The sequence below is a fragment of the Chrysemys picta genome, chromosome 8 (genome assembly GCF_011386835.1).
Source record: "Chrysemys picta bellii isolate R12L10 chromosome 8, ASM1138683v2, whole genome shotgun sequence".
In the NCBI taxonomy this organism is placed as follows: Eukaryota; Metazoa; Chordata; order Testudines; family Emydidae; genus Chrysemys; species Chrysemys picta.
In genome coordinates, this window is record NC_088798.1 from 19,677,837 (window position 1) to 19,739,066 (window position 61,230).

At 43.6% G+C, this 61,230-nt stretch overlaps 1 protein-coding gene across 1 annotated transcript; it reads left to right on the forward strand.

The window, feature by feature from the left end:
- The first annotated feature begins 13,761 nt into the window (after nucleotides 1-13,761).
- On the forward strand, nucleotides 13,762-59,184 carry IL23R (interleukin 23 receptor). Its single transcript, XM_042851347.2, has 15 exons — nucleotides 13,762-13,885; nucleotides 20,058-20,159; nucleotides 22,888-23,184; nucleotides 25,904-26,027; nucleotides 31,767-31,927; nucleotides 32,597-32,742; nucleotides 34,490-34,649; nucleotides 41,189-41,271; nucleotides 43,437-43,653; nucleotides 44,605-44,802; nucleotides 47,183-47,284; nucleotides 53,165-53,239; nucleotides 54,509-54,605; nucleotides 57,692-57,782; nucleotides 58,512-59,184. The coding sequence occupies exons 2-15, from the start codon at nucleotides 20,102-20,104 to the stop codon at nucleotides 59,151-59,153; spliced, it is 2,451 nt and encodes an 816-aa protein (XP_042707281.2). The 5' UTR covers nucleotides 13,762-13,885; nucleotides 20,058-20,101; the 3' UTR covers nucleotides 59,154-59,184.
- The last annotated feature ends 2,046 nt before the right edge of the window (nucleotides 59,185-61,230 follow it).

The window sequence follows — 61,230 nt, forward strand, 5'->3', positions numbered from 1 at the left end:
AACAAAAATATGATAGATCTTTATTGTATAGATGTCATTTGACTCCAGTTATTTATTAAAAAAATTCTTTATGAGCTTGTAGAGGTGCGGACTCACCCCTGCGGCACCTCCTGCTGGTGACTTCTGGGAATTAGCTCTTCCAGCATCCAGAGCGCCTCCTGCAGGCTGGTGATCTGTCTGTTCTCTGGCCCCCCGTGTCCCTCCCTGGCCCCCAGTGCCCTTTTACCTGGGGTGCTGCCCCCTGGCAGTACCCCCACAGTTCTGGGTCTCCCCCTCCCAGGGGAACCCCCACCCACTATCCCCACTTTACCTCAGTTTTGGCTACTGCCCAGTCTCCGTCTAGCCCCCGTTCACTGGGGCAGACTGCAGTATCAGCCACTCATCACAGGCAAAGGGGTTCGGACCTGCTGCCTCTGCCTACCCATGGGCTGCCCCCTACAATCCAGTACCTAATAGGCCTTACCAGGCCTGCAGCCTGGGACTTTACTAGGATGGAGCTCCCCAGCTCCCTTGGCCTTTCCCCAGCCCTGCTCCACTCTAGGCACTTAGTTAAGCTCCCTGCAGCCAGGCCCTTCTTTCTTTCTTTCTTTCTTTCTTTCTTTCTTTCTTTCTCTCTCTCTCTCTCTCTCTCTCTCTGAACACAGAGAGAGACTGTCTACTTGAGCTCCTGGCTCAAGCCTTTATAGGGCCAGCTGGGCCCTGATTGGGGCGTGGCCCCAGCTGAGCCTGCTTCCTCCCAATCAGCCCAGGTATCTTGCCCTTCCACAGCCCACCTCCAGGGCTGTTTTAAACCCCTCAGGGCAGGAGCAGGGGAACCACCCCGCTACAGAACTACATAAATTGAAGATGTATATCCCCTTTCCCACATAAAGACCCAACTCAACTAGTTCAATGTCTTTGTCTAAACCCCTCTCCCATCTTTTCATCTGGGTTGTTTTCTTATCAAGATCTTTTTCAACCAAGATTGTGGTGCCCAGAATTGGACACAGTACTCCAGCTGAGGTCTTATCAGTGCTGAGTAGAGTAGAAGAATTACTTCTCATGTCTTGCTTATAACACTCCTGCTAATACTGCCCATAATGATGTTCCCTTTTTTGAAACAGTATTACATTCATGACTCACTTAGTCTGCGATCCACTATAACCGCCAGATTCTTTTCTTCCGTACTCCTTCCTACACAGTCATTTCCTATTTTATATTTGTGCAACTGATTATTGCTTCCTAAGTGTAGTTCTTTGCTCATCTTTATTGAATTTCATCCTATTTATTTCAGACCATTGCTCCAGTTTGTCAACATCATTTTGAGTTCTAATTCTGTACTCCAAAGCACTTGTCACCCCTCCCAGATTGGTATCATCTCCAAACTTTATAAGTACTCTCTATGCCATTATCCAATCATTTATGAGGATATTGAATAGAACCAGACCCAGGACAGATCCCTGCAGGACCCAACTCGATATGCCCTTCCAGTTACCTGGAATCTTGTTCTCCGGCAGTATACTATTAAGCAATTCAGTTAAAATAGGGAACACCTCTTATTTTAGAGCTCTATAATATTCTCTCCCAAAAAAACATTAGAACCTGGGTTTTTTGGGATTTTAAACTCTTCATGATAAATTCAACTTCCTCTGAAGCAATTACCCTATCAAGAGCTGCCACATCATCCTCTGAAAGCTGACATAGTTTCACACGTCTCAAATATCTATTTATAAATTCAAGATTTGGATGTTCAGAAGTGTACAAAGTATGGAAAAAGTTAGCACATATTTCAAAGATCTGTTTGATGCTGGTTACTAAATCCCCCTTTTTATTTTTAATCAGAGGGATGGCTGACTTTTCTTGCATCTGAAGAAGTGAGGTTCTTACCCACGAAAGCTTATGCTCCCAGTACTTCTGTTAGTCTCAAAGGTGCCACAGGACCCTCTGTTGCTTTTTACAGATTCAGACTAACACGGCTACCCCTCTGATACTTGACTTTTCTTGTTTCTTTAACTTTCTGGCTAAAAGCCTATCAGCTGTATTGCCCTTAATATATTTAAGTATTTGCTCACCCTTTTGTTTGGAATAGGTTAATCTTCCCTCATCTCAATTATTTTCTTATACACTTTTAGATCCTGTTGATTTATGTCTACTTTCTAAAACAGTAAGTTCCTTAATCAAACTCTCTTCTTCGAGTGCTCTCATCTTATTGAGGTACGATTCTTTATTTACAAGGATCCTCCTTATTACTGCCTTTCTGGCATCCTAGAGAACACCGGATCCCTTCCTTACCATTTTCTTCTATTTCTGAAAATTTTCTTCCAACTCTTTAATTCTAAAGCCAGCGTTGCAAGGTCTTTACGTGCCAGATATGCTAAACATTCGTATGCCCCTTCATTCTTCAGCCACCATTCCAGAGGACATGCTTCCATGCTGATGATGCTCGTTAAAAAAATAATGTGCTAATTACGTTTGTGACTGAACTCCTTGGGGGAGAATTGTACGTCTTCTGTTCTGTTTTACCCGCATTCTGCTATATATTTCATGTCATAGCAGTTTTGGATGATGACCCAGCACATGTTTATTTTAAGAACACTTTCACAGCAGATTTGATAAAATGCAAAGAAGGCACCAATGAGATTTCTAAAACTAGCTATAGCACTTGACCCAAGGTTTGAGAATCTGAAGGGCCGTCCAAAATCTGAGAGGGACGAGATGCGGAGCATGCTTTCAGAAGACTTAAAAGAGCAACACTCAGATGTGGAAACTACAGAACCCAAACCACCAAAAAAAGAAAATCAACCTTCTGCTGGTGGCATCTGACTCAGATGATGAAAATGAACATGCGTTGGTCTGCACTGTTTTGGATCGTTATCGAACAGAACCCGTCATCAACATGGACACATGTCCTCTGAAATGGTGGTTGAAGCATGAAGGGACATATGAATTTAGCGCATCTGGCATGTAAATATCTTGCGGCAACGGCTACAACAGTGCCATGTGAACGTCTGTTCTCACTTTCAAGTGACACTGTAAACAAGAAGTGGGCAGCATTATCTCCTGCAAATTGTAACCATACTTGTTTGTCTCAGCAATTGGCTGAAGTAGAATTGAGTGGACATGCAGGCTCTAAAATTTTATATTGTTCTATTTTTGAATGCAGGGGAGTTTTTTGTACATAATTCTACATTTGTAAGTTCAACTTTCTTGATAAAGAGATTGCACTATAGTACTTGTATTAAATGAATTGAAAAATACAATTTCTTTAGTTTTTCTTACAGTGCAAATACTTGTAATAAAAAATAAATATAAAATGAGCACTGTACACTTTATATTCTGTGTTGTAATTGAAATCAGTATATTTGAAAAATGTAGAAAACATCCAAAAATATTTAAATAAATGGTATTCTATTATCGTTTAGCAGTGCGATTAATCACGATTAATATTTTTAATATGGCGATTAATTTTTTTAATCTCTTGACAGCTCTACTTTTAATCCAATATATTAGGGGCATGATCAGACTAATGTACAACTCCCAGATTAGCTTTCTTTGACTAAATTAGCCAAGGGACAAGAAACAAAAATCATATCAATCCTGGAATAGATCCATGAGTAGCAGAATAAAATGTATAATGCCTGACATCCTGATTCATCTCCTGCCAGACATTCACAGGTCTTCATTTTCTAAGTGATGGAACAAATTTGCACTTGATCCTCAATGGCTTGTCTGGTGTCTATAAGCTCTCTTTTGTTGGGGAGGAGATAATGCTTTTTGTGGTGATTAGTATTTGGTAACTTGGTAATGCTTCTCCCCTGACTGTGGGGGTTTACAGTCTTAGCAAACGATTTTATAATTACAGAGCAAATGTTATAACTTTACCTTATAACAACCTGGGATACAGATATTATAAGTAGGATTAACACATGCAGCCTCCTACAAGTATTCCAGTCAGTCTAAACACATTCTTATAACCCTAATATCTATTCAACAATACTAACACACAGGTGAGTCAGAGAGGTTTCCAGCTATGCATTTGTCAGTCTGAGGCCCAGTGGCCTTGGCATGAGCTGGCAACTGATCTGCCAGCATCAAACCCTCTCACATATACCTCCTCTGCTAGTCTTCTTAAAACAGCAAGCACTCATCAACTTATCCTGTCCATCTGTACAAGCAAGCTGCCACGGACAGACAAGAAAACAGAGAGAACTCAAGAAGAAACCAACCCAAGGAAAACCTCCCCAAAACTTCAACAAAGATTGGTGAGAGGAAGTTTCTCCTGTCAGTCACCAAGCAGTTGGACCATGTACCTCCTGGAGAGGAGACAGGGGCTAAACATTGATAAACAGAGAAAAAATGGGATTTAAGATTCTGAATATTCATAATTGGCCTGTTTTAAGACAGCTCCTCAAATGGTTTCTTCTAAGTAACTGATTTAAACTTTTTCTTTAGTTTCATAGTGCATAGTTAAGATTGCTTACTTTGCCAACTATAAACTGGCTGGTTAGTTATTAATAACCAGCAGGTCCACCTGCCCTGAAACAAAATTATTTTTGCCATCTATAAATATTCTTAATTACCGAAGGATATAATAAGGAATGGAGTCACAATAATTTTAGGAAGCAATATACTTTGATCTTAACTTTCCCACAGAAAAGAATCTCTTCCTCGCCCCGGAGGTGGTTCCCTCAAGGGTGTAGTGTCTGTTTAAGCTCTCCACTGAGAGACATACAGCAGAGATTGTAACGGAAGCCACCACGTTATCAGTTGTGTGGTTTGTTTAAGGTTTTCTTTCTTTAATAATAAAATAGGTTTGGATAATGATTGTGATTATTTTGCTTAGTCTTGATCATGGTATCCCCTAAATATGTCGAAGAACCCCTGTGACTAAATAGTGGGAACCACACCCCTGAGTTGGCAGTAAGAAAAACAATTAGGCCCTACCGTTCCTTGTTTCTCTAAACTAAATATTTGTAGTCATTTTTAAAAATACAATTATTTGGCTTGTCTAGGGACCTGATATAGCTCCCAGTGAAGCTGACCTCAGTGGGGCAGGATCAAAGCCTGGATTCTTAATGAGATGCAGTAAAATACTACGTATGGGTCCAGCAAGTGAGACATGCAGAACAGTTGCTGCCACTGAGCCAGGAAATGGAATAAGGAAGAAAGGAAAGAAAAGTGAAATGTGCTTCCTAAGACCAAGGTGGCAGTTGCTTGTTTGAAGTAGGAGCTATCAACATGAAAAATATACTGACTACTGAAGAAGGATCAGAACCAAAATACTGGATCCAAGCATCCAGATTTCGGGGGCTTATACACCTGTGAATTTTGCAGCTTGGGCTGTTCCTGTATTACATTAAAAGAAAAGAGGGAAAAGTTGGTAGACAGGTCACACTCTCCAAGTCCCCAAGGAGTAACCTATACAAAAATGACCTTTTCTCAAATGCATAATTAAGCGCTCTCAAAAACAATGTGTTCTCTGTTTAAGCAGAGATGCAAACCACATGCTTGCTATTACATTTACGTCAGAAGCCTGCACTTCTGTATAAAGTTTAAATAGTAGAGATGGGATCGAATCGCCAGCAAATCAAATGGGAGTTGTATGCAAGTGCAGGATTCTTCTCAGTGTGATTAAATCACTTTTTTACAACTGATTCATGAAGAATACTGTTTCAATTATAGTATTAGTGTTTATTGTAGGACCTATTTTGCCTCCCTTACTCATGCTGGTAGTACCTTACTCTGCCAGTAGTCTAACTGATTTCAGTGAGACTACTTGTGTAGTAAGGCACTAGGCTGTTAGAGACCAGGACATGGGCTGGCTGGTCTAGTGGTTAACGTGAGAATTCATACTACCAATTACAGCTGGGTCTAAGATGGGCAGAGTTCAGGAGCAAGCCCTGGACCAGTGCTGGAGGGACAGAAGGCAAATGCCAAAGCCAGAGGGTAACCAGAGTCATAGGTCAGATGCAGAGTTGAGGATCAGCACTGGAGAGACAGAAGCCAATAGGGAACTGGAGCGAGCAGGAGCAGGGACAGGCATGACACACATTGCGCAACTAGCCAGCTACTGCTGGGCTTAAAGCCAGCCAGCTGCCCTTTCTGACCGTCAGATGGTGCAGTCAATCAGGTAGCCTGCTGCAGGCCAGCTGTGCTTGTAGGGTTACCAGGTGACTGACTCCGCTGCAGGCCCTGACCCCTGACATAGGCAACAGGGATAAGAATGAATGGATTATGCCACATGTGTTAAAATGTAGTTCTGCTGCTTTAATTATCTTTAAAGGGAGAGTCATTGGTGAGAAAATGGCTCTACCCCTTCATGATGAGTAGGAGACCATGTGGGCAGGTAGTGAGTATGGCCAGCAACAAAGGAAGATAAGGAACTGGTCAGTCTGGGGTCCCCTAAACATAATTCATGAACATTAAACTAAAATATTTCTTTTTGAAAGACTAGTGACTAGATCCCCAGCTGGTGTAAAGTGGCCTGGCTCCACTGAAGTCAATGGTAAGTTACATTAGATGAGGATCAGACCCTAAGACTGGCCACTTCCGCTTCCTGACCCTCACTTTCATGAAAACAATTGGTTGGTGTAAAGGCAATAAGAGGTGCTGGTGTGCGTGGCGCTCCATAAGACAGAGAAGGAAATCCGGTACCCTGCCTGAGAGCAAAACTCTTTTCTGTAAGCTTTATTTCTCTTGCAAACATAAAATGATACCACCCTAGCAGAATGTGGTAAATGTTTCCTGTGGTTACAGTGCTCTAATGAGGTTAACACTGCTACTGAGGTTAACTCTTAAACTTGTCATGAAAAAAGAAGCCACCTCTTTAGAAGTGTTTTATAATGGAGAAAAAATCTGTCACTGATTGAGAAAATATTATGCTAATGTAATCCTCAAACATCTCACCCCAATCGTCAGGCTCGTGTCAAGTCTAGGTTCTCTCTCCCCGCAATCCTAGGGGGTTCAGCTCAGGTCTTGTTCTCAGATGTTGGCAGCAACCAACTGCTGTCTGAAGACCCAGTTGATGTGGAATCCAAATCTCCAGTAAAAACCTGCCTCACAGACCTAGATTCCTCCCTGTAGCTTTTGTTGCCAACCCCACCACCTCAACTCTACCCCGCTGGGGACAGTGCTCACTTGTGATTTAGTGGGGTCCTAGCCAGCAGCCTTTCTCCTAAAAGGAACACCTCTACAACAGGGTTTTTAGAAAACAGCCTTGTATAGGTCAATGTCTCCTAGAATCCATAAAGGTTCTTCTGGAGCAGGATTGTATTCATCCAGACTAGCTAAAGTTTTGAAGAAAATCTGCAGAGTAGGGTGACCAGATGTCCCGATTTTATAGGGACAGTCCTGATTTTTGAGTCTTTTTCTTATATAAGCTCCTATTACCAGGGCCAGCTCCAGGGTTTTGGCCGCCCCAAGCAGCCAAAACAACAACAACAAAAAAAGCCACGATTGCGATCTGCGGCGGCAATTCAGCGGGAGGTCCTTCGCTCCGAGCAGGAGTGAGGGACCGTCTGCCGAATTGCCGCCGAATACCTGGACGTGCCGCCCCTCTCCGGAGCGGCCGCCCCAAGCACCTGCTTGACAAGCTGGTGCCTGGAGCCGGCCCTGCCTATTACCGCCCACCTCCTGTCCCGATTTTTCACACTTGCTGTCTGGTCACAATAATCTACATTAATGGGACCCTCTAAACACACATCACCCTTCAAGTGCTCTTTTTGCCTTAATGCCACATACAACAAGCAATGTATCAGATTACAATGTCTACCATTGTTTTAGAACAGGGGTAGGCAACCTATGGCACGTGTGCCGAAGGTGGCACGCGAGCAGATTTTCAGTGGCACTCACACTGCCCGGGTCCTGGCCACCGGTCCGGGGGGCTCTGCATTTTAATTTAATTTTAAATGAAGCTTCTTAAACATTTTAAAAACCTTATTTACTTTACATACAACAATAGTTAAGTTATATATTATAGTCTTACAGAAAGAGACCTTCTAAAAACGTTAACATGTATTACTGGCACGTGAAACCTTAAATTAGAGTGAATAAATGAAGACTCGTCATACCACTTCTGAAAGGTTGCCGACCCCTGCTTTAGAGACTTCATGTTTTCTCCTGATTTCTCCTTCCCCTACTTTAAAAGATAGGGCATCTACTGGAAAGCACATACTAGGGCTACAAGGGGCAAGAGATCTCTCCTAAGGGACTTCTTCATTTCTTCTAGAGAACACCACCTGTAAAACAGGCCTCGGCAGAAACACTTTTTCCTCCATATGGGTAACTTTCTGGAGAAAGTCTCACCTTTCAGGGAAATCCCTTACTGCCTCTTCATTCAAAAGGGATCTTCTCGTCATACAATTCTTCTTTGCCTGGAGCATTCCTTGTAGAACTCTGCACCTTATAATGAATCCATTGGCGGCTGCCTCTGTGGTGTGAATGGACTGTAATCCATAGACTGGAGTAGGAGTTGTGCAGTTTGCTGCACCCTTCCACCTGGCACCACTTCTCTCACCCACTGCACTTCACCAGATTAGAGCCCAATTAAAATTGGGCTGTCTGGGGTGAAGTGTACTTCTCCCTGTAGTAGAGGAATGAAGGTGCTTGTCACAATAGTGAGTTTACTGTTCTATACTGACCTAAATGACAGGGCCAGAAGTTACAGGCAACACTATGAACTTACTTGTCAAATGGGATGGTCAGAATCTCATGTTTTAATGGTAAAAATGGCATTTGTGTATCCAACTGTCCATATGAACACCTGAAAGCAGGTTTGGTGCCAGGGCCGGCTCTAGGTTTTTTGCTGCCCCAAGCAAAAAAAATTTTGGCTGCCCCCCCCCCTTCTTTTTTTTTGGCTTTTACACATGTTTGTACTTTGCAGTTTTGTTTTGACTTTTTAAAATTAAAAAAAAATGAAAACAGAGAATTTGTAGTTAGTGAAATAAAACAATTTCCTACTAGTGTAATTTTAACATTTAATTTTAACAAAAACACAATTACAAACAATTTGAGTTCAACTATACACTGTAATGAAAAACTTTAGTGTCTTCCAGTTTCTCATAAATTAAAAGAATTTATATGAACTGAATTTTTCTGGTTTTTATACTTGCATAGTCTTTTAATAAGTCAGTGAAATCTAATTTTTTTGCAATAGTACTTTCAATTGAAATTAATGCCAGTCCTGACATACGATTTTGAGACATGGTGGACCTCAAATAATTTTTTAGTAATTTCAGTTTTGAGAAACTGCACTCATCAGAAGCCACTGATACTGGTAATGTTAAAAGAATGCGTAATGCTATAGCAGTGTTTGGAGTGAAAAAATTATTTCTTGCTATAAATTCTAATACTTTTAGAGGAGAAGTTTTAGGACTTATTAGCTGAGATAAAGCTATTAATTCATCATACAATTCTACTGCATCCATGTCAGCAGCGTTATCAGTACTGAGCGCTAAATGTAGGTCTTGGCACTGCTTCATGAGGTCTTCTTTGGAAAACTGATTTTTAATATTTCCAATATCGTATAAAAATTTGAAAGTTTCACAATGACCATGCAACTGACAAAATCTTTCTTCGATGGAAGTAATAGCTACATCCAAAATACAATAGAAACATTCAACTTTAAACCTTTCGTTTGGATCGAGAATAGGATCATCATGAGCCTCATAACAAAACTGTCTTGTTTTTTTCCGAGGACGAATGAATTTTTGAGGTGCAAACATTGGTTCAAAATCAAGATCCTCTGCTATTGTTGTTGCTTCTTTGACAGTTTCTTCAAATCCTTCATCTGAACGGTAGTTTTTTAAATATTCCAGCGTTTTATTCAAAATCATCTTTGCCTCGGATATGTCTATGGTTATGTTCTGCATAACTTTGCTGGTCAAATTAATTTGATTTTGAATATTGTGCCAAATAACCGGGCAACATGAAAATTGAAACTGCATCATTTTCTGAGCCAATGTTTCAGCTTCATGTTGAAATGAAGGATCATACGACAAGTCCTGGCTTATTTCAAATAGTGCATCATAAATCTCTCCTGATGAATATTGGAATGGTCTAATAGCTTCTATCCTGCTTTCCCATCTAGTTTGACTCAGGTTTAAGTATGAGTTTTTGTTCAAGATGCTTCTTCAAGACTGCCCAACGGTGTGTGGAAGCACTAAAAAAGTTGTAAATTGCTTGCACTGTGGTAAAATATGAAACGGCATCTTTAGATGATTTGGCGGCATCACTGACAACCAGATTGAGCGAATGCGCATGGCAAGGAATGAAAAAAGCTCGATTGTTTAAATTCAGTATTCTTTGCTGTACACCTGCATGTCGTCCTCGCATGTTTGAGCCGTTATCGTACCCTTGGCCGCACATATTTTCTAAAGGTATTCCATAGTGTTCCAATCTCTGTAGAATTACATCTGCGAGGGCTTTCCCAGTGGTTTCGTTCACTGGTATAAATTCTAGAAAGTGTTCAAATTTTCACTTCCGCATTTTCATCAGTTTTCAGAAATCGTAAAACTATTGACATTTGCTCAGTTTTGCTCAGATCTTGAGTACAATCAACTATAATTGAGTAATATTTGGCATGCTTCAAATTCGATAAAATTTCATTACGCACTCCATTAGAAATTAATTCTATTATCTCATTTTGTGTATTTTTACCCAAATAATGGGTGTGAATCTCTCCATCTTTCACTCTTCGTACATGCTCAGCCATAACATTATCAAATTTTGCCAATCACTCAACCAATTTTAAGAAATTTCCATTGTTATTTTCATATAAAATATCTGAGGATCCACGGAATGCGAGGCACTGTTCGGCTAGGAAATTAATGATTGCCAGTAAACATTCCAACACTGCTTGCCAACGTAGAATTTCTGAATTTAGTTGATGTTGCTGTACCGCATCGATTGTTGTACCAGTACGTAATCTGTTTGACAGCTCAATCCAATTTGTCAATGAGCATAAATGATTTTTTGATGTTTCATGTTCTTTCAAATGCTGATGCAAATTTCGCCAGTCATTAAAACCTGCAGTTGCCAGAAAAATTTCTGAGTTACAGAACAGTTTGCAGCAAAAACAAAAAACTACATCTTTGGTCTGTGAATACACTAACCACGATCTATTAATTTGTTCCCCATTTTTCATTTTTTTCTTCAGACTGGATGGCATAAATCAACGATTTGACTCATTAAATGGATATTCAAATGTAGGATCTAGTTTTGAAGGGCCTTTTTTCACAATAATAATTCACATTGTATCAGTAATTATTGTCAGCCATGTACTTGGATCCGATCCTATGTCAGTCTCTCCACCTTCCAATAACTGTGCTTCAGTTTTAGATTTGGATAACAGTTCTTCATTTCTGGACTCTTCAGCTGAAGTAGTAAATCTTTGGATGGATTGTGATTGTTCGTCTTTATCAGTTAGTGAAGATAATCTTTGGTCAGATTGTTGTTCATCTTTATCAGTTGATAAAGGTAATCTTTGGTTCGATCGGTCTTCATCAGTTGATTAATAATCACCTTCAATGCATTGCTTAGAGCTTTCTCCTTGATTGTCGACTTTTTTAAAATACTTTTTTGAAGTACGAGATAGTTTTTCTAATTCTTTTTGCTGTTTCTCTCTTTGTTGCCAGTAAGCAGCACCAGAAAGTCGTTTTTGTTTTTGTCCCGGCATTTTAGCCCTATAACCACTGGCACCAACACGAAATGGAAATTAGTGCGAATGGCGCCGATAGGGCAGCACAGTGCACACACGTAATCGTGATTTGAGTGACCGTGTCACAACAGGACATGATATTTTTCACGTCACACTCCTATTGCACTACTGTACTTGCCGTAGATAAGGCGTTAGTCATTGGGGCGAGAGAGCTCCCCACGAGCTCGGATACACACTGGACCCAGCCCTGCTGGCGTTTTCCCAGCACTGAGGCCGCCCAGCTGGGAGCCCGAGGGGCATGCAATGGAGAGAGCTCTGTGGCTGGAGGAGCCAAGGAAGAGGTGCTGGGCTTGCTGGACAGATGCTGCCCCTCTCTGCCAGGTCACTCGCCCCCTGCAGGGGGGAGGCAGAAGGAGACTCCAGGCACCGGCACCCTGAGGCCACCCTGCTGGGAGCCCGAGGGGCATGCAATGGAGAGAGCTCTGGGGCTGGAGGAACCAAGGAAGAGGTGCTGGGATTGCTGGGCAGATGCTGCTCCTCTCTGCCCGTTCGCTCACCCCCTGCAGGAGGGGAGGCAGAAAGAGACTCCAGGCACTGGAGTGCTGTGAGGGGCTGGGGAGGGAGGCAGCAGCTTCTGGGGCTCCAGCAGGCAGAAGCTCCCCAGGGGTCCTGGGGACCCTCCCGCCTGGCCCGACTCTTACCTTGCTGCGGATCTGGCCTGAGGTGGAGTCATCTCTGGTCACCGCCGCTCCCAGGGCCAGGGGTTGGGGCTGCTGCTGGATCCCAGCCCTGCTCATCCTTGGGCTTCGCCTTGGCCCTGGCACGAGCTGGGCTCAGCCCGGGCTGCCGCTCCACTCCCCTCTCCCCTCCCCTGGCAGGAGGCGGCGCAGAAAGGAGGAGGAGGAGGAGGCGGCAGAGGCAGGGACAAGCCGAGGAGGAGCGGACCGCCCGGGCGCCATGTTTCCCCATCCTCTGCAGCCGGAGCAGGGCCACGCTACCGGCTCCCACCTGAGGGGGAGGTGGCCGCTTCCCGCTGCCCGCGGGAGAGCGGCGTGAACAAGCGGAGGAGTGGCCCGTCCTCTGAAGCCGGGGCAGGGCTGCGCTACCGGCTCCCGCCACTCTCCCACTGTCAGCGCCCACCCCCCAGGCAGAGCCGGTAGCGCGGCCCTGCCCCGGCTGCAGAGGACGGGCTGCTCCTCGGCTTGTTCACACTGCTCTCCCACGGGCAGCGGGAAGCGGCCACCCCCCGCTCAGGCAGGCGCCGGTAGCACGGTCCTGCCCCGGCTTCACAGGACGGGCCGCTCTTCGGCATGTTCGTGCCGCTCTCCTGCGGGCAGTGGCCACTTACCCCCCAGGCAGGAGCCGGTAGCTCGGCATTTTGCCGCCCCATACATTTTGCCACCCCTAGGCACCAGCTTGTTTAGCTGGTGCCTAGAGCTGCTCCTGTTTGGTGCCCACATTAGGTGCCCATATTTTAAACTTGTGGTAAGAAGCAACTCTTAACCACAGCATTGGGATATAATATTAGACATCCCTGGAATCTGCTTCTTAAAACATTCAACCAGAGGGGGAAATTCTGTAATAAATGCAATTTAGGAGATAAGTGAGAAAGGCAGCAGTTTGGGATGGAGGGATGTGACTGGTGGAATGCTGTAAGGTAAATATTAGGAACATTTCTGTTCATTTCACACATAAATTGCCTGGAAAGGGGGGCAGAGATAGAATGTAACTAAATTTGATGCAGCTGAAAGCTGGAGCATTTCAGAGGGGGAAAGATTTTTGTAATAGGTTGATGTGTGCATTATCAGAAAGATATTTTTCTTAACAGCTGAATTAAGCCTAACTCACTGCTATCTAACAGTAAGTATGAAATATATCCGATTTCTTTTATATATAACTGACAAACATTAGGAAATTGAGAAAGGTGGTTTGTTTTTTAAAAACATTGAATAATTATAATTTAAAAATAAACTTTCCCAAAAAGCCATGAGAGAAAAAATGAGGCTGTTTCTTTAAGGGCTGCTGGGTTTTCCCACAGAATGACTCAAAGTCAAAGATACTTATCAAACTGGAAAAAATAAGCTATTCTTGAGTGATCAGTAATGTAGGTCAGGGTTTTGCTGATAGTTTCTGTTATAGCAGTGAACTCTGAATTAGTCCCAGCCTCTTAAACATGCTGTGAAGTAGCAGTGAGTAGAGAAAACAAGGAGCTGACTACAGAAATGGAACAATGGCCTGATAGATGGCAAGGTAAAAAATAATCAAACTCCTCAAAACTTTGATAAGATTTTTTTTTTTAAATATCTGAAGCTGTTAGCAGCAGGCTTAGGTATTTTACTGTTTTCTTCTTCATACTTTCTGTAAACATACGGCACAGCATGTGTTGCAGAGATGGTACAACTACTTTGTCCAGATTATGTGTTGTAAATCAGTGGTTCTCAACCAGAGGTCCGGGGTCCCCTAGGGGGCCGCGAGCAGGTTTCAGGGGGTCCGCCAAGCAGGACAGAAAGCCTAAGCCCTGCCATGCAGGGCTGAAGCCCAGAGCCTTGAGCCCCACCACCCGGGGCTGAAGCAGAAGCCTGAGCTACTTAATTTCACGGGGGGCCCTGTGGAATGGGGCCCCAGGCAACTGCCCTGCTTGCTACCCCCTAATGCCAGCCCTGGCTTTTCTATGCAGAAAACAGTTATTGTGGCACAGGTGGGCCATGGAATTTTTATAGTATGTTGGGGGGGGCCTCAGAAAGAAAAAGGTTGAGAACCCCTGCTGTAAGTTAAAATGCAGTGTTAGTGTACTAAGGTATTGGAGCACTCAGCAATGCAGCAACTAACTGATTTAGGAGCCCAAGTCTCATTTTCAAAAGGGATTCAGACACTTAGGAGCCAAAATCCAATTGATTTGTACCTAAATCACTTTTGAAAATGAGACTTAGGTGCCTAAGTCAGTTAGGTGTTGCGATGCTGAGCGCCACAACACCTAATACCTTTACAAATCTGGACCTAAGAGGTTTTTAGTAGTCAGAGTTCTTAGTAGAGATGGGATCGAATCGCCAGCACCAGATACTTCTAAATTATCGGGATGTTCAAATTCCAAGCCTGCATCTGATTCCAAAGTTTGCAGGTGGCCCCTATGAATTGGAATAAAAACGTAAATTTGAATAACTCCCAAATCAGGTGGTGTTTGAAATCCTGATCTAAATGTTATAGCTGGAGGCTAGAAAGTTCTTCTTAAAGAAGAACTTTTTCAAAGCATGTGTGTTTTTTATTTGTTTCGTTTAACTTGCAAGAGTGTAGCAGGATGTTGGTAGGGTGTTAAAATTCTTGTACCAGATCAGATAAGGAGAGAGAGTATGAAAGTTGATGAAGGGGATTACCAAGTATTTTTGCCATCTCCAATACAGAGGAAAGTCTTAGGACACTGGGGCAAAGGCAATACAAGGAGAAAAACCAGGATACTTGTTATGCATTAGACATTCTAGATATGTAATATTAGTCTAAAGCCTTTTGAAATGTATTCTAGATCACTAAGTACAGCAGTTGAAGAATTACCATTTCCAATGGAAATATTTTTTTTTCAGATCATTGGGATTATTTAAAAAAAATTATTTGGCAATATCTACTTTTGATCATTTTTCTATAGCCTTAAGTACCAGTTTAAACAGAAGGGTAGAGCTATCATTGACCTTCAGTTAGTGCCAATCCTGTATCTCCTAGAGCTCAGTTTCGAACTGAGATCCACAAATGCATAGACTAACAAAATAGAAACACCGCTGGCTCCCCTCAGAGAGCCAGCTGCAGCAGCATACTTTCATGCGCCTCAAAGTTGTGCTTGGGTAGCTAATGAGTATGTGCAAAATGGATGTGGTACAGGTCTGTCGCATCTTACGCGCATTTAACATGCGCGATTTCAACTTTACGCGGTCGGCAAAAACAAAAAACAAAAACAAAAAAAGAGAAAAACAACAGTTTTAGTACTATACCTGTAGTGCGGGCGATTTCGCCCACCATTAAACTCAATGGGGTTTTGGCTATCCACAGTTTTCGCTTTACGCGCTAACCGCGGAACGGAACCCCTGCGTAAGATGAGACAGACCTGTATCCCAAGAAGAGGTTTCAGCCCTGCACATCAGTCATTCTTGTATACCTATCAAAAATAAGCATGGCTGTGCCAAGTTTCACCAGCTCCAGATATTTCATAGTCTAGCCCCTTCAGAGGCATTATCAATCGAGAATTCTCTGATTTTACCCATGTTACATCTAACTTGGGTCTCATCTCAATGTAAAAGTCCAGCACTGAGAAACATCATGTAGATTTCTGGCATTCTCTGGAGGGCTGCGGGTTCATAAAAGATAAAATGGCCAGGGACAGGCTGGTATGGAGGGATTAAAACTAGGTGTAAAGGGATCGAGTTCAGCAAGGGAAAATTGAGAGTGGGTATTAGAGAAGACTTCCTGAGAGTGATAAACTAGTCTCCCAAGGGGAAAAGTGGAAAACCTATTGCTTGGGACTTTTAAAACTAGACTGGATGACACCCTAGAGAAAAATACCAGAGTGATTAATCCTGCACAAGTTAGGGGAAAGTAAAACCAACCTAATAGCATTAGAGATGGAAGAGACCTAGGAAAACAGTTACAGCTCCCATTGGATGAAGTAGTCAATAGGTGGACCGTTGGCCAAATCTGGATTGCCAGATGCTATTGAACAGACTGTGAAATCTTTTTATTTACTTATTATTGTGGTGTGAAAAATGTTTCTTTGGAGTCTGGACCTTGACTGTACCTTGACCAAAAAATAATTTGGACCTTGACAAAAAATAATTGACTACTCCTTGCATAATCTTATGCATGTGAGTAGTCCCATTGAAGTCTGTAGCACTGCTTCTAATTCATCTGTAACTGGCGCTTTCCAAGTATATTTCCTCTGCAGATCTGATCTTGTGGGAAGATGCACCTTGATTCCATGAGCTTGCTACTAGCTGGAATGTTGTGATATTTGTGGCCATTTTTATTCCATTGCATGCTTCCAGATGTTTGATGCAAGACTAAATCTCCTTAGGTCCTTTTCCGACTGCCATTAAGTGGTGCGGTCTCAGAACCATTCTCCATCCATTGGTCTTTTTGACCCTTTAATCCTCTCCCTTTACCCATTAGTTAATTTTAGAATTATTGTAATTTAGCTAACATTTTATGTTTTTTTAAAATAGTTAGTTTTTAAATGGTAGTCCATAGTGGTACACAATTATGGACTGGTTCCTATCAGTGCAGTTGAATGGATCCACACCAGAACTATAGAAGAGATATTAGTGGTCTAGACAAGAAATGACTTGCAAGCCTGTGTTGATTTAGACAGACACAACAGTGCACACGGCAGTCAAATAAATGCATGAATGTGAACCCAGATTCATCTGTGGGTTTAAGATTGAACGTGCTTCATGAAAATGTAACACCAACAGATGCCGGTTGTCACGGGATCAAACCGGGGACTTCCGGAGCTTAGTGCATGAGCCTTTACCGCATGAGCTAAAAGCCAACTGACTGTTCGCTAAGGCTGTAGAGCAGATTCATTTCAGTTCTCTCTCTAAGTGGTCTCACTATCACTGGATGGGACAGAACACCCCACCCAGGAGGTGTGGGGGTTATATAAGCACACATATTAAAACTAGGGCTGTGTAAAAATGATTACAACAACCCCCAAAATTCAACCCAAGATTGCAAAAAGCTTTGGGGGTATGTCAACCCTCACACTTCAATCCATTCCCGGGACACAGCTGCCACCGCCTAACAGGCTGCTGTATTCCCCATATGTCTGAAATCATCCATGGAAGAGCTCCATTCCCCCTTCCTTCTTGTCTTGACTTTGGGGGACTGTCCCCTTCCCTCCCTGCTGGGAACCTTCACAGTAACAGCAGTTAGCCCCGTCAGTGCTTGGCATGAGGGGACGGGAGGGAGGAGGTAGCTCTGTTTCTTGCCATCCTACAAAAAGTCTTCCAGGGAGCTGGAAGCCACCCATTTCCATCATCCAAATGGGGTAGGAAGCAATGTACTACTGCTGCTGACGACTCCCAGCGTCACTCTACAGCCAGGAGCCATGAATGCAGAAGTTTCCTGCCACACTGCTGCCTGATAAAGGGAAGAGAGTCTTCCAAACACCCCCCGTCCTTAAAAGACCTTCCCAGGATTGGGAGACAGCTGTCTTATCAGACAACCCCCTGAAAAGGGGGGATAAGGAGGCCTCTACTCAGCATGCCTTTTAGATGCACAGTAAAGGGGCAGTAACCTTGTCCTTGAAGACCTGGAATGACTGTGACGGGAGGGCTTGCAGGCCATTGATCAGCCTTCCGATTAGACTCCAAAAAGAGGAGATAGGAAATAGCACTGGGAGAGGAGTAGCTGTGGATAGAGAGAGAAGGGCTTAATGAGGATGGAGCCTGGCCTCCTGCCATTCTGAAATTTCACATCACCTGGATGGTGCTGAGTTCACCGAATACAGTAACCCTGGAATAACACACCCAGCTCAGAGCCAGATCCGCTCCCATGCCAGATAGCAGTACCTGGTGTAAGCTCTGATGCCCTTAGGGCACAGAGGGATGTAGCACATTTTTGCATCTATTCCTTTTGTTTCTAAGCAAGTTCAGATTCAAGCTCTTAAAGTGGTGAATACCAGTGGCCTACAAGGAAGTGATGTCTCTGGATGACTTTACCAAGAAAATAAGTTTATCCAAAATCCAAAATCCATGCATGTCATGAATTCATGAGAAGAACGTGGGTATATAGTGAATTGCCTCTCTCTTCAGAACACTGATATATTTCCAGGCCCAGTCTATTTCTTCCTCTATGGGACTGGACATCAAACCTCTAGATCTTTACAAGCCTCAAAATTCCAAGTCCCTGCAAATGCTGGCAGAGAAGTATCTAGAGCAGTGGTCCCCAAACTTTTTATGTCATGCTCCCCTTATCCGTAATGAAATCTGTCCGCGCACGCGCGCGCACACACACACACCGGGAGCCAGATCCAGGATTGGGAGCTGAGGCCAGGGCTGGTCCTGCGGCTGTGAGCGGAGCCAGGAGCAGAGCCGCAGCCAGGAGCGGGGCCAGAGCCAGAAGTGGGAGCTGCAGCCAGGGTCCAAGGCCGGGGCCAGGACCCGACACCGGGACCTTGATTGGGGGTGGGGCTGGAGCGCTGGAGAAGAGACTGGGGGCAGGTTGGAGCTGAGGGGGCACTCCCTTCCCACTCCCCATAGGGGCTGGTCCAGTTCCCATCGCAACCCCCCTGAACGTTCCTCTGTGCCCCGCTAGGGAGGCATGCCCACAGTCTGGGGAAAACTGATCTAGAGCAATCAGGTTGCAGTGGGGCTTAAGGTCAAGATTTTCAAAAGTGACTAGTGAATTTGGGTGCTCAGCTTTGAGACTACTTTAAAGGGGCCTGATTTGGAGAAAGTGCCGAGTACCCACCCTTTGGCCACTTTAAAGGTGTTTCAAGTTGGGTTCCAAGAGACACCCAAAATTACTAGGCACTTCAGAGGCTTAATCTAAATCTTCTAGAGTCTGATGGCACCTGCACAATAGGTCAGGAGTAGGAGGGGTAAAAATCACTGTCTCCCTACCAAAGGGAATGTGGGTGTCTGAAGATTACTGGGAGTAAAAATCCCCTTCACCATCAGAACGTGCCAGAAAGTGTCATAGGAAAGTACTAAGTAGAAAGTACTCAAGTGAATTTGCGGTAGATGTGACATCTTTCTTAAGAAGTCAAAGTCTATCTTCAAAACAAAGCAGAATAAAGAAAAGAAATAGAAAAATGAGAAAGAAAGTCATAACCAGTAGGCAAATTAACCAAGGGCTCCACCTTACAGCAAGTCATTTTCCTTTTCTCTAACTGACAGAAAGGAGCCAGATCAAAACAGGAGCTGTGGGTGGTCCTCACTTCTGAAAATCAGGCCATATCTACTTTAGGTACTCACCGTTAAAGATCTAAGATTCCACATTATAGCTTCTGTATACTTTCCTCTCTAGCAAACCCTAGTCCTGGAACTCAGATCTCTGAATATTGCCTCCTCTGCCCAGCTCTAAACAACGCCTCGCCAAATTCACACCTCTATTAACTTCAATGGAATTGCACCAGTCATGAGTTTGGTTCACTGTATTTAGCAGCATCTAAAGATTCATCCTACTGTGGCCCACGTTCAATTTTTGCTGCTGTGGATGTGGAAACTAGCCTGAGGCCCTTCTGTACGTCTGGTACAGTGAGGTAGGACCAGAGCTATAGCAGTGTGTACAGATCCAGGAACTAGCAGGACTAATGACATTTGTGTATTTGAGGTTCTGATACTGGCCTATCATGTTATTAGTTTTGTTTTGTCTTAGAACCTGGTCTCAACATTGCATTGTTTATTGTGAGAAAGGTCTAATATTAATTTCATTTTTTCAGAGGCCATGCTTTCCCACTGACATCGGCCACGAATCAATCAGGCCATGGTTAGATTTAAAGTGGCAGTGGCACTCCATATACTCTTCAGCTGGATTTACAGAGGTATAGTCTGTCTTCCATCTCACCACTTCTTAGTGCTGAATTCAGGAACTATTGTTAGTATAGTTTTGTATCTTAGAGAAATCAATCCATTTCAGCTAACATAATGGAACACAGAGCTGATAAACAGCCACGCATAAAGTGAATGTAGTGGAAATAAGATGAACAGAAACTATTTTGGGGGCTTCTATTAGCTGTTTGACACCTACAGACATACAGATTTGCCTCGTTTTATTGCATATCTTAGAAATCAGAGATTTCAATGCAGCCACACCTTTCCAGGAAGAACAGATAACGTCTGATATCGCTCAGAAGCTAAATTTGTCATCTCTGGTGCAGAGCTGTAATCTGATCATATGGGGCCCTTGTGCTTCTAATGTGGAGCTGCCTTAATCCACTTACATTTGCTTTAGCTCAGATCCGTTTATAAAAGGTTATCTCCCTCTAGTCATTACTAAAGCACAATCTGAAATTTGTGAAGTCAGGTGATTCCTATCAGAGTTATTACTGCATACCGCTGACATTTCATAGGGCCAGGTTCAATGTGCCCTCACAGGAGAATGTGGGGCATTGGGGATGAGGCACCCCTTAATCTCTGCACATGACCTGTACCAGCGAGAGCTGTGCAGAAGGGAGAACAGTGTGTATTGAGTCACTATGTTCCCCCCCTCCCACACAGATGGAACCTTGGCTTCATGCCCACAATGAACCAGTCAGTGTAGTACAGGATGTATGATAGACCACATACTCAGTACCAGTACTGCCCTTACTCCATTCAGTATCTTTGTTTTAGAAGGTATGGAAGGCAGGGCTTCTGTACTCCAGGATTCCACGGCCACCGAAATCTTCCCCTTAGCATGACACTGTGATCTTAACTCTAAGCTCTCATTAGCTATCAATAGCTTTGCGTGTGTACATGCACCCACATGTAAAATCCTGGCTGCACTGACTTCAGTGGCAAAACTCCCATGGACTTCAATGGACTTCAATGGTGACATGATTTCAGACCTTCCCCCCTATTCCATTTCTGCTCCGATAGTGTGATGGCAATCTAGTACACATCCCACTAAACATGAATGCCGAGTAATACCCAGCCTGAAATACCACCCATTAATCCCAATCAGGTGCTAATGACAAATTGTCATAAGATTGTAAATTTTCATCATAAACTATTTCACTGCTGATCCTTTTGATAGAAACAAACAAAAGGAAGTATTTCTTCACAGAACGCACAGTCAACCTATGGAACTCTTTGCCAGAGGATGTTGTGAAGGCCAAGACTATAACAGGGGTCAAAAAAAGAACTAGATAAATTAATGGAGGATAGGTCCATCAATGGCTATTAGCCAGGATGGGCAGGGACGGTATCCCTAACCTCTGTTTGCCAGAAGCTGGGAATGGGCAACAGGGGATGGTTCACTTGATGATTACCTGTTCTGTTCGTTCCCTCTGAGGCACCTGGCATTGGCCACTGTCGGAAAACAGGATACTGGACTAGATGGACCTTTGGTCTGCCCCAGTATGGCCATTCTTATGGTCTTATGTTCTTAAATATGTATTTCTCACACAGTCTCAGTGCAAAAATCCGTGGCAAACTGAAACTGCAAGTGCAGGGTAAAACAGATTACATTTAGTATCAAAATAAATAATACAAGGGATATTATACTGATTGCCTTATTCATTTTAACAAAAGCAACACCTAACTCCTATATAATGCTTTTCATCAGTAGATCTCAAAGTGCTTTACAATGGAGGTTCATAACTAAAATCAGTAGATGTCTCCATTGTTTAAACTATACCTGAAGTGGGTATAGAACAGGGGTCTCAAACTCAAATGACCACAAGGGCCACATGAGGACTAGTGCATTTGCCCGAGGGCCGCATCACTGACACCCCCCCTTGCTGCCCCTGGCCCCGCCCCCACTCCACCCCTTCCATGAGGCCCCGCCCCTGCCTCCACCTTCTTCCCTGAGCGTGTGGCTCCCTGCTCCTTCCCCCTCCCTCCTGGAAAGTGCTAAGCGCCACCAACAGTAATGCACCTCACTCAAAGGACAAAACACGCACTTAGTTAGATTTACTTCTGTTAAAGCCCCCCCACTGCACTGGGCTGCACCACCACTCCACCCCTGCTCTGCAGAGGTGAGGGCTGTGGATGAGGGGTTTGGGGCATTGGAGAGGCTCAGGACTAGGGCAGAGGAAGGGCAGCCTGCCCTGGCCATAGTGGAGGGGGCACTAGGACCCTGCGGCAGCAGGTGATGCCGGAAGCCGGCAGAGCGGAGTGGAGTCAGCATGAGCTGCAGGCTCCGGGGCAGTGAAGGGGCAGCAAGTGAGCCCGGGGGACACTCGGGGGAGATTCGTGGGGGTGGCAGGCAGGGCCGGGGGAGAGACCCGGCCCCAAACATTGGGTAGCAGCGAGCAGGGAGTTTAGCTGCCACATAAAATAACTCGGGGGGGGGGGGCTTGGCGGGCCGCAGGGAAGAGCTCCGCGGGCCGCATGTTTGAGATCTCTGGTATAGAAGTTCCCGGATGCAGAGCACTGCAGAAACCAGGGACAATTGTTGGATTTAGGTCTGACGTCGTTCATTAAGGTCTGGTTTTAAGCAGCATCCACTAGAATCATTTGACTAGTCAAAAAGAAGTGCAGCCAAATATGCTGCATAACTGAAACATTAGCTTCTTCTATTTAAATAAGCAATCAGAGCCTTATTTTAATCAATTTATGCTTTCACAGGAGTCTCAAACGTTCACTGCTCTGGATACGTGTGGATAGAGCCAGCTCCAGTCATTCAGATGGGTTTGAACATTTCTATAAATTGCCACTCTACGGTAAACTGTCAAATGGCAAAGTTATACATGATGCTAAATAATACTCATATAGAAGACAAATTATTAACAACAATAAACAAAACTACAGTGCAACTTCAGCTTCATGATTTCAGAAAACCATATTCCATTGTCCTATGTTATGCCAAGTGTCCCAGCAAAGCTGCAGATATGATAGTATGTGGAACACAATTTTTTGCAGGACGTAAGTAATTTGCTGTATGAATGATGGTTTTTCCACTAATTCTACTTCATCCCATTTAAGATGGTATAAACTGTTATTCCTTCCTAGACAGTGTTAGCCTGCAGCCCCAAAAATACTATTTTCGGATTTACAGTATTAAATCTTTTAATATTTTTAGATGCCGCACCCAAAAAAAAAAATCACACAAAAGCAGTGCTGGTATTTTTTCCAGTTGAAAAGTGAAACTTCCATTTTTATTTTATTTATTTAACAATAAAAGGTTTGGGGTCTTATTAGTAATTAAACCTAGATTGTAGTTAACCAGCAAGTTATGTTGTAACTGGAGTCAGCTGATATGCATCATTAATAGCAACTTCAGTGCATGTTCTGTCATGTGGCTGTGTACAGGTACAGTAACTCCTCACTTAAGGTTGTCCCTGTTCATGTTGTTTTGTTGCTGAGCAATTAGGGAACATGCTCGTTTAAAGTTGTGCGATGCTCCCTTCTAAGTCGTTTGGCAGCTGCCTGCTTTGTCGGCTGCTTGCAGGAAGAGCAGCCCGTTGCAGCTAGCTGGTGGGGACTTGGAACCAGGGTGGACAGGCAGCCCCCCATCAGCTCCCCACTCCCCTAAGTTCCCTGTGCTACAGCCGCCCAGCAAGCTACCAATTGCCGGCAGTTCAGCTGTCCCTCCCCCAACTGCCATGTGCTGCTCCTGCCCTGCGCCTTGGAGCTGCTCCCAGAGACTCCTGCTTGTTGTGCAGGGAGAAAGGGGGGCTGTCAGGGTGTCCCCCTCCCCGCTGCTCCTGCACCCCGCTTATCCCTTCTCCATATAGAGTAGGGAGGGGGACACAGACGGAGAGAGACAGAGTGCTTGGGGCAGCAGCTGCTGTCTCAACTTCCTGATCCACTTAAAAAGACAATGTATTTAAGAGTGGGTCAGTTTACTTAAAGGGGCAGTGTGCATCTCTCTCGCACACACAAGGTGTGTGTCTGTCTCTGTCTGCTATGCTTCTCCCCTCCCTTGTGTTCATGCTGCCTTGTGTGAGAGGCTACATTGTGTTAACCCTTGAGGGCTCAGCCGAGTACTAGTTCATCATTTAGCAGCAAGGCATTCCCTGGGAAATATCCCTCCCTCTTCCACCCTCTAACTTCACCACCTCAACCAAGCTTCACAATCATCATAGCTGTGAACAGTATTAAATTGTTTGTTTAAAACGTATGCTGTGTGTATATCTATATAATATATAGTTTTTGTCTGGTGAAAAAAAACTTCCTTGGAATCTAACCCCCCCCCCCATTTACATTAATTCTTATGGGGAAATTGGATTCGCTTAAAGTCCCATTTTTCAGGAACGTAACTACAACGTTAAGCCAGGAGTTACTGTATCTGGATGTGACACTGAAACTATCCTTCTCCTATCACTGTCATGTGTTTGCCAAAATGGCAAGGAGCTATTGAACTCCCTGAGTCAAGTAACAGAAGTGACTTTGTGCATCATTACAGGCTATAACACCACCTAATGCTTATACAGCAATCTTCAGGGGTAGATTTCAAAGCGCTTTACTTTACTAGGTGGTCACTACCATTATCCCCATTTTATGTATAGGAAAACTGAGGCACAGAGAGGCAAACTGATGTGCCATGGTTTACTTCCTTCTACGTAATCATTATCATGGATACCCTGACATGTGGAGTTGAGAGGAGAAAGATGGGGCAGCCAGAGTGTGGAAGGAGTTGGGAATCAGATGGTTTCCTTTCCAAATCTGTGCATTTTATGCAGACATGGCTGCAAAAGTTAACACTGTTCTGTGTAACATTAAATCCCTCCCCCCACTCCGGAGCCCCTCACTACAGCAGCCACATGAACACTTCTGCTGGCAGGAGAGCTGCCGTAAGATAGCAGTACAGCCAGATTTACCACCAGTGTGCTTGAGTGTGCTGGAAGTCACACATCTGGCCTGGGATTAATAGAGTTTGGGCAGTCTTTGCTTTTAGATCCTTGGCCACCGCCTATGAGCATTTGACAGGCTGTCCCCCGCCCCTTCATGCCTACCTTTCTCACTGTACCCATCTGTAAAATAATACTGATCTACCCCACAGAGGTGATAAATCTTTGTAACAAATAAATGCCAAGATGCCCATCCACGTGGTATCTGGCCACACACTGACATGGCTTAAATTGGCTCATTAACATTCTAAATTAGAGGAGCAAACACACTACATTTCCCTGGTGCCTGTAGCTTTAAGACTGAGTGAAGGATCTCTGGACTGTCAGCTAAGGCCCTGGATTTCATAGTTCAGTTGGACAGTTCGTCATTAGCTTGGGAGGTGTCTAGTAAGATTTTCTAATGTGGTCAGGTTCACGTTTTAAGTGTGTTTCTGGCAGAGTGAATTGCGGAGGTGCCAGGAATCTGCAGCCTGCAAGCTCCATCCTTGGGACAATGAGTTCCAGCATCCCAGCCCAGTGGAAGATTAATTTAATGAATACTAGTGGAGTACTTTAAAATCTCAGCTAAAACCCACTATGGAAAGCCACAGAATAACACAATCATCTGATTCTGGTATAAAAAAATTATGGGTAAAATGCAGCACGTCTTCGTAACTTCTGTTCAAAGATATAGACCCCTATGTTTAGGTTCTACAGGACATTAGTTTCAAATGTCTAAATGTTCAGTCATTGGATGAACTGCCCATTAACTACTGAACTGACATACATTTGCATATAATCTCTCTTTGTAGATCCACCAGACAGTCCAACCAATTTAACTTGTGTCATTTATGAACATTCAGACCACCTGACTTGTGCTTGGGATGCAGGGAAGTACACCTACATAAGTACTAATTACATTCTCTACCTGAAGAGGTAAGTCCTGCCAGGACAGCTTCTTGCTGTGTTTAGTTGAAAACCAAGAACAATTGAAGTAGAGGCTCTCTGCATGGCTTAGAATGTGGCTCTGAGCATTTGAAAGGAATAAGACCAAGAGGATCGGGGCGGGGAGGGAGGGGATAGCTCAGTGGTTTGTGAACCCCAGTTTGGGAACCACTGCCTTACACACTAATGAGGGGAGGGATAGCTCCGTGGTTTGAGCATTGGCCTGCTAAACTCAGGGTTGTAAATTCAATCCTTGAGGGGGCTATTTAGGAATCTGGGGCAAAAATCGGTCTGGGGATTGGTCCTGCTTTGAGCAGGGGGTTGGACTAGATGAAACTCCTGAGGTACCTTACAACCCTGATATTCTATGCTCTCACTGATTCTCACTTGCTAGTGTGCTTTGTGGTAAAGGTGCTAATGGTATGGAAAGAAAACACCAGAACAAACTAGGTTAATTGGTGGCAATGGTTAAGACTGGGGAGCTCTTGTAACCTGAAGTACCAGTATGACTATGCGGTCTAAACATATGTGGTCGGAGTAACAGCAGCCACAAGACAAGCACGATTATACAAATGCTCTAGTTTTGATGACTGGAAAGACAGAGTGTCCTACTTACACTTTCTAGAACACCGCCTTACAGATCTCTTCAGGTGAACTCCCAAGTGTACATGCCTAGCTCTCACTTAACGCAAATGAGGTGGTATTTAGGATTTAAATCTTTTAAGACCTAGGTTTCCACACAGTGTTGTAATTATTTGTCTAATCAGTGCTATTTACAGGGCTGGCCCACAACATTCTGGCACCTAAGGCAGGGAGATCAAATGACGCCCCCACAGGGCCGGCTCCAGCATTTTTGCCACTCCAAGCGGCCGGGGGGGGGGGGGGGAAATGCCACGATCAACACTTCTACCACCGCTGCTTCATTCTTCGGCGGCACTTCGGCGGCAGGTCCTTCCCTCCAAGAGGGACTGAAGGACCCGCCGCCGAATTGCCGCCAAAGAGCTGGACGTGCCACTCCTTTCCATTGGCCACCCCAAGCACCTGCGCCCCCATGCCCCCTCGATTGGGCCCAAACTTTGAAAGGTCTCAATCCTGCCTTCTTCCTGTTCTACTCCTCTCATGGTACTGCTCTGTTACCTACCCCAATAAAGGAGAACTAACAACTTAAAATGCCTTGTTCAAAAATTTTAAGTAACACTTAACTTTCAAATGCCTGAACAGCAAATGTAACTTTTTTTGTCTGCATAGTAAACACTGGCATTTTTATCTGTTTGAATAATCAAAGTGGTGCTTTCCGTGCCTTCTTGGTTGCAAAGATTTGAACTGCTTCCTGAAGGACCACAGTCTGGGCCAGCTCATGCTCTATTGAGATGGTTTCAAGGCCGACCAGACTCTCCTGTGTCATTGTGGAGCGTAGATGTGTTTATTAACTTCAGCTTGGAGAAGCTGCGTTCTCCACTGGCAACTGTTACAGGAAATGTTAGAAGTATGCGCAGAGCAACAAAAGCATTTGGAAAGAGGGTGCTCATCTTATTTGTGCACATATATTTCAGAACAGCCTTTGGAGTTGATCCTAGGGTGACCAGATGAGAGGAACAAAATGTCGGGACACCAGAGCAGGGGGATCTGCCGGCGGAGCAAAAAAACGAGTGCTGCCCTAGTTGATACTGCTGAAATGTATCTTGAAAGGGCTTTCAGTTTATCACCTAAATCACTTGCATCAATATCGCGCATGTCATTACTGTTGTAGGTCTTCTTCAGGTATAGTGAGGAGTTTTGGAATATCATACAACATCCCTAATATACTGCTGTGTTCCTTGAACTGCATGAAACATTCTTCAACTGGCTGTATTGCACAATCTAGCACCTGGTTAAAGAATTCAACTTTGAATTGTTGTTTGGGGTCTCTTATGGGATTATCCTGTGCCTCATAATCAAAATATCTTCTTCTTCAGTGACTCTTGTATTCTTGAATGTGTGGGAAAATAGCTACAGCGTGAAGTTCCTCTGCCAACTTCTGTGCTCTCTTCAGAACGTTTTGAAATCCCTCATCTGACCAGTAAGACTGTAGGTATGACTTTGCTTTGTCCTGTTGTTCCATTGCTCCAGATATAGCAAGGTCAACACCTTGGAGTTTCTTGCTTACAACATTTATTTCAAACAGTATGTCATGCCACAACACTCAGCCACACAGAAATTTGAAGTTATGTATGTTTCTGGTGATTCCATTTCCCTCTGCCACTGTTCTCCCACGAACAGTTCCTGTCATAGCATTATCCTCCATAATGGCAACTCTGGCATCATCTATCTTCCCAATTTGGTGTTTGATAGGCTTTATCACCTCCACTCGACTTTCCCATCATGTGGCACTCAGCGGTTTCAATGTCAGAGAGGATGTTCCCAGATGTTGCTTCAAAATTTGCCATCGATGAGTTGATGCAGAGAAAAATACATAGATGCTTTGAATTACATTAAAAAATTCAGCAGCCTCACTAGAAGCTGATGCTGCATCACTGACCACCAAGTTCAATGGGACAAAAAAAGCTCGAGGGTTTAACTCTTGGATCTGTGTCTGCACTCCTCTGTTCTTTCCTCTCATGTTGGCACCATTATTGTAGCCCTGACCTCTCATGTCAGCTATCGCAATTCCTGTATCTTCCAGCTTTTTAAGAAGCACGTTTGTCAAACCAGCTCTCGTAGTATCATCAATGTCAATGAATTCTAGAAAATGCTCTGACAGTCACCATTGCAGGGACATTTTCACTAGGTTCTGTTGTTGTTACAAAATGCTCCATTAAAGTCATTTGTTCCGTATGGCTGATGTCAGGTGTGCAGTCCAGAATAACAGAATAATATCTTGCTGACTTCAGATCTGCCACAATCTTCTGTTTGACTTTTGTTGCCAGTAACTGTATGATCTCATTTTGAATTGTTTTTCCGAGGTAGTGGTGTGTGTACATTTCTTGCTCCTGGAGTACAGCATCAAACTCAGCCATCAGCTCCACAATTTTAAGGAAGTTTCCATTGTTTGGCACATACAGCTGATCTGAAGTGCCACACAGTGCTAGGTTTTGGGTAGCAAGCATTCTCACAATGGCAATGAGCCTTTTCAGAACATTTTGCCAGTAAAGAGACGCTGATGCAATCTTCTCTTGATGCTGATCATCTGTGGTGGCCTTTAACCTTAGTCTCATCTCAAGTTCTTTCCACCTATGGAATGCTCTCTGGTGATTTGCTGCCTTTTCATGGCATGCCAGATTTCTAGCCAGATTTTTCCAGTCCTTTGTTCCTGTAGAACCCAATGTGGCTGGAACATTAGACTGGAAGAGTTTGCAACAAAAACACTATGCAGCATTCTGGGTTTTTGAGTACGTAAGCCACGGCCTCTCCACTTTGTCAACATTGAGGATTTCACACCAGTAATGTGTTGGATGGAAACTTCTATTTTCATTGTCTTTGGGGAACATGAAGTTTTTCACTTGCTGTGGTCCACGCAGTACAAGGAAGTCCCTCAGGCTACTGCTGAAGTGGGTCCACAGTCCTGGATCATCTAGACTTAAGGAACTAAACTCAGCAGCAGCTGTTTCTTGTGCCTCCACCACACTCTTTTCTGATCTACACTTTTCTTCAGGACTGTGCATGGTTACATCCATTTGAGATGGAGATATGGATACTGCAGTAGCTGCCAGGTCACCTGCACTCTGACTAACTGGAAGATCAGGCATCTCCTCACCACTCACATTCTTAATGGGGCTGGAAGGCTCACCGTGAACATTTGTGTCTATGTATCTCAGGAGAGCTCCTTCCTACTTAAATAGAAAAGCTTCCTTTGCTTTCTTTCTTTTTCTGAATGCTGCCCAGGAGGGGCGTTTTCTTCTTTCACTCATGACTGCTGTTCTGTGCCAGCTGTAGTGGTTCTCAACACTCAATTGAAGGGGACAAATAAGCAGGCTGGTAGCAGGGCCTGAGTGAGGGAAGATATCAGCATCTTAAGGGCCTAACTGGCTCCTACTTCTTCAGCTGACTGCCTATTCTCCTCAAGTGGGTTCAGGGAGGCAGCAGGAAACAGGAAGCTCCCTGAGAAGCTGGTGTTAATTAGTCCAGGCTCCTGTGGGTGCTAGAGAGGTACATAAGAGGCTCCTCCTCCTCTCTCTCCCTGCAGCTCCTGCTGCTTTCTGTTATTCCCTCTCACCTTTTCTCCTGCCTGACTGTTATGTCTCTTGTGCCCTCCTTCCTCCAGCACAGCACTCCACCATCTCTGTGCATCTAAAGCAGAGAGAATACATGTGCACCAGCAGCAGACACAATTTTCTACACTCTGTGTCCTAGCTTGTATCAGTGCCCGCACTATGTCATCCATTGTGGTAAAAAAATAAAAAAAACCTCTCCCCTTTTTTTTGTTTGTTTGTTGTTTTTTTTTAAAATCACCCTCCTTCTTCCACCGCGCTGTGCACCCCATGATCCCACTGTTAGCACCAGTGTGACAAAGTTCCTCCTCTATCTTGGTGGGTCCTGCGCTTATTGGCGGATTTTCTTGCCTCAGAGATTCACCACGTGGGTTGGGGAACAGCCCAGAGACCTTCCCCTCTGGAAGAACCCACAGTCCAGGTCAATTGGGAGGTTTGGGTGGAACCCAGGCCCGCCCTCTACTCCGGGTTCCAGCCGAGGACCCTGTGGACTGCAGCTGTCTAGAGTGCCTCCCGTAACAGCTGCATGACAGCTACAACTCCCTGGGCTACTTCCCCATGGCTTCCTCCAAACACCTTCCTTATTCTCACCACTGGACCTTCCTCCTGGTGTCTGATAACGCTTGTGCTCCTCAGTCCTCCAGCAGCACACCCTCTCACTCTCAGCTCCTTGCACCTCTTGCTCCCAGCTCCTCACACTCGCACCACAAACTGAAGCTAGCTCCTTTTAAAACCCAGGTGCCCTGATTAGTCTGCCTTAATTGATTCTAGCAGCTTCTTCTTAATTGGCCCTAGGTGTCCTAATTAGCCTGCCTGCCTTAACTGGTTCTAGCAGGTTCCTGATTACTCTAGTGCAGCCCCTTCTCTGGTCACTCAGGGAACAGAAAACTACTCATCCAGTGACCAGTATATTTGCCCTCTACCAGACTCCTGTACCCCACTGGTCTGGGTCTGTCACAATCCACAAAAAGTGAATACACCAGATTCTAATTTATTCAGAAAAAACAACACGGTCCGTACAACGATTCACAAAAAATATCTTGTGAATGAGAAATCACCATCTTTCTTTTTGTTTAGAATTCTGGACATGGATGGCAAAATGAGAAATAATGGGATTATGATGCAATGAAGTAGTAGGAAAAGCCGTTACTACATCAGCATCAATTTGGCAATGGTATATATTGCTAAGGAAAGAGGTGGCATCACTAGGCCGACAGTCATCCTATTAGGTCTGGATGACCAATTGTGGGTTGTTTGGGGATGCAGGAGACTGCCACAGTGCAGGAGGATTAACTTATTATCATACCACTAATCTTAAATGAGTTGCTGGGCTGCATTTGCTGCAGGAGATAAGACTGACAAAACTGTTGTAACAATGTGGTGGCCCTACCATCCCCATTCTCAGGGATTTTTGTTTTTAAATTATATTGGTTTAAACTGGCTTTTGTGCTGTTTCTTTCCTCGCTTCATTGAAGTCAATGACAAAATTCCCATTGACTTGAATGGGGCCCAGAATTTACCCCGGTGCTTTTTGCTTTTTTAGTTTACAGACAGGTGAGGAGAAAGCATTTCCTTCGAATGCAGCAATCAACATTTCATTGAGCAAATTACAAGGAGGCAAACTGTATTCTATTTGGGTCCAAGCCAAAAATGACCTAGGCACAGCACATTCGGATCATCTGCAAGTTAACCTTGAGGATTTAGGTAATATATGGTAACTCAGTAATAGCTTTGAAGGCAGGTTGTAATATGTATGAACTAAAAAAAACCCTAACCAAAGTGATAAAATCTACATCTAGATGGATGTGCAGTACTGAAGTTTTCTGAGAACATTGGTGACAAATTACACATTGAGTACTGTTTAACATTAGGGAAATAGCTGCTGATGTACATTTCGATACACTGTCTTATGGTTCTCTCTTATTTGTTCTTTTCAAATTGGTTTGTAGTATTTTCCATAAATATTCTTTCACTGGTCACTATGCTCTCTCCTTAGTTTTTTGTGATGTGCTGGATTTGACATTGAGGCTCACAGAGCCTGTGATTTGGTAGTACGTTTCAATTAGCAAGTCTCATGCTGCCCGTCTATTAGTTCCAACATTAAATTCCCAGCATACATTAATGAAAGTATAAAACTGATTAATGGGAAGTTATCTTTAACTGACAGTAAAATTGTCCAGCGATTGTTCTCTGATGGGGCTTTTTAACAGGTTAAACTGAAAAATCAAGATACATTTTTCTCAGGAGAGAACAGATGTCTTCTGTAGTAAAGTATATTAAAAAATCATTGTAGCAGAGCTTAACCGTGATAGACTGGCACCATTTTCTTCATGGGCTCAGAATAGATTCACCATTCTTTTGTCTCTCTTCTAGTGATACCAGCCACACCGGTTATCACCAATGTTGAAACTACAGACAGTTCAGCACCGAGAACCATACTCCACTGGAAAAAGCAAACATCCATGGAGAACGTTTATTGTGAAGAGAGATACAAAGCACTGGCAGACCAAACTTGGCATGTGAGGCAACCCTTTCTCAACTACATAACATGGGCCTGCTGCTGTTCCCATTGACTTCAATGGGAAAACTCCTACTACCTTCAGTGGGAGCAGGATTGGGCCCTGCGTGAAAGATTGCTGGGCTAGGTTATTGATACCAGTTCTCTGGTATCTGGTTTTTCATGCAGTCATTTGCTGTATTCAAGTAAGGAGAGGAGAACGTCTACAAAACAAGGATTTGCAAGCGATTGCATATACTCCCTACGGACATAATAGCACCATAACGACAAGGGTATTTGGGGGGTTGTTTTTAAAACATTTTAAAATGAACTAAATTCTTGTGAAAGGTGAAAGGCTACTAATCCTGGAGACTGAAGTCTTCTGTTTATTCAGACAGGTACAGCAGTAGCAGGACAGTGCAAGCTTCTTTGCACTCTCCTATCTGTGTGCATCAAACCCAACCTAGAGACATCTCCTCTGAGGGTTACTCTAAGCTTTTCCACTGAAACGCCTACCAGGAGTCAATTAGTGACGTTGGTTTTGTGCGGTGGACTTGTCCACTCATACCTGGACTGAGACTACCTAGTCACTTCACATAGTAATCTCATGGCTGTTTGAGAGTCTAACAACATTAGGGCATTTGTGACGTAGGCTGGATTCAAACCGGTGATTTGGAAGGGAGAGGCTCCAACTGAGCTATTCAGTAACACCCACTCACTGCCGCATGCAGACTTGCATTGCTTTGTAACTCAAAATAATTTACCGCTGTACTTGCAGAATTCTTTAGATAAACCCTATATTACGCAAAAGAAAATTAACGCAATATTCAAGATATTTCCCAGTGCTACAATTTAATTTAAGTCACTTCCAAAGTGACAAACTGAGCTAGAAAAGCCACTTATACCAGAATAAGAGTGTCCACCAGGGGAGTTATACCACTATAACTATTGCGGATGAAATTCACACCATCAGACTGGTATAATGTCCCATGCAGAAAATCCCTAAGAGATGAGGCTGCTTTTGTAGGTTGATTTAACATCAGCTGCTTAGGACTCAATTGTGCCCCGCTCCTGATTGACTGTGCAAAAGAGCCTATGTGCAGAATTTCCTCCACCCCTCACACCCTGCCAGAGGGACAGGGCACAATCCCAATCCCTCCATTTGGGGGAGCACTGCTTCCTCCTGACACCCCCAGAGGTGCAAACCCGGCCAGTACAGATAAGGCGGGGGCAGGGCCGTGGCCACACACCCCTCCACATTGGCATGAGGAGCTGGCCACGAACACAGCCCTAGGCTAAGGCATGGTCAGGAGCGGCGCCAGGGTTTTTGCTGCCCTAGGCAGCAGCGCTCCTCCTCAGAGCATTCGGCGGTGGGGGTCCTTCCGCTCCGCGTCTTCGGGACGCTTCGGCGGCGGGTCCCAGAGCGAGTGAAGGACCCGCCGCTGAAGCGCCCTGAAGACGCGGAGTGGAAAAACCTCTGCCGCCGAATTGCCACCAAGGACGGCAAAATGCCGCCCCCCAAAATCTGCCGCCCTAGGCGACCGCCTAAGGTTGCCTAGTGGAAGCGCCGGCCCTGGGCACAGGGCAGTGCCTACACTGATCCTGCACTCCTAGGAGCTCTGGGGAGGCAGGTGCCTACTCCCTCAGGGCTAGGGCACTTGGGCAGGGATTGTTATAGCATCATTAATAGTTCCAGTACATGAAAGGATGTCTAATTTCATGAGACTAGTTAGTACAGCTTGGAAAGTTATATTGTTTCTCAATTTTAGATGAAAGAATGGGACATAAATGTGACAAGAGGGCCAAACACAGAGTACAGCCTGGAGTCGAATACAGAATATGAGTTTCAAGTGAGATGCCGATTAATTCTTGCCAAAAGCTATTGGAGTGGATGGAGTGCGCCCTTTATTTACACAACCCCAGAAGCAGGTGAGTTCACACCCAGGCTTACAAGGGGATTGCTCCATCTCCTGCTGTCATGCATCACTTTTTCTTATTTTTTAAAAACTTTGAATGAGATCACCCCCTTTTCTGGGGCAATTGTCAAAGGGAGTGGAATGGTGTGGGCTTCTAGTTACCCTGCTATTGGAACAGGTGGGATCAGTACACTGTCAGGTGTACCTTATGGGAGCAGCAGATTATATATATACACACACACACAAAAAAGAACTAGATAAATTCATGGAGGACAGGTCCATATATACAAAAAAGAACTAGATAAATTCATGGAGGACAGGTCCATCAATGGCTATTAGCCAGGATGGGCAGGGGTGGTGTCCCTAGCCTCTGTTTGCCAGAAGCTAGGAATGGGCGATATGGCGACTTGGTGATTACCTGTTCTGTTCATTCCCTCTGGGGCACCTGGCAGTGGCCACTGTCAGAAGACAGGATACTGGGTTAGATGGACCTTTGGTCTTACCCAGTATGGCTGTTCTTATGTTCAGAGTCCCTGATCAGTGCATGCCAGCTGGAAGTCTAGCCATGCCTAACCCCTGCCGGCTCATCAAAGTCCCTTTGGGCCAGGGTGCAAGGAATGGGAATGTTAGCTGGGCCTACCTCTTAGTGCTCTTAATCACTGATGAGAAATCCTGCGTCTGCGCTATGGTGGTGATCAAGAAAGCTCCTTACATCTTCTTCCACCTTAATCCAACAAAGAGACCAGGATTTGTCCCTTACCATGTAAAACAGGAATGTAGCATTTGATTTTCTAATCAGACTAAATGTAAAAAATAGTCACTTAAGCCAGGCCCTGTGTGACAATCTTTTGCTATAAACACTCCCCATTCCTCCTGGTTGGCAGGCTATAGGGGAATAAAGGTCCACTGTAAAGATATTTGTGATCGCATGTGATACATCATTTCCCACTTGACAGCGTAAAGGGTACATTTTTTAAGAAGGGCTGAGGTGCGACCTCTCTTTTGACAGCTGCAGTTAGGTAGCTAGAGATGCAGGTACCCAGGTTTGCACCTGGGATTCAAACACACACGCAAAAATACAAATACAAGTGTATCTGCAAAGAGGAGATTGTAATGTTTGGGCTTTCACCTTTTGGTGATGTTTAACCAATCAGGATAGATGTCATCAGAATAGTTAGTGCCATTTTTTAAATGACTCAGTCAATGGAGACACAAGGTGAGTGAGGTAATATCTTGTATTGGGCCAACTTCTGTTGGTGAAAGAGACAAGCTTTTGGACTACACAGAGCTCTTCTTCAGGTCATTTGTAACTCAAAAACTTGCCTCTTTCTCCAACAGAAGTTGATCCAATACAAGATATTACCTCATCCACTGTGTCTCTAATATCCTGGAGCCAACATGGCTACCACAGCACTACAAACAACATCAGTCAAAGGAGACAGCATATCTAATGGTTAAAGTAGGAGATTTGGAGTGAGGACATCACAATTGTGTTCCTGGCTTTGACAATGACTTAGGCAAGCATTTAAATCTCTCTGTGCCTCAGTGTACATACCTGCTAGATGGGTACAATACTCATCTACCTCATAGGGGCATTATGAGCCTTAACGTATATAAAGATCTTGACATGAAAGGCATTGATCTGAGCACAGAGTATCAGCGCTAGTTACTGCCTTGTGTTTTAAACTGAGCTAATAAAATAATAATTGTACCCATTCTGCCTCTGCTCTAATGCAGCTGGCACCAGCCCTGGCCAACGCACTGTGACACCTTTCCTTAGCTCACTGCCTTCCAGCAGTGGCACATGCAGGAACGATACAGCCGCACCATTCAAAGCTTGAGCCAAAGCCACTGCAGTCAAAGGGAACCTTTCCATTTACTTCATTAGGCTTTGGATCAGGCCCTGGATTAGCATCTCATTAGTGGATATAGGTTTTCAAAGATACCAGGAGTACTTCCATCCAGGGACGATATATGACCCATGGTAGAACTCACACACTTGTCATAAAGGCACTATGTTTCTTATCCGTGTGTCTCATCTTTGAAAGTAGAGCAGAGGGCTATTTCTTGGTATATCAACAGCATAATTAATTTGATCCGATTCTTATGTACAGTTGGATTATTCAGTCATTCTATGCGCTCTGCTGTCATGCAGAGTGCCACTTGATTCTGAACCGAATTACAAGTTAACCCCCCAATCCTGCAAACACTTACACTCCAGTCACTTCCCACATGTGAGCAGCTGTAAAGACTGTTTGCAAAGTGTTTTCTAGAGGAAAAGCTCTAGGTATTATTGTGCCAGGTACTGTATGCCTGTTGGGCAGTTGTACCGCCACGTTGGCAATTATAAGGCCAGTCAAATTAATTTTTTCCCCAGCCTGACTGAATCATGGAAACTACATACTCAGGGCTCTAGTCTCCTATAGATACAGAAAAAGATTAACGTTAAATACCTCCATAAGCAAACGCCCCACAAATTGATGGGCAAATAGAGTTAACGGCTAGGTAGCAGTTCTGCTGAAAAGGACCTAGGGGTCACAGTGGACGAGAAGCTGGATATGAGTCAACAGTGTGCTCTTGTTGCCAAGAAGGCTAACGGCATTTTGGGCTGTATAAGTAGGGGCATTGCCAGCAGATCGAGGAACGTGATCGTTCCCCTTTATTCGACATTGGTGAGGCCTCATCTGGAATACTGTGTCCAGTTTTGGGCCCCACACTACAAGAAGGATGTGGAAAAATTGGAAAGAGTCCAGCGGAGGGCAACAAAAATGATTAGGGGTCTGGAGCACATGACTTATGAGGAGAGGCTGAGAGAACTGGGATTGTTTAGTCTCCAGAAGAGAAGAATGAGGGGGGATTTGATAGCAGCCTTCAACTACTTGAAGGGGGGTTCAAAAGAGGATGGAGCTCGGCTGTTCTCAGTGGTGGCAGATGACAGAACAAGGAGCAATGGTCTCAAGTTGCGGTGGGGGAGGTCCAGGTTGGATATCAGGAAAAACTATTTCACTAGGAGGGTGGTGAAACACTGGAATGCGTTACCTAGGGAGGTGGTGGAGTCTCCTTCCTTGGAGGTTTTTAAGGCCCGGCTTGACAAAGCCCTGGCTGGGATGATTTAGCTGGGAATTGGTCCTGCTTTGAGCAGGGGGTTGGACTAGATGACCTCTTGAGGTCCCTTCCAACTCTGATATTCTATGATTCTATGATTCTATGATCTAGGCAAGAAGTGGTCTCATGGTACTGTTTTGCTGGTGCCCTCTGCTGGCTAATTCTGGGTATGACATTGTCAGTAGCCAGAAAACTTGCCGGTTGATTTCTGCTTCCATCTAGAGGTGATTTATCATGGGCTGTTATAGGAGCAAACTTCTCAACTCTTCCTTGAACAGTCCTGATTCGAGCCCCAGACACTGATGTGATGGCTGCTCGGCCTCTACCCCTGTTGATTAGGGCATTCGAGATTTTGTTTTAATAATGCAGTCACAGGGTTTGTTTGTTTTTAAACAAGAACGTTACAGGATATCTTATGTGGCCAAAGTGGAGGTGGAGCTCAGGAGAAAGCAGAGGCTGTTGGAACATTACAGCCTCACAACCTTCTCTCTCAAAAGGGGAAATGGGATATTTTGTCTTCACCCACCCTGTCTCACCCTGTGGTCCCTCTCGCTCCAGGACTGCAACCTCCTCTTTGACGACTAACAGATTTATTTGGGCATAAGCTTTCGTGGGTAAAAAACCACTTCTTCAGATGCATGGAGTGAAAATTACAGATACAGGCATTATATACTGGCACATGAAGAGGAGGAAGTTACCTTACAAGTGGAGAACCAGTGTTGACAAGGCCAATTCAGTCAGGGTGGATGTGGTTCGCTCCCAATAATTGATGAGGTGGCAGCAATACCAAGAGAGGGAAAATGGCTTTTGTAGTGAGTCAGCCACTCCCAGTCCCTATTCAAGCCCAGATTAATGGTCTTAAGTTTGCAGATGAATTGTAGCTCTGCAGTTTCTCTTTGAAGTCTATTTTTGAAGATTTTTTTGTTGAAGAATGGCTACTTTTAAATCTGTTATTGAATGTCCAGGGAAATTGAAGTGTTCTCCTACTGGCTTTTGTATATTACCATTCCCGATGTCTGATTTGTGTCCATTTATTCTTTTATGTGGAGACTCCGGTTTGGCCAATGTACATGGCAGAGGGACATTGCTGGCACATGATGGCATATATAACATTAGTAGACGTGCAGGTGAACCAGACCCTGATGGTGTGGCTGATGTGGTTGGGTCCTATGATAGTGTCACTGGAGTAAATATGGGGACAGAGTAGGCAACAGGGTTTGTTACAGGGATTGGTTCCTGGGTTAGTGTTTCTGTGGTGTGGTGTATAGTTGCTGGTGAGTATTTGCTTCAGGTTTGGGGGCTGTCTGTAAGTGAGGACTGGCCTGTCTCCCCAGGTCTGTGAGAGTGAGGGATCGTTTTCCAGGATAGATTGTAGATCGTTGATGATGCGCTGGAGAGGTTTTAGCTGGGGGCTGTACATGGTGGCCAGTGGTGTTCTGTTATTTTCCTTGTTGGGCCTGTTCTGTAGTTGGTGACTTCTGGGTACCCGTCTCGCTCTGTCAATCTGTTTCCTCACTTCCCCAGGTGGGTATCGTAGTTTTATGCCCAAATAAATCTGTTAGTCTTTAAGGCAGGGCTTTGGAGCTGTGCTCCGGCTCCGCTCCAGCTCCAGGCAAAAACCTGCAGCTCCATTGCTCCGGAGCTGCTCCGCACTCCAGCTCCGGGCTTCGCTCCAAAGCCCTGCTTTAAGGTGCCACCGGACTTCTCATTGTTTTGGTGGATACAGACTAACACGGCTACCCCTCTGAGTGACTCGGCCCTCCGTCTGGGTCACCAAACATGTTCCCACCTTCCAGACTATTAAAGTCCCTCTTGGCAAATTGGCTCAGGCAGTCTTCCTGCTCACTGCCCCACCGGTGCCACTTTGTCAGCGGCTGGTAGGGGGACCCGGGTTCACCCTCTACTCCAGGTTCTGGCTCAGGGGCCTTCTCAGAAGCAGCCAAGGTTTGACCTACCCCATACCTCATTGCTCTTTGCCCTGAGCCTTGCCTACCTCTCTGGCTCTCTCCCTTCTCTGGGCTTGCCACGCCACAGCCCTCTTCCCAGGGAGTAACTATGCTACTTGTCTCTAGCCCCAGACACACCTCCCTTCTCCCAGGGAGCAACTGGAGACTTCTTCCCTCCGGTCCCCCTTCTGCTGTATGCTCCCAGGCTTTATGGAAGTCCCACCTATTCCTGCCCAGCGTCTGTTCCCAGTCAATCCCCTGCTCCCTGACTCCTCCTCCAGGTGCAGTCCATGGAGTTAATTGGCCTGTCTGGCAATCTGAACACCTTCCAGTCCTGTGTGGGGTAGACACCCCATCACAGGCCCATTCAAAGAAAATACATTTTAAGGTAGTCAAGTGCAAAGTTACAATACACATCTAGGAACAAGGAATGCAAGCCACACCAACCGAATGGGGGCCTGTATCCTAGAAAGCAGTGACTCTGAGAAGGATTTAGGGGACAAAACAACTGAACATGAGCTCCCAGTGCGATAACATGGCAAAAAGGGCTAATGTGATCCCTGGATCTGTAAGTATGAGTAAGAATAAGGAGGCAATTTTACCTCTGTATATGGCATTGGTGAGTCTGGTACTGGAATATTGTGTACAGTTCTGATGTCCACATTTTAACCAGGATGTTGAAAAATTGGAGAGGATACAGAAGAGAGCCACAGAAATGATGCAAGGTCTAGATAATCTCAAACTGTTTAGCTTATCAAAAAGAGTGAGAAGTGACTTGATTACAGCCTACAAGTACTTTGTGATGACAACATTCTTTAACAAGGAGAGAATACTTTAATTTAGCGGAGAAAGGCTAAACAAGAACCAAAAGGTGGGAAACTGAAGTCAGACAAATAAGAAATTAGGCACAGATTTTAAACAATGACGGTGATTAATCACTAGAACAAACTACCAATGGAAAGAATAGTACACCTCTACCTCGATATAACGCGACCCGATATAACATGAATTCGGCTATAACGCGGGGTGGGGAGGGGGCTGCACACTCCGGTGGATCAAAGCAAGTTCAATATAACGCGGTTTCACCTATAACGCGGTAAGATTTTTTGGCTCCCGAGCACAGCATTATATCGAGGTAGAGGTGTAATAATAAATAACTCTACCGAGTTGGGTTGTTTCCCTTTGTATAGTGGCAGGGCTATGTACCAGCAGGTCTCTGAGACCAGGCAGGCATCATCAACTCCTTCCCTACTGTCTTAAGGAGCTAAACTAAAGGCAGCTCAGTTCTTAATTATTATTAGAAAGTTTATAGAAACATATCTGCCAGAGCCTGTGTCTCAGAATGCCCCTAAGGGGGTGCTTTGAAAATACTTACTGACGCCATTTCATTTGATTTTAATACTGAACTAAGTCACATACCAAATCATGGCCATTACCTTGTACATTTAAATATTAATACCAGAAATCACCGATTCAGTTACTGTACTTCTTTTGATTGCAGCACCTTCTAAAATCCTGGATGTGTGGAGGGTTATGGGTCCAGTACACACGAACGGTAGCCAAGAAGTGATGGTCTTGATAAAGGTAATGCCATTTTCTTTTTCAAGGTGCATAGGATTCTAAAATACCATTTATTATTATTATCTGTATTACTGTTGCATCTAGGAGCCCCAGTCATAGGCCAGGACCCTGTTGCCCTAGGTGTTGTATGGACGCAGAACAAAAAAAACAGTCCCTGTCCTGAAGAGCTTACAATCTAAATAGACAAAAGAGACACAGGGTGGGGTAGGGGCAGAATACATCAGCAGCAGGAACAGTGTGATGGCAGCAAACAGCATGTTAGTGTCACTACTTTTCTGGGGGGGGAGGATATCAGCGAAGTAGAAGGGAGAGGGGACAGAGACAGACAGGGAGAGGGAGAAGAAGGTAAGAGGAGTGAAGCTGGGATGAAGAGACTATTGGTAGTCGTCTACACTGCCAGCTAGCTTGGGCTGTGGGGCTGTTTCATTGCAGTGTAGACCACAGGGTCCTAGAGCCCAGGCCCCACCCTGAGCTCAGACGCTGACACTGCAATGAAACAGCCCAAGTCAGCCAGCCCGGGGCCAGCTGTCGGGGCGGCAGGTTTGTATAATTTTTGGTGGTGCCCAGAACAGGTCCAAGTCTCCCCCCCCCAACCCCCACACACCTGCCTAAGGCTCTGGGAGGGAGTTTGGGTTCAGGAGGGGTGCGGGCTCTGGGAGGGAGTTTGGGTGCAGGCTCTGGGATGGGGAGTGTGGGAGGGGGTGAGGGGTGCAGGCTCTGGGAGGGAGCTTGGGTGCTGGGTGAGGGCTCTGGGCTGGGGCAGGGAGTTGGGGTGTGGGAGGGGTGAGGGGTGCAGGCTTTGGGAGGGAGTTTGGTTGCAAGACGGGGCTTGGGGTGCAGGCTCTGGGCTGGGGCAGTGGTTTGGGCTGTGGGAGGGGGTGAGGGGTGCAGGCTCTGGGAGGGAGTTGGGTGTGGGCTTTGGGCTGGGGCAGGAGGTTGGGGTGCGGGAGAGGGTGAGGGGTGCGGCACTTACCTCAGGCAGCTCCCGAAAGCAACCCATATACCCCTCTGGCAGCGGCTCCTAGGCGGGGCAGCCGTGGGGTCTCCGCACGCCGCTGCCCACAGGCAGTGCCCCTGCAGCTCCCATTGGCCACAGTTCCCAGCCAATGGGAGCTGCGGAGTCAGCGCTCAGGGCGGGGGCAGCATGCGGAGACACACACCCCCTGGGGCTGTAGGGCCGTTCTGACCACTTCCGGGAGTGGCATGGAGTGAGGCTGGGCAGGAAGCCGCCTTAGCCTTGCTGCACTGCTGGTGGTGGTCCAGGGGGCCCTTTTAAATCACCTGGAGGCGGTAGGTGGGGCTGGGAGACGCTTCAGGGGAGGTGTGCAGGGGCAGCAGGTGGGGCCGGGTGAGAGACCCGGCCCCGAACATTGGTGAAGCCAGGCCCCCGGGCCCTGAATATTCCTGGAGCACAGGCACCACGGGCCCATACAACTCACCGCCCCTGCCAGCTGTGGGGGTCTAATTGCAGTATAGACATACCCTATGAGGGAGGGAGAGGGTGATGGTTGGGGTAAACAGCCAGTCACCAAAGGGCAAAGAAAGTCCTGTCGAAATGGTAGAAAGTTCTCCAAAAAGGACTAAGGTCCTTGCTTTGGCTGCTTCTGCCCTTCTGGCTCGCTGGTCTTTGCATCTTTCTCCCAAGCCCACATGGTGGGGGGAGGGAGGAGAAGAGGAGAGACACCCCTGGATCCTCATATCCCATAAGGGAGGTGAGGGTGGCTTCCCTGCACAGTTATGGGCTCAGGAAGAAGGGGAGGGAAGAGATTTTAGTTTTGTGGCTCATCTGGGAGTGTTCCACATCCTGGTTATATGGGAGCTCAAAGCTACAAGGAAAAGTGATGTTTTTCTTGTACAAGCAGTAACCAGCCAATTTGTTTGAGGGAAGAAAGAGGACGAAGATGATGACATGCCTGTATAAACTTAAGGCAAGATTTGTTTGTGCCTATTCCTTTAGGAGACATTGTTCCAGAGTATTCTGCATGCTAAGTTGATGAGTCTCACTCCAGTCCTTTGAGATCCTCTGTCAATTAACAATACTCTTGGCACATAGTTACAATTTCATGCGGAGCACTATGCGTGGGGATGGTGAACCGAGGAATGTGTGCCCCAGCGGCAGCAAACAACACACTGTTCTATAAGGGCATTTATTTTTTCATTGTTTTCAGCCTCTCGCTCCAAAAGATGCCAGAGGAAGAATTCTGGGTTATACTGTGTTCCATGAAAGCCGGGGAGAAATGGTTAACTTATGTAATACATCAGACACACAATGCAAAGTTCTGGTTTCCCCAGCAATGCGCACCGTCCATGTGACTGCATACAATTCAAAGGGAAGTTCCATGCCAGCCAGTATAACAGTGACCCAAGAGCACAGTAATTTTAACGGTAAGATTATGCACACATCATCATTAGCTTTAACTGAAATCTGGTTTTGTCAGAACTGGAAAGAAAAAAATATCTTCTGTTTATTGCTTTAAATTGGAGAAAAGCCTCTGGAAATTCTGCTCCTACCCACTTCTTTTTATAAATGAACTTAGTGCTCTCCAGAAGACGCCAGACTGTGTGCCCTGGAGACAATAAATAATCAGCCATATATTTCAAATGTTCCTCTCTGACATTGTTCAACAATAGCTTTAAAAATAAGGTTTGGACTGTCTGCATTGGCTGGCATCAGCTGACACAACTGTGCTGCTTAATTAGGTCTTGAAAGCAGTCTCAGAACGTGGGCAATTTCCCTATGTTCACAGGACCTTAGTGAAAATAACCCCTTTCATTTCCAATAAAGGCACAATTTCACCTTTACATCTTGTCATTTAAAACAAACAACAACAACAGGGAATTAGAAGTAGTTTCAGGGTCTACATCTGCCTCAGGTTCCCCAGGCCAATGACTGTGGTTTTCCACAACCACATTTTCCTGTTTTCTAAAATGTTTCTTGCATTCAGCAATGGGGGAAAGTCCCACAGACACTGCAAGTGAAAGGGATTATATAGTGAAAATGACTAAATAGAAAGTGCATTAGGTAAATAAAGTGGAAAAATCTGATTGTTCTTGAGTCTCTCTATTAGAAGAATCAGAGGTGTTTCTTGTAAAAAGCAACAGGTACAGATTTTCAGAGAGAGAAAAGGTGCGATAAACTCAACAATAGGCGTTTAATATATAAAATGGTCCAAATGCCTGTGTAAAATCTCTTTCTTTGATTTCAAGATCATTTCTTAAATTATTTCAGAGCATAGGCAGTTTCCCTGTGCAGAATGGGCCATTTAATAGGCCTGCCTATGACTGGAAGGATCCGGCCCACCTTAGTCATATCATTCCTCCTACCTCTGTTTGCAGATTTCCTATCCCCCACCAACATGCAGATTAGCCATGATGACCATAGAGGAGTATCTGTCAAATGGGAGCTGCCTAAATACATTGGAAGATCAGTTCTGTGGTTCATAGTTGAATGGATTTTTGCAGCTCAGCATAACCAGCAACACGATTTTTTATGGAAGAAAGTCCCCAGCCAGGATACATTTACATATATAGAGGGTAAGATATGGTAACAATCTTTTTGCTATCTACTTTCTGTATAGTGCTATAGATGTACACAAGGCCTTGTAGCTCAAAATACAACAAAAGAAAACAAAGGAACTGTGAATTTAAATTGAGCCCCAGGTCTCTGGTACTTTTAACAGTACACCTCTGCCTCGATATAACGCTGTCCTCAGGAGCCAAAAAATCTTACCGCGTTGTATTGAACTTGCTTTGATCCACCAGAGTGCGCAGCCCACCCCCCGCCCCGAGCACTGCTTTACCATGTTATATACAAATTCCTGTTATATCGAGGTAGAGGTGTACAAATATGACAAAGGAGAGCAGGTGGATGTTTGTAGCAGATTGGCAGGAGGGAGGAGTTACGTGGTCTGAAAGAGGTTGGGGCAGGAAACGTGGACATTAATTGGGAGGCTGTTCTAAATGTAGGATGCTCTGTGAAAGGAGGGACCAAGTCACAAAGAGGGAGAAGACATGAAACTTGGCTAGATTGTGGGAAGTAGTGAAGTCATACGTGGGCAGGGAAGAGTGGTACATATGGAAATGTGTCTATAAAGAGTGAAAATACAGGAGCAGAGGCAGTAATATGTGAGGCAGCAACTGTCTTCTGCAGTTATTGTTGCTGAACAATTGTATGGGACAAAACCTGCAGGCTTTACTCAGGCAAAATTCCTACTGAGGTCAAGCATCCAGCAAAATAAGGATTGTGGCATGTGTCCCATTATGCTGAATGCAGCGTTGTTGTAACCATCTTGATCCCAGGATATGAGAGAGAGACAAGGTGGGCGAAGTAATGTCTTTTATTGGACCAACTTCTATTGGTGAAAGAGACAAGCTTCAGAAGACGAGCCCAATGTAGCTCAAAAGCTTGTTTCTTCTACCATCATCAACTTCTGTTGGTCCAATAAAAAATATTACCCTCCCCTACCATGTCTCTCCGTTATGTTGACTGCAGATCTTGTCAGCAAAGTGGTCCTGGTCCCCACATTTCCATATGATCATTGGCATTTTAGGCCCGTAAAATCAGTTGTCATAGGCTTGGTGAATTGCATGTAATGGGATCTGTTTCTAGGATGAATCTCTAGTTAACCATATTAGTTGGAAAAAAAGATTCTGTACTGATATATTATAAGGAAAATGTGAGAAACCAAATTCAAGTGAAAACTGGTAGCTGCTTTCATCATAATAAATACAACTGTATACTAAAAAATGAACACATCCTTTGAAGTCACCTTCTCATTGGATGCCATGTTACTTTACAAGTAAGACATGTAAATGACTATGAAACTAAAATCCCTTCCATAAACTGTTAACAAATATGGTCTTTACAGTGGAATGTACAGTGCAGAAAACAAAGCCTCACTGTAAATGACATACAATTAATTCTTCCATCTGATAAGCCATATGTCACCACAGAGATTATAAAATTTGCTATGGCACATATGTACAAATGTATTTATTTTGCTAAATCTGCAGCAATACAGGTTCAGGAAATTTGGATCTATAGTTTTATTACTGGTGAAAAGTTTGATACCCAAATTCTCTCACAACACAATTGTCTCCAGTATTATGTATCAGAACAGATCGGTCATACATAAGTTAGCTATATTCAATATGTATTAAACTGCAATTTCCTTCTGAAGGTTTTAATAATACGCTTCTCTTTCTAGCATTTTTTATAACCACCAGTCACTGTGGTGTCAAATATCCACAGGGCTTTTCATCTTCAAAGCACTTTACAGACATTAACTAATTAATCTTCACTGCAATGTTAATGAGTGCTCTTCCATTAAAGATAGGGAAGCAGAGAGAAGTTTCCAAGAAAATTTGAAATTTTTGTCAAAAATTAATATATAAATACATTAGTTTTAAAAGCCCCGAAAATGGAAATATTTCAGCCAAACCCCCAAAATATTTAGGTTTGGCCATGCTGCTGCAGGCAGTGCCTCATGGGAAGTGTTGTTCAGTTGCCTTACGTCTCCATTGTCCTCTATGGGCTAGGCTTCCCACCCAGACTACATCTTCCCATGATGCACAGTGCCAAGGACACCCATGATGCACTGCTTCCCCTCTCCAAAAGGAGAGCCCAGAGTGTATCATTCAGTAGTTGAATTTTCACTGAAAAAAAACCAACCCCCCCCAAGTTTTCCACCCCCTCTCCCTCTCTCCCCTCCCCCCCCCCCCAAAAAAAAAATCTGACCAAGGTGGATAGTCAGTCTGAGTGATGGGAATAGAATTTAAGCATTCTTAGTACTTCCTGCTCCCATATAGTCAGACCAGGCCTCTTTTCACTTTCTTTAAATATCCCATTAAAATTTTCTGCAGTTTTAACTTTAACTTGCACAGAAATTTTAAATAAAACTAACATTCGTTTCAGGAGACCTCACAGAAGGAATTCACATGAACATTTCAGTATATGCAGTGTATCAAGATGGAATAAGCAAGCCATGTCCTGGCCAACTTTATCTGGTGGATTTAGGTAAGTGTACTCTTGTGGTAAAGTCACTGCGTGCTGGGATGGTAGTAACATTTCAGTGTTCAGTTTTATGGAAAACAGTCTTCCCCCAGGTCTTTCCATGATTTGGCAATTTTGTAGAGCTACTTGATTTTATAAACTATCAATTTTCTCCCGCCTTCCTTGAACTATAGAGAAAGCAGAACTTTAGAAGGAGTTTAAAAGAAGGCAGGGTTTTTTTGGATACCAGAACACCACCAGCAGGGACCTTGCCAATACAGTTGCACTTTGTCTTTGTGTGGGTATAATGTAGTTTGCAGCTCATCATGGGACACAATATAATTAAAGCTGATGCTCAAGGGAATCAATTTTCACTTTTCAAAATGGTACAAATACTGATGTGTTTGTGAATTTTCATGAGAATCTGCAGATTTGTTCATGGGGAGAATTTGCACTTTGTAATGGAAGAGGACAAATGTTGCTTCTTTTGGGGCACATTTGACAATTAAAGCCCATGCAATGTGGGGAAACACCATCATTTCTATGGGGAGAAAATGGCGAAGTGGTGACCCTTCTTAACCTCCCCTGGAGAAGCAGCTGTGTAGGTCCAGGGCCAGGCCCTAGGTCATCTAAATACAGAAAAATAAGAGAAAGCTTTGCATAACCTCCAGTATTCTGAATGCCCCTTTCTCCCCTGTAGGATAATTGAGTGGCCTCTAGCATTGTTTTGGCCTCTGTTCTGCTTGGGAGCCAGACGTACAAAATTAATTGAGATGTTCTGTGCAACTGATCCTTGGCCAGACCACCAGCTGAAATGGCACACTGGGACAAGCCAATAGCCAATCAGGGATCTTCAGAACAATGTGGGAGAACACAAGTATTTCCCTCTCCTACAACTACGTCACATACTTTCACACCCAGATCAAAGGGAAAGGGTCCTGTTTTCTCCTGGCTTGGACTCATGCAATTTGTAATGTACACAAAGCCCAAACCTGATCTTTTGTTCTGGATCAATAGAGACACACTTTTGGAGGCCATCAGAATTCTACTGGCTGTTTTCTTCAGTAAAGAAAAGCTACTGTACCCATAACTGGAGACAAGGACAACATATGTGTTTTTTTCCATAAAGCCACAAAATCATTTTTCATGCTGCTCTGAATAGATTTCCAGATGAGCTACCTGAAACTGTACATACATTGCCCCTAAGACAAACTGGCTATGTTTCTGGCCAGGATTTTTCTCAGGGGCAGTCCTGCCAATGTTTTCCACCAAGGAGGCATGACCTTGAGTATATACTCAAAGTTATTTGATCATTGTTTTCAGTGTTGTCCTTCCTCAAAGACAAATTGATTGTCTCCAATGTGGTGATCTAGTTACTAGATCAGCAGACAGGGTTCCCATAGAAACTAACCAGGCTACAGATATTCCATCTATTCCTTGTGAGGGGAAAAAAAAAAGGATCAGTATAAGCAAGACACTAAATCTTGAACTCTCAACAAAACATAGCTTAGGGTGATGTTTGCTGCACTGCTGAAGACACTACAGGATCTAAGTATAGAGTGTTATCGGTACAGCTGAGTTAATATATTCATAGGATTTAAGGCCAGAAAGGACCATCTAGTATGTAGTATGACCTTCTGCATTACACAGGCCATAGAATATCACCTGATAATTCCTGCATCAAGCCCATATCTTCTGGTTGCGTTAGAACATATCAATATTTATATTGTGATTTTAAGCCACATATGTGAAATCAAATATGTGCTAGTCATGAGAAATACAACTTAATAACTGGGCTCGTGAATTCTGCACTTGCTGCAGCTATTGAATATTTAAATCTGTGTTCCCTTGTAGAGTAATCCAAGGTGACAAAGGCATGGGTGACATATATTATATATATTAGGGAGAAATAATATATTACATATATAAATGACTGGGGTAAATGATATATGTTATATAGCTATATAATTTATCCCCATCATCCACAACTCCAGTTATCCAAGAGATTTTTTGTAATTACTCTAAAGCACTTAGCTAAATGAGTTTGTCTCTGTTAACAGTTGATTTAGGAAGCTCATAAATACATCAAAGCTATTTCAAGTTCATTGGGAAAATAAGTAATATAGATGTGAATCATACTGGGGCAAAAACAACTGAATAGTTTTTCTTCTTCTTTTGTGAATTAGTCACATTCCCACCCTTGATTATAAACCATAACGTCAGCCTGAATGTCAGGTCAGATCAAAGACTGCACTGAAACTCGTACCAAGACAATTGTATGAAATAGTTTGACAGTTGACACAGCAGTGATATTGTGACACATACACTTCATCTTATATAACAGTTGTGGAGAAGGTCCAGAGAAGAAGAAGAAATCTGGTACAGTCTCTGAGTTTGGCAGTCTTCCTTTTTTGTCAAAGTCTTGGTTAAACAAGACATTTTAAAAAGGAAATGTTAACTACTGGCACTAGAGCCAGTTGAATAGCAGAAAAGGTGATTTGTGAGTATTTTTATGAAGAGAGGAGGAATACTGTGCAGGCGGGTGCACACCAGAGCCCCCTTTGTGATCGGGCTCAGGCATAGCAGGATCACTTCTTTTGCACTTCCACTGGTAATAGTGGCTCCAGCCATGAGGTGGTCTGCCCCTTTCAAGCTCTGGCTAGGTCACACTTTTCTATCCACCTCTTGGGGATGGTAGGGAACCCCAAGCCTGGCCTCTCCTCTGGGTTCAGATCCAGGACCCAAAGGTAGGCAGCTAAGTTCTGTGCCTGAAAGTGCCATATTGCTGACTCCTGGATTGCTTCCTTACCAGTTCCCTGTTTTCCAACAGGTAAAGCAATAAACATCAAATAAGTGAAATCAAAGAACAGAGGGGTAACCGTGTTAGTCTGAATCTGTAAAAAGCAACAGAGGGTCCTGTGGCACCTTTAAGACTAACAGAAGTATTGGAGCATAAGCTTTCGTGGGTGAACGCCCACTTCATCAGATGCAAGATGAAGTGGGCATTCACCCACGAAAGCTTATGCTCCAATACTTCTGTTAGTCTTAAAGGTGCCACAGGACCCTCTGTTGCTGAAATCAAAGATAAAGTCTCAGACCTCCTGAGTGTGGCAAGGCTCTCCACTATGGGTTTAGCCAAGTCTCTACAACCAGAGCCTCAGGATCTCTTGTAATGCTCCTTCCCAGGAGCTCCAAGTAGATCAGTTCATCTCCACTGTCTACCTTCCTTCTGAGCTGGCCTATTCCCCTTTTGAGCTCCTCCTCCAAACCATGAATGCTTTGATGGTGTGGCAGGGTAGGGCCTCTGGGGCTCAGAGCAACAGCTTAACCCCTTCCTTATCAGTGTGGAGTTTGAATAACCCGTCACAAGAATTCTGTTGTATTCTATATTGGTTCTCATACTGCCAGACTCTACAGAATAGAATACTCCTCATTTCTCCTCACTTGCTGTAAGAGTTTGTGTGTGTCAGGTCCCATTATTTGTTGTTTGAGAATATTTGGACAACCACTGGTTTATTCATGAAAATGTTTGTGAATCCCAAATTTTTCACCTGAGCTCATCTGAAACAATAAGTTAATGGGCTTGATTCAGGAATTACCAGGTGAAATTCTACAGCCAGAGGTCAGACTAGATGCTCATAATGGTCCCTTCTGCCCTTAACATGTATCAAGCTATGAAACTTCATTCCAGACTGCATTATTTGCTATTCCTATAATTCATTCATTATTCCCAAATTTAAGAGTATTTAGTCATCCAATCAGGGAACAAAAACAATGCCATATGCCTTTGGTGACCAATCACACATACCATAAATCACAAGTAGTCAAAGACATAGTTGAAAGAAATGCTTTGTGGAAATCAGTTTGCATAAACTCTTTGATGAATGCTTGCAAAAACCAAATATATTATTAGAAATCAGGACTGGGTCATGAACAGAACAAAGGGCCAAAGTGACCAGATAAACTATTTGCAATAACAGATTCAACTAGCTAAGTAACATCCATGGTTATAATTTGCAATTTCTACCTGAGCCACATGATGGCAGCATTCAATGTAGAATACAGTAATTCTGTGTCAACCCACTAATATTGGCTAAATATATTTTAATATATAGATCAATACATTTCTCATTTCACACCCACAACTTCCTCCCTCCCCATAATTCTTCAGTGTTAACAAATGATATATTGTGAAAATCATCATACAACAGCAAGTCATCCTGACAAAATTTAACTTCATATAATGGGCATTTCACATAGGCCAACAAATTACATCAGGTGAAGGTCATGTCCTTAACTCAAATAGAGCACAGATCTAAAGATAAAATAATTATGGTTAAGTCGTGCTCAATGACATGGCAAAAGTGATTTTGTGCTAGATACGGCCATTATTATTATTACTAACTGTATTGTAGTAGTGCCTAGAACAACAGGGGAACCAAAGAACCAAGTAAATTATACGGTGCATGGACTGAATTGTCCACAGTGATAACTCATTTGTATTCAATCAGTATTCAAAATGGTATTTCATATCCTGAGAATCAAACATATGTTCGGAATTCAATATATCTTGTAATGATGTTTATCATTAGCAGGATTAGCCGTTCTCGAAATCTAGTACATGTTCATGTGTAAACCTACAATATATTTTCCCTTTATAAAAAATACTGCATTACTCTACAGCAATGGCTCAAAGCTCAGTGTCATTCAACTCTACTTCTTACAACAATGTTTTATTAGAAGACTTAGTGTAATGATATTGTCCTGTTGTAAGATATAGAGTTCTGAACCTTTACTGTATTTTTTTTAAAAGGGATAAATTGCATCTGTAAACTCTTCTTTGTTAGCTTTAAAAAGTCCTTCAAAAGTTAGACTTGCTTGCCTGAACTGCCAGGTCTAGGGGCACAGAGTTTGAATGTAACTTTAAAAACAAAGTGAGAAGCATAGATTGGAACTTTGAAAATTAAAGGAAGAGGTTTTCCGTGGAATCAAAGACGCCTCCTATTGGCTGAGGGAAATGGAGATACCAAGGGAATTGCAACAATGAAACAAGAAACCAGGCTAGTGACTTTGTTCAGTATAAATGTGCTTCCCTTCATGGAAGCTACTCACAATCACTGGCCATCGCTCTGCATCCAGCCAGTCAAAATGAATGATATCAAAAGGAATTCAAAAGGAATTCAGGCAAGGCTGCAGCATTCTTCTTTGCGAACATTTAGGTTGCAGGGAGAAATGATTGAGTGGGTGGAGAGTTCTCCATCTCCTGGGAGTCCAGATTATGGAGGCCTAAAATAGATATATAGATATGGGTCTCCATGGCTGTAAATAGGGTTATTCTTAAATAAAGACAAGTTGTATGTTACAGTTTGTCATACTGGTCTGTGGTCTTGGCCATCAAAATCCACATTCTTTGGGGAAAAGCTAATGAAATATCTCTGATGGTATCCACTCACAGCAGAGTGGCGTAGGGATTTCTCTCTTTTATCATTTAAAAATTATACAAGGAGGCTCATTAGACAAGGATGTTTGGTACTGGCAGTCAGCATTGGTAAGAGAAATCTCAAGCATCCACCCAGTTAGGAGCGGGAGAGCTGAAAAGGGTAAGTATGAGCATTCTGCACTTGTGTCTAAATTCCAGACAGGTCTACAAAAATCCATACTGAATTGCTTGGACACCAAGGCAAACAGGTGCCAACAGCTGCTTTGGGGCTTGAGTGAAACAGCTCTATTTTTTTCCCCTCAGTAAGGACATGGGTAAAATGTTCAAAAAGCACCTGAGCGTCTTGGGTGCCTAAATGCCATTTGGAACAGATTTAGGCGCTTCGTACCCGATTTTTAAAGGAAACATATTCTGTAAGGTTGTCACCACAACACTGTTTTCTCTCCCTCATTAAATTATTTCAGTAAAATGGCTCCCAAACACAAGCATTGATACTGATCCTGTAATCATCGCCACAGCTACAGGGAAGATTTCCTATGGTAAGAAGATAGTATTTCAGACTTGGTAAGCAAGAGTTTCTACTTGACCAGAAGTGGGTGGTTTCTGCTGTACTATGGACTACCAATAGTATCTCAGAGACTGCGAGAGGGGAGGGCAGTTTAGTGACGTGATAACAGAGAAGTGAAAAGTTAGTAACACTTGGTTTGTTATTAGAGACATGGCCCAGCCAAAAACACACCCTTTCACAAGTACAAGGATGCTGCAGCCCTATAAAGCAAACAACACATGTTAGTTAGTCTAGGGCATAGTACTAATAGGTTGTATAAACTGTACTATTGCAACAATTATGCTTTAGGTCTTTTTGTTTTGTTAAGGCACTTAAAATTAAATGTATGGGACAACAGCTAGGATATGAGAAATTGAGACAAAAAATAAGATAGCATTTCCTGATCATACAGATAGGCTAAGCTATTTTGACTCCACAATTTGAGCCAAAGGCTTGTTTATTTCTCATGTAACACTAACCTCAGTTATTTTTCTGGTTTGTTGTAACCCGTAAAGGCACTTCTGTGTTGCTTGTTCAGACTCAGGCAGCCAAAACCAAACAAAAGATCGATTTAAAAGCAGCGTACACATTTGTTCTTATGTGTAGCTAATGGTTAAACACACTGGCCATATTTCTCAGAAGTGCTTGCCTGGAAACTCCCTTCCACAGCTAGATTCTCACAGCCAGATCACAGTAGCAAATGTACATTAGTATGCAGTGTAAAGTGTGCTGCTCCTCTAGCCCCTGGTCCTGCACTCACTGAAGACAGTGAGAGCTTGGAGTGCACAGGGAATGCACAATTAAGACAACAGTGCACATTCATCTCCCTTGCTTTGTCATTTTTAAACAAACGGGCTGAATCAAGCACTAAATAGTCTGTTTTGTGTATTTCATCCCAGATTTTCAACTGGTGTAAATCAGCATCGCTCCATTGACTTTAGTAGAGCTATGTTGATATATGTCAGCTGAGCAACGGGCCCCACAGCATTTCTTAAAGTAAGAAAGATTTCTTCAGCCTTTCTAAGCTTCATTTTTGGAAAAATGTTTGTCCTCTCACCAGGCCGCTGGTTTACAAATTAATGCCCCAATCCTGCAAACCCTAATGCATATTAATAACTTTATGCGTGTTAATAATCCCATTGAACTCAATGGGACTACTCACACACGTGTATACATGTTTTCAGGTTTGGGGCCTAGAAAAAAATCTTCCCTAAGATATAAGCAATTTGATTAATTCTCTTTTTTTTCCCTCCCTTTTCAGATAATGATGGAGACGTTTTTTGGGGAATAGGCACTGGTGCGATCATACTATCAATTGTTTTCTTAACTTTGATATTTAAAAAATCACTTAGAAAAAGGTACCGCTTTCTTTTCATCCCTCCCCCCCCCCTTAGTCTCCAGAATATGCCTCTCTCTCAGAAAACCCTAGAATTATAGAAATTGATCCAGTTTTGTACAGCCCCCTGTTACCCAGGGCAACTTTTCCCATTCATAATCCTATGTTGCCAAAAGATGTCCGAGATTTTTGTTTTTTGTTTTTTTTACCATAAGGTGGATAATCACAACACAAAATAATATGACCATTCCTCTGTAAAGCCCATATTTAGAGAACAAGGGGTATTTCATACGAGAAAAAAGAATGGGAAAAAAAAACCCAAATTAAGTTTAGTCTATGTTGGCATATATTTGATCTTTTAAAACTTTATTGCTAAGGCATAAATGGAAATAACATAAGAACAGCCATACTGGGTCAGACCAAAGGTCCATCAAGCCCAGTATCCTGTTCTCTGACAGTGGCCAATGCCAGGTGCCCCAAAGGGAATGAACAGACAGGTTATCATCAAGTGATCCATGCCCTGTCACCCAATCCCAGCTTCTGGAAAACAGAGGCTAGGGACACCATTCCTGCCCATCCTGGCTAATAGCCATTGATGGACCTATCTTCCATGAATCTATCTAGCTCCCTTTTGAATCCCGTTATAGTATTGGCCTTCACAACACCCTCTGGCAAGGAGTTCCAGAGGTTGACAGTGCAGTGCATGAAAAAATACTTTCTTATGTTTGTTTTAAACCTGCTACCTATTGATTTCTTTTGGTGGCTCCTTTTTCTTGTATTATGAGAAGGAGTAAATAACACTTCCTTATTTAGTTTCTCTATACCACTCATGATTTTATAGACCTCTATCAGTTGCCTCTTTTCCAAGCTTAAAAGTCCCTGACTTATTAATCTCTCTTCATACAGAAGCTGTTCCATACCCCTAATTATTTTTGTTGCCCTTTTCTGAATCTTTTCCAATTCCAATATATCTTTTCTGAGATGGGGCGACTACGTCTGCACACAGTATTCAAGGTGTGGGCGTACCATGGATTATATAGAGGCAATATGATATTTTCTGTCCTATCTATCCCTTTCTTGATGATTCCCAACCGTCTGTTCTATTTAAATTACTGCTTAAATAGAACTTACCTATCAAAATCCCACATTAGGATATTTAGAAACAGGAAGAGATCATAGGAGAGGGGCAGCAGAAAGAAAAATCAGTCAGAACAGTTAAAATATTTTATAAAGACTTCCTGACATCCATTTCACCAGTGATACAGTATCAAATGTATTGTATCCCCTGCTCCTTCCCTCTGAACCATGGACTTCACAGAACAATGGGCATGTTATTTGTGAATTACCTCAACATTTGAATCTTGTGCTTCACTAAGATATTGATACCTAGGAATTCATCCACTGCTGCATCAAACACACCTGTACAGGAAACTTGAATGAAATGCTGTGGTTCTTGGGCAAGCAGACTCCTGTGGCATAGACACCAAAATGGCTGATTGAAGATTTTCCTAATGTGGATTAACCTGCATATGGAGTTAACCTGCATGATCCAAAGGATGGCACTAACACAAAGTAGGCTTAAGAGAAATATGTGGACAGATGGTGTTAAGGGGTTCATAGAATCATAGAATATCAGGGTTGGAAGGGACCTCAGGAGGTCATCTAGTCCAATCCCCTGTTCAAAGCAGGACCAATCCCCAACTAAATCTGGTTCTCTGAACCAGACACAGAATCAGAATCAGGTTTCATCTATTCTGCTGTTGATGCACCTATTAAATAAAGGTTTCAGAGTAGCAGCCGTGTTAGTCTGTATCCGCAAAAAGAAGAACAGGAGTACTTGTGGCACCTTAGAGACTAACAAATTTATTAGAGCATAAGCTTTCGTGGACTACAGCCCACTTCTTCGGATGCATATGCATATGCATCCGAAGAAGTGGGCTGTAGTCCACGAAAGCTTATGCTCTAATAAATTTGTTAGTCTCTAAGGTGCCACAAGTACTCCTGTTCTTCTAAATAAAAGCATTTAATTGAAACCAGAGACTCCCTATTCCCACAGGAACACTGTACCACACAGTGAAATCAATGGAAGTTTGGCTCACTTAAAGTTTCTTATAAGTAATTTTCTGTGTAGGTTACAGAGCAGCTTTGATTGTAAGAAAGTCAAGTTTCAATACCACAGTTTTTCTGACCATGTGCCTGAGCCAATCTCAACAGATCAGGAAATATAGGCATCCTCTTCTTCTTAACATATGTTGTTTTTTCCAGTTTGACAGCTGGCAACAGTGTAAATTTAAACCTATACATTTTGCACAAGAGCTTGGGCCAGACTAAAATGGCTTCCATAGCTTCTGATTCATGGGAGCACCATAGGCCTTGGAGGCTACACAGCTGCAAAGGCTGAATCTGAGAGGATACTGCCTCGTCAGTAGCAGCCACCTAGCATAAGACCAGAGTAAGCAATTTCCAGAGCCTGTCCCCTTCCCAGGGGTGAAGCCAGACTCAACCTACCCCATTCCCTCAGGCTCAGTCAGTCTGTTAGCATCGAACTGATTCACAGTATTAGTAAATGTGTGGAATTCAAACTATATACTCTGGGCTCAATCCCACAAGTAAACTTCAAATGGAGCTCTCCATGGTTTCCCTAGGAATTCTACATATGGAAGGCTTTCAGGATCAAGCCCTGACTCTACCAAGCTACTTTCATGTTCCCAAAGAGCCCTGTTCAGCGTTTACCTTTTTCTGACTTCTATGGGAACTCTGTCTGAGAAAGGGATGCTCAATTGGGCACTTAAATTGAAATCAAGGGAAATTTGCCAGGAGGTTTCAACACTATTTTTACAATAAAAATGGGATTCAGTTTTCAAAGAAATTCTGAGAATTCACAGCATGCCATTATTTATATCACATTACTGTAAGTAAATGAGCCTTTAATACTCCTGGGGTAAATGTCACCCTTGGGCAGAGGGCAAATGCAAGGCCTATATGCCACTGAAGTGAGACATAAGTTGTGCATAAGTCTCATATTACCGCTCTGTCCAGGGGCAATTTTACCCTGCTAAGTCACTAATACAATACACTAACTTTTTACTTAATTTTATTTTATGTAAGAGTTAGCACAGCACTTGCATCATTGACACCAAAATGGCTGACTGAAGATTTTCCTAATGTGGAAAACAGCAGTGTGGTAAAGTCACTCCAGGTAACTACTCAAAACAACATCCCAGTTGTTTTCATTTTTCTATACAGATCAACTTTAACTCCACATGCAAAAAGTCATAACAAATAAATACAGCCCAAAGTGAGAGAAATCTTCTCTCTCGGATAGATATGCTCTGGTTCAACCAGGAATTAATTCAGGGAAGTACTATGGTCTGCGTTAATAGGAGATCAGATTAGCTTATAACAATGATCCCTTCTGGCTTTGGAATACACGAATCTATTTGAAACAGGTTATGCTGTGGTTATGGGTCATGGCTCACCGTGATTCCACAGCAAGCACTGTGACATTCTGGAGCGGCTCTGGAAATCAGATTGCAAGCTCTTGGGGGCAGGAACTGTCGTCATCTGTGTGTGCATATACAGTGCCTAGCACCATCGGGCCCAACCTGGTTGAGATCTGGAGACTCTACTGCAACCTAAATATTAAATAATAGCGTTACAATCAGGACTGGCCTTGAAGTGTGTTGAAAAATATTCAGGCACACTCACATGTTCCCTTTCCTCTTCCCCTCTAGTTCCCTTTGCAGAGGTGGTTAAATGATGGTGTAACATGCTAACAAAGAGACTGAAAGGGAGAACAGTAAGGATAGGTGAAATGAGTAGGATTTTGAATCTGCGCTCCTGTCTCTTTCTTAGGAAACAGCAGTGACATTTCTACCATTTACAAAATATTGTCTATTTGTTAATTTTATTTTATTTTTTTTTTCAGGAAAAAAGTGAGTTAATGAGTAGCAATTCCACCCAGTTGTTCTTGGATAATGATGATCCAGTCGTTACGGAAGTACTAGAGACATCACTGCAGGAGGAGTGCAAGACCACAGACACCAAAAAGGGAAACAGAAAAGTGCCCACTGAGCATATGGCCATCTCCCAAAACTCACTGCTTGTCAGTGCTCTAGTCACTGAGCAGAACAATGGATATAAGCCCCAGGTTTCCAACAGAAGCCCACTGGGAAATGTATTTAGTAATACTTACGAAACACAGTCCCAAGCACTGGATCCAAACACGTATCTCTCAAGCCAAGATACACATGTTTTGTTAAAAGATTATACAAGTCCTATTACTTTCTTGTGGAATGCTGAAGGAACTGGGAGCAATACATTTTTACTTGAGAAGTTTAACCTCATTTTAAACAACAACAGAAGTGGACAGAGCAACACTTTCAGTACAACAGATGAGGAACCTAATACACTTTTGGAAAACCAGTGGAAAAGTCCACCGTCCACTGAAAATGTTCAAGAGCAGACGTTAGTTCCAGATGAGTTGGTCTCTTGCTTAGGAGCTGTGACTGAAGAATCCATAGGTATAAAGTCCTATTTTCCACAAACTGTTGGAAAACTATTTCAATAGAAATAATTGTAATAAAGAAATAATACTATGTTATGGCCATGATACATCTATCTCTCTGAATTTCCAAGCATCAGAACTGAAAAACTAATTCAAAATCTGAAGTTCATTTTCTTAAATTGAATCAAAAGACTTTCGGATGAGATAAAACACTTTGGGTCCTTAAATCACTAATCATTTGTAGTCATTAAATTCCCTTGGCTTTTCAGAAGAGTAAGTATATAAATCAGGTGCCCTAGAGGAATTCAAATTTAGGGTATTATATCCTGCCTGCTTCTATACTCCTTGCAGTTCTAACTGGATACAGAATTCTTCTCCTATCCTAAATCTTAAGTCATTCTCTAGTTAAATAGTTGCAATAGATACGTTTCACTCCAGAGCTGGTTGCATTTTAGTGAAGGATAAAATTATCCCTATATCTATTAGCTGAAGTTTGTAAAATATCTTGGGATCATTAGGGATGTAAAGGCACTACATTTAAGATTATTTTTCTATATTGTATAATACAGGCCTGGAGGCTGAAATCACAAAATCTTTTCCATACAACTGAAAATCCATATTCAATTGTCACTTCCATCCTGTAATAAGAACAGAAGAACTAGCCTTCAGCACACCTTGCCCTGCCCAGTTGACTTAAAACATCTTTCTAGATTTGCCACAAAACAACTTCTTCATACTAAGTTAATGGGAACAATGTTACCAATTTACCACAATCACCTCCCCTCCACCCCCCCACCAACTTCTCACTTCCTCATCAATTATTTTCTTTTAGTCCAGCGTCAGTGTTCTGAGTGACCTGCAACGTGGCAATGAGAACGTGCATTAGGTATGTTGCAGGGAATACAGATTTGTTGAAATCAAGATAATGAAAAGCCAGGCCTCTCTTTTCTGATATGTACCTATGAGGATGGCCTGGACTGCTATCATGGAAAATTCAGCCTGTGCTTTTAGAGATATCACACAGCATTCCCTAGGCATTCTAAAACTTATTTTAAATGAGACAGGGTTGTATCATTGTGTTTAATATTTTTATTTCACATGGTGAGTCAAAACTTTTAAAAAAAACAAACACATTGGCATGTGTTTTAGAGACTTAAATATGACAGTAAAGGGAGTTTAAATAAATTCTTTAAAAGAGTAATTCCACAGAATTTCAAATAATTTTGTAATTAATAGAAAGTGTCAAATTTTTATATCAAACTTCCAGCAGCCCATTCAAAAACTGACTTGGAAACGTTTGCTTTCCTAATCGTTACTTTCACTGTCAGCTCTTTGGCACAGGGACCTTCATTTGGTTCTGTGTTTCTACAGCACCTCGCACAGTGGGGTTCTGCTCCATGACTAGGGCTCCTAGGTGCTACTGCACTACAAATAATAAAATAAGAACAATATTTTAATACCTGTAATTAAAATAAAAAAGTCTTTGTTAAGCGCCAGGTATGGACCTACAAACATCATCCAGTATTTAATCACACTGCTGACTTATCATTGTTATATTAAGGTTTTTAGCCATCCAGGTACTCATATCCTAAACCATCCTGCTACAAACAGCATGTTACTTGTGAGATGTCTAGTTCCACCTATGGGCTTGTTTTAAAACACTATCCTGAGGCCTGGTCTACACTACAAAGTTAGGTTGATGACAGCAGCCTTGCATCAACCAATTCATGCATGTGTCTACACTCAAATTTGTCTCCCACTGATGTAAGTGCCCCATTCTGGTGATGCAGTAACAGGACCTCCCTGGACAGCCTCGAGTCCTGGTTGATGTACTGAGGTTGATGCAGAGTGAGTGTAGACCTTGCATGACCTACGTCAACCCTACTAATCCTCTAGCTGTGTTTTTCAACCTCTTTGCAGTGGTGCTGGAAAATAATTTTTAATAGTGGGGGTGCTGAAAGCCAGCCCCCTTGCCCCTGTCCACACCCCTCCCCCCAGAGCTGGGGCTGGGAGCAGGGCTGTGTCTCTGGGAAGGGGGGACCCAGACAAGGGTAAGGGGGCCAAGGCTGGGGCCACAGCTAGGGGTGGGCCAGGGTCGGCAGCCAGGACCCTGAGTAAAACCTGGGGGTGCTGCAGCACC

Coding starts and splice junctions, on each gene's coding strand:
- IL23R (XM_042851347.2), top strand. CDS start 20,102: ATGGTTAGATTTAAAGTGGCAGTGGCACTCCATATACTCTTCAGCTGG. Junction 23,185..25,903: donor AACACAATTTTTTGCAGGAC/GTAAGTAATTTG, acceptor CTCTCTTTGTAG/ATCCACCAGACAGTCCAACC. Junction 34,650..41,188: donor TTACACAACCCCAGAAGCAG/GTGAGTTCACAC, acceptor TTTTGATTGCAG/CACCTTCTAAAATCCTGGAT.